This window comes from Magnolia sinica, chromosome 1, assembly GCF_029962835.1.
Source record: "Magnolia sinica isolate HGM2019 chromosome 1, MsV1, whole genome shotgun sequence".
NCBI classification, from domain to species: Eukaryota; Viridiplantae; Streptophyta; class Magnoliopsida; order Magnoliales; family Magnoliaceae; genus Magnolia; species Magnolia sinica.
In genome coordinates this window covers 12,010,901-12,082,989 of record NC_080573.1, presented here as the reverse complement: position 1 = coordinate 12,082,989, position 72,089 = coordinate 12,010,901, and the positions used below count along the sequence as shown (strand labels likewise).

The 72,089-nt window shown below is 40.2% G+C and overlaps 2 protein-coding genes across 3 annotated transcripts; one reads left to right on the top strand and one right to left on the bottom strand.

The window, feature by feature from the left end:
- The first annotated feature begins 20,923 nt into the window (after positions 1 to 20,923).
- LOC131240130 (protein DETOXIFICATION 40-like) lies at positions 20,924 to 37,290 on the top strand. Its single transcript, XM_058238196.1, has 7 exons — positions 20,924 to 21,338; positions 21,445 to 22,076; positions 26,379 to 26,435; positions 27,538 to 27,776; positions 28,369 to 28,487; positions 29,867 to 29,953; positions 36,960 to 37,290. The coding sequence occupies exons 1-7, from the start codon at positions 20,997 to 20,999 to the stop codon at positions 37,029 to 37,031; spliced, it is 1,548 nt and encodes a 515-aa protein (XP_058094179.1). The 5' UTR covers positions 20,924 to 20,996; the 3' UTR covers positions 37,032 to 37,290.
- A 4,870-nt stretch (positions 37,291 to 42,160) lies between these two features.
- On the bottom strand, positions 42,161 to 71,410 carry LOC131240118 (heat shock 70 kDa protein 16). 2 transcript variants are annotated; one of them, XM_058238177.1, is made up of 9 exons: positions 69,727 to 71,406; positions 64,806 to 65,018; positions 59,198 to 59,293; positions 58,557 to 58,727; positions 43,613 to 43,813; positions 43,390 to 43,536; positions 42,918 to 43,046; positions 42,698 to 42,828; positions 42,161 to 42,320 (listed from the first exon to the last, which is right to left on the bottom strand). In XM_058238177.1, the coding sequence occupies exons 1-9, from the start codon at positions 70,894 to 70,896 to the stop codon at positions 42,215 to 42,217; spliced, it is 2,364 nt and encodes a 787-aa protein (XP_058094160.1). In that variant the 5' UTR covers positions 70,897 to 71,406; the 3' UTR covers positions 42,161 to 42,214. The 2 variants fall into 2 exon arrangements, with proteins under 2 accessions (XP_058094160.1, XP_058094167.1); XM_058238184.1 differs by lacking the exon at positions 64,806 to 65,018 and having other exon boundaries at positions 69,727 to 71,410.
- Positions 71,411 to 72,089: the final 679 nt, after the last annotated feature.

Sequence of the window (72,089 nt, the reverse complement as noted above, 5' to 3'; positions counted from 1 at the left end):
GTGAAAACTTCCTGAGGCACAAAAGTTTTGGATCAAGCTGAAATTTATATTTCCCCTTCATCCAGGTTTACGTGACCTTAAGAACAGGTTGACAAATAAACATTATGGTGGGCTTAGTTTTCAATGATAGGAGTTCAATCCCTACTGTTTTCTATGTTGTGGTACACTTGAGCCTTTGATCTCTCTCCTTTTGGAGCTCATGCCTTAAAATAATTTGTTAAAATAAATGAATGACATGAATAATTTATATACATCACAATGGGTCCCACAGAGCCCTTAATAGGATTGCCCGTCTCCAACTTAGTCCTGGTTAGGGTAGTACCTAATCCCAGTGTGGTCTCGCTAGTGCAGGGCCATAATGGGATTTGATTGATTTGTTAGAGATTGATGTAGAACGTGTCACATATATATTCCTAGCATGGTTGGACCAAAAGAAGGTGGACTGTAAATTGATCATAACTTTTTATTCGGATATCGTTACAGTAAATCAGATCGACTATCAAGAACCGAAGTAGCAACAGAATTCAAGGACGAGTTCTTTTGAAGTAGAGGGGACTGATGAGGGCTGGTGTGGTGTCACGAACATTTTCATGACCAAGATGGACCAGAGAAGGCCCGATCCGAGGCAAAAGTCATTAAGACCATTAGAACCTTAAGATAGGCATATCTCGCAAATTGAAATGAGTTACTTGACGAACCATATGTGATTTTGGAGTAGGACGAGATACTTTAGCCAACCAACTTGACCATGCCGAGTTGCCCACGCCAAATTTGCGAGATTCCATCAAATCGATGGTCAAATTTCTTGTTTATTTCTGTTTTTACTATTTTTAGTAAGTTTTGGTTTGATTGCAACTTTTCATCAGTTAGGCTTTAGGAGTAAATGACCAACATAAAAAAGTGCTTAGAATAATTAGGAGAATAATATGGTCAAGTCAAATAGGACACTTACTTTAAATAGTAAGTTACGAATTTTAGGGAGGTTTAATTGTAGTTTAATTCCTAAACTTCTTTCAAGTCTTGATATCCTTATTTAAAGGGTTGTGGGCTTGTTTATTTCATCTATCAATTATCTATAAATTTATTTCAACTTTTTAAAATTATTTCTAGTTTATATTCTTCTCCTAGATTTGAGAAATCTCTACAAGGAGTTTAGAGAAGCTCTGTAGATTCGAAGTAGTTATCCTTGAGGAAGATGGTGATTGACCTCATTACGATCACCCCTGCATCAGAGATGGGCCACACAACATACATTCAAATGTTGTTATATCGAGGGCATGGCTTCGGATGGATCCCTAACTGTAGTGCCCACCTAATTGACATATTTGCCTTACATCCACGTAGTCCTTCTATTTTGACAGCTCATTTTAGGGTATTTTTTTTTTTAAATGAAGTAGATCCAAATCTCAAGTGGACCACACCACAGGAAATAATGGTGACTTACCATTAAAAACTTCTTACAAGCAACAAAAGTTTTGGTTCAAGCTGATTTTTGTGTGGTCCCTTCATTAAGTTTTTCCTGACCTTATCAACAGGTCAGATCGCAGATAAACATTCCGGTGGTCCCAACAATGTTTTAATGGTGTGTATTCGATCACCACGGTTTCTTATGGTGTGATTCACATGAGATTTGGATCTTCTTTATTTCTAGGATCAAGCCCTAAAATTATCTGTCAAAAATAGATGGACGGCCTGGATTTAAGGCACAAAAACATGTATAAACAGTTCCTATGGCACATAAACATGCGTGGTCACCGAAGGGTGTCTTTACCATCTCTAATATTTATAAATATATTAAAAATGAATTCCCCTAAGATATTGGGTTACCAAATCTTTAATTTATGGTTTTTTTTTTTTTTTTGTTGTTGTTGTTTTTGTTGTTGTTATTTCTATTATTATTTTGTTTTTGTCTCCTTTAACTCTACTAGGGGCGTTCTCTTTGTAAGTGATGAACGCTAGTTACTGCAATAAAACTTTCTCGGGTGAGCCACTGTCCAAACGAGGAATCCCCGTTCTACCGTTGGGCTACCGAATCTTTAATTTATGATTATTTGTTTTTGTTTTATTATTATTATTATTATTGCCTTTTTTGTTTTTTCCTTTGTAACTTTACACGGACATTGTCTTTGTAAGCAGCAACAACTGGTGGCTGTGAGAAACTTTCTCAGCAGCATCATATACAGACAATATCAGTGGGGCCACTATATTTTGAGTGTGAGGTTCACTTTCTCCATAAAATGAGACCTTCTCTGTTACGCAATGGGGTCCACATTTAGAGAGGTCCACATCTCAGATGGGCCTGGGCTTCGGTTGATCCCTCGCTGTAAAGGTTTGAAAAGCGCCTCTAATGCCATTATATGACAAACGGTAATAATTTTTTCTTTTTCGATTGAAACCTGTATTTTTTTTAATATTTAAAACCCAAAGAATATTGCATTACAATTTAAAATAAATATTAAACAAAAATTATATGACTTTACAATATAAAAAATATATAATAATTATAAAAATAAGTTGAAAATAGTCCAAATACATTAATAAATAAATTTAAATAATAAAAAAAAAAAAAACTCCATGTGGTCCACTCTTATCTTGGCCAATATATCTATCCCCAACCTCTCTTTTTTTTTGTTTTTTGTTTTTTAGCACACACTCATGCTAGTGGAATTTAACCGCCTATGGATACTCAAACCCGTGACCACCTATGGATACTCAAACCCGTGACCGGGTGTTGAAAGTCCTGAGAGTCTACCACCCGAGTAAGAGTAAGCATCCTATCTCCAACCTCCTTATTCATGTATCATTTCAACCATTCTGCATCAATACAAATGATGCCACACATAAAAATAATATTGTGAAACTAATTGCACCGTCAAAATTGAACAATAATTGAAGGATGAATTTTAGTTTTTTTTTTTTAATCACATTTTTTTTTTGTATAAAAAAACCATGTTTAATTTGGTTTGCTAAAACATGCATGGAAGGTGATAGATTTATATAAAAAAATTATGGGACACTAATAAACTTTCTGTTTTTTTTTTTCCCCAATGGGCGTGGAATGGGTTGGGCTAGCCCGTTGGGTCTATGGGTCCATCTTACCTGCTGGTAAGGCTGGCAATGGTCTAGGTCATTTAAAAATCAATATTTGAAGACGCATGTCCTAAGTGAACCATCCTGATCACTTTAAAATCCAGACCTAAACCAACTCCAGGTCCGCTCATTGCCAAACCTCTGTTGGGGGCCTTACACAAAACCTTACAATCTAGCCTCCCGAAACAAACCAGAATTATGGAATAATAAAGCAATGAAATAAATCGAAGCATAAACCACACACCAAACAAGAGGTTTTTACGTGGAAAACCCTCAAAGAGGTAAAAACCACAGGACCTCGTCCAAATCAACAATCCACTATGAAGTAGAACGTTACAACCTTCTTCACTCATGCGGGATTGGATAAACAATGAGGGAACAAAAGAAAAACAGAGAGATCTCAACGATTACGAGGACGTAAAAGCGCTGAGATATAGATTGCACAGTAGATAACCTCCACGAGTATAACCTCCCTTCTACAAGCTTCCTCTCTCTCTCTTTCTCTCTTTCTCTCACACCTTTGATAGCCCTCTTGTGTTTTTCTTCTTTTCATCTCACTAGAAAAATCCTAGAAACCCCTATTTATAGTTTTAGGAAACTCCTTTCTGCATCCCAGTTGCAAAATGACTTAGATTTTCGCAATCCGCAAAATCGCGAAACGAATCTGCGTAACCACGACCGGTCGAGCGCCACCCACGACCGGTCGAGAACCACCTTCAACTGGTCGAGCACCCAGGAGAAAAATAACCCAAAGTCACTGGACTTCGAGTCAAGTCAGGGCTCGACTCCACGACTAGTCGTGCACTAGCTCTCAACTAGTGTAAGATCCCATCCAACCCGCACAGTGTCCTGGGGCATCCACGTGGGATTTTTCGTAGGACCATTCATTTAAACCACTCGCGGTGGGGTACCGCAAGTTAATTGACTCATGATTGGCCCATTAGAATAGACCAGATGGGTCATGACAAGACCCGGTGCGGGCCGTCAAGTCAGATGGCCGTTTACTCTCAGCAACATCCCGTGCGGCTATATCGCGACGCGGGAAGGTCAAAAAATTATAAAAATTTAGGGAAGCATAGATCTCATTGGGCTTGTGGGCCATTGTGGACCACGAACCCAGTGGACACCTATAAGTGGAATCTGGCACTGTCTAAACCCACCCCACCAATGCCAAGATCGGAATCTGGCATTTGTAAATGAAACCGAGATACCAGGCTATCCAACCGTCGGATCTCTTCTACATTTACGATGAAGGTCTAATGAATTTTTCTACACCCATCCACAAACTCTGGGACCCGATCGAGGAGTGGTGACCGTTGATCGCAAATCGGACCCGTACGACCAAACCCCAGATCCGATCATCCCCAAATTTTGTATGTCCTTCATCGAGCCATGGAGCAGCTATCCTATGAATTTCATGGCCAGAGGGCTACCAGAACCGCTCCAATCACTGGAATGACCCCCACAGGGCTATTTAAAGATCAGAACCGTTGACTCAAACCCCATAACTGTTCATACGTTTGTTCCTAAATTTTATATGGTCCCTCATTGGGCCATAGCGCACCTACCCACCAAATTTGGTAGCCGGATGGGTGTTAGGGCTGCCCCTAGGCCGATATGGAGTCCTAAAGGGCCATTGTGGACATTTAAAGAAACTTAAGACCAAAGGGGCCTAGTCTAGGAAATAAACCCTAGCTCTCTCCTCCATAACTTCCTCCATTTTTTTTTAACAACCAAGCTCTCCCTCATATCTCTCACCGTTATCCAACAACAACAAATCCCCCTCATAAACTCCCCCCATCCACCAACAACCAACCTCCCTTATCTCATAACTCTCACCATAACTACCACTGCCAAGGAAGTGAAAAGAGAGAACTAGGGAGCAAGGAGAGAAGAAAGAGAGAGTGGTGGAGCTAAGGTGGACCTTAGATCGAGGTGAGGCCCAAGGGAATCAACCCCTTCAACTCCTTATCCCTTCTCCAAAGGAAATCCTACATCACTACCACAATAATCATTCTGTTGGGTGTCTAGGTAATATCCTTCACCTCTTCTTCTTGAAATCCATGTATTGAGAAGAGATTGGCTTGGATTTCTCACATGTAAGACCTTGTTTATAGGGATTCCGGCCGATCGACCCCAAAGCTCTCATTCCTAAATCGATTTTCGAGACTCCAACGACCCATAAGTGCGGACTATTGTTCTTAAGTGGCCTGGCACCAATTTTAGTACGAGCTTAATGATTTTGATTGCTTGGATGTTATATTTGAAATTCTAGAGAAAACCTTAAGAATTATATGTTCGTTGGAATTGTATGGATGTGCATGCTTAGCTCTCAAATTTAGTGTTGATCTTGCCTCTCACATGATATTATGCATGGATGATAGTATGCTCATGTTTGCTTGATTCTTTTCCCTCATATGTGGTACTTCATTGTGTGTATGATTTATTACCCCTGTGCTCATGATTTCTTAAGATGGAGGAAGTGCTTAACTTCCTCACAAACCCACACACTCACACGAACCTTGTTTATTGATAATGTTTGCTTGCTTGATAGGAGTATTCGTTTTGTATGGTGAAGATGCATGAGAACATGTTGTTGATATGTTAGTTGATAACATGGATAGTTGGCAGGTTATGGACTACCCTCACACTCTTGGGTTGGTCAGGAACATGAGGAAAGATGGTAGTCTCATCAGTAGGACTATGCTAGGGCTAGATCCGTGGGTTTAGGCGGGTGAGTTCGGGTGACTGTAGTTCGACTACATGGGTCCCTTGTGCCCGATGTCACTCGTCTTACACTCGCCTGACTCGTGCGGTCTAGCCTACTATCTGACCAACCTTGTTTGTTAACCCTGTTTGCTCACATATGTATGAAACTTGATCCACCCTACGACCATTGTACCCCATCAATAACCCATTTAAAACTGGTCCACAGTCTCGTGAGCCGGGTATGGTGGAATGAGACACTGTGTCCGATCTGTCGGCCTATGATGGGGTACCGCGCCTCCCTGTAGTGACCGTAAGTGATCCCTTTCTCTCGGCACTCCTCATGTGCTTGAAGTCGGGAATGAGGAACCCGATGGGATCACATACCGCTGGGTCTCGGCCTCATGCATTAGGGGTCTTGGTTTCACAACTAGTTTAGGGCATTAATACGTGGGGTGTACCAGATTCCCTAACCTGCTGGATGAATAGACTTAATTAATAACTCCGCTAACACGATCGCATCGCATCGCATTAGTTAGGGTGGCGACTCGGCAGTCGAGGTCACTCTGAGAGAGTGTTGTCATACGCGATCATTAGATGGAGTCGCTCGAGGGAGCGTTGTGGAGAGGGCACGCATCATATCATTTATCATGCATGCGGATTAATAAGATTAGCTAGGTGTTTATGATTAATTGTTTTTCATTAAGTTCATATTATAATTGATGTCTGTTATAACTTGAGACTAATAGCACCCATTGAGTTAATCACTCACTACCACTCTAGGACGGTGTTTTAAAACACCAACCAGACCTGTTCAAAGATGCAGGTGACTCAAGACTGAAAGAGCCTGGCGATGCGAGCTTCGAGGAGGAGGACGAGCTGTCCCACTTCCTATTGATGGACGGTTCACCGCCAGCTTGAGAGGAGGGATTGGATCGCTGAGTAGGGGGCTCAGTTTTATTCTTTTGGACTCTCTATTCTTTTTGTGATTTTGTTGGGTGGCGCCATGTGCACCCCTTTTATTCTTTTAAACATGTATATAGATATATGTTTGATCTTTGTATCTCAGTAGACTTGTGTGATTATGTTCATGTTCCAGAAAATTTCAGGCTGCGTAATTAAACCGAATTAAATGCACATTAAAAAAAATCGATTATGAGTGACTCTCGGGAACTCGGGAGTTGAACATATGCGCGACCCTCGATTTCCAGGGCGTTACAACCAGTCATGTGAGGCTCACGACCGGTCGAGCACGGGTCCAAAAAACCCACCAACCTCTTCTTCACTGGTGAGGAGCTTGTTTAATGCTTTGTTAGCCAATCACAACAATTACCACATGGGGGGGGGGGATAATCCATAGAGCAGGAAGAACGGAAAATGGGTTCAGAGAGAGAGAGAGAGAGAGAGAGAGAGAGAGAGAGAGAGAGAGAATCAGAGGAGGGGGAGAAAAGAGGGAGAGGATAGGCTTTTGATCCGTTTAGGCGGGGATCTGTGGCACCCACCATGATGTAAGGGTTTTATCCACAATGTTCATCCCTTTTTCTCATATCATTCTACGAGATGATCCAAAAAATGTGGCAAGTCCACAGATCAAGTGGACCACACCAAAGGAAGTAACAGTGATAGTGACACCTAGCATGGATACCTTCTTAAGGCCCGTAATGATGTTTATTTATCATCCAACATATTCATGAAGTCATGTAGACCGGATGAAGTGAAAACACAAATATCAACTTGATTTGAAACTTCTACACCTCCTGTGAGGTTTTTAACGGTGGGCTTTCAATCCCAACTTAGTGGTCCACTTAAACCTTGTTTTTGCCTCATTATTGGGATCATACCATAAAATGATATGAGAAAAGGGCTGAATGGTGTTCATTTTTATGCTACACTTGGGATTAGGACTGTTTGTAATAAATAATTTTCACGTGCAATGACAATTTTAAATTTATGGAAATAAAAAATAATAAATAAATAAATAAATAATCCCTTTTTTTATTGTTTTCCTTTTAACTCCACGAGGCCAATTGTCTTTGTAAGTGACAACCGCTAATAACGGTGAGGAAACTTTCATCGTAGGCCAAATGCAAGGAAAATTTCAAGCCAGGCCAATATCAGAATGAAGATTATTCGATCTTCGACATTGGACAACCAATTCTTTAGTTTATGATTTTATTTTATTTTTTTATGACTTTTTTATGATTTATTTTTTTGTCTTTTTTTGTTCTTCCTTTTAACTCTATCATGTTGTCCTCTCTGTGAGTGATAACAGCTGACAACTGCGAATAAACTTTCAAGCTAACACGGCATGGCACACAAGATGAGTGGGCCCACTTTGTTTTGAGTGTGACATCACTCTGTTCGTAAGGTGAGTCTGTTCTTTATTACTCAATAGGATCCAAATTAAATTCTGACAAGTCAAGATCTCAGGCAGCCCATAACACATAATACAATAAGAAGAGATTAATGAGCATGAGTTTATCTGTGTGGAGTATGGATGAACGGTGAATATGATATGCCTAATTTAATGAACGGACTAGGTTCCACATGACTATAACGATGGGCTCCACATGCTTCTGTGGTCATGTGAGATTTTTTTCGATAATCCAAACTGCCAATTTGATTTTTCTCACCATAGTAGCTTTTTAATAATAAAAAATTAAAAAAATTACTATCAAAATTAAGGCTCTGCTATGGTAAGAAAAATCAAATCGACAGCTTGGATTATTGTGAAAAATCAAATGGTATCCTTTTGATAATTCAAAGGGTCATAGTCAGTCCATATCCAAAAGAAAATAGTCAAATTATAATTCGAAGGGTCAAATATTCCATTCTAAATTCATATTTTTCTATGTCTCATTCAAAGTGAGGCCCACCATGCAGACATTTAGATCGATGAGATGACTCAGATTCAATGGATAAATCTCGGCCTATTGTATAACAATACATGAGGATCGTTAGAATATACGACTCTTTGATAATTCAATGGTTAGGATATTGACCATGTTAAAATGAAGATTGTCTAATGATCAACGTTCAAATATTCCAATATAAAGTTCATAATTTTCCTATGGATAATTCAAGTTGAAGCCCATCATATAAACGGTTTGGATCAATGTATAGATGACCCAGATCCATTGGCTAACATCCTAACATATATTCTAGCAAATTTCACCTCTTACGTTGTAATTAAAAAATATAAATTAAATTAAAATTAAAATTTTCTTTTAAAAAAATTGGAATAATTCAAAGGACGCGGATTGGGTTCTACCCCCTCCATCACTAGTTACGAACGGACAGGGTCGCTGAGGGACCACCATCATGTTTGTTTGGGTATTATCCACACGGTCCATCCATTTTTTTATATTATTATATGATACAAGACCAAAAATTAGATAGTTACAATACTCAAGGGGACCACACATTCGGTCTTAAACATTTACCGTTGAAAACAATTTTAGAGCCTCAGAAGTTTTGGATCAATCTGATATTTGGTTTTTTTTTAATCCCACCTTCACATAGAACTTATCAATAGTTTGGATGGAAAATAACCATCATGGTAGTCCATAGGAAGGTTTCAACGGTATGTATCATTATCAGCGCTACTTCCTGTGATGTGGTCCACTTCAGCTTTGGGTCTGCTTCATTTTTGGGTTTGAATGGAAAATGATATGGAAAAATGGATGGACTGTGTAGATGAAACCCATACTACAGTGGCCCCCAAGAGCCCTTGTCCGTTCCTAGCGAGGGGCGGGCGGAAGTGGTACCCAATCCACGTCAGCGCACATGAGTCCTAGGGCAAAAATCAAATTTCTCTTCTTTTATTACGTTGTCGTGCCATGCAACTCTCTCTACACGCGCGCACGCACCAACATTCAAGCATCGGAGCCGTTTACAAGTGGGCCGCACCCGTAGATCGTTCACCATTAATTCAAAGCTAACCATCGTTAGGTGGGCCACAGATGCATGGTCTCCAAAGACTTCCGACATTTTTTGACCGTCCATTGTCTTGATAAATTCCGTGGCATACAGATAGTTTAACAGCCCAGAGTTTTTGTGTAGATCATCTACATGGTCTGTGTCCCACCTAATACATGGCTTCACATGTGCCACCCTGGCACGTGTGCACGCCCTAGATGTTGTACGTGTGGAGGGGTGCTGTTTGCTGTCCAAGACGTCCGCTGAGCAGCGGATTAGGTGCGACCCGCGCCTTACTGAAGACAGTGCCGGCCTAACCGTGGGGCCCACCTTGATGTATGTATTCTCTATCCACGCTGTCCATCCATATTTCCAGATCTCATGATTCTGAAAATGAAGCAGATAAAAATCTCAAGTGAACCATACCATGTAAAACAGTGGTGATTGAAACGCACCAACATTAAAAACTTCCTATGGCCCACTGTAATGTCTCAATAATATTTTTCCATCCAAACTATTGAACAGATTACACAAAATGGACAAAGGAAATAAAATATCATCTTGATAAAAATTAAAAAAAAAAAAAAAACATTTTTGGCTCATAAGAAGCTTTTAATGGTCAATCACAATTTTCATATGACACGGTCCAGATGAGATTGATATCTATTTCATTTCTGGATATTGTCCTAAATAATCTTTCAAAACGGATGGAAGGAATGGATATAGAATACATACATCAATGTGGGCCCCACTGTAAGGGCCGTACCGTATTGGGTGCCCGGGACCGCACCAAATTCAATCCCCGGCTGATGTAATGCATGAGCTAAGCCTGACATTGTCACACCTTGTGGTAAAGACGTAGAGGACACATTCATATGAAAAACCAAAAAACAAAAGCCATGATTAGGTGAGCGGCCCCTCACGTGAGGACGCAGAACACGTGTGACAGTTCCTTGCATAATGTATATATATTAAAGATCTGGACCATTCATTAGGTAGGTCATACTGTGATCATTCTATGTACTAAAAATAAGGATAGTAAACTCGTAATTCGAGCCACAAATATATCCTAAGTTTTTATTGTTGGAGTTTTGCTTTTAACCGTTCCTTTTGCCCCAAAAGATAGGCCTATCTGATTAACGGCCAGAATTAATTGTGGAACATAGCATGGCACATGTGCCCTACCTAATGAACTATCCAGATCTCTGACAATTTTCTGTATGCTCTATATGAGGCACATATGGTAGCCCGCGAGTGTTCCGTACGCACTGGTTCCCGATTCGACAAAGAAATTATACAGGAAGTCCGTCGAAGCGGATTACCTGCTACAGGTTAAGTAGCGAGACTCGCTACTGAAGTGACGTCTCCAATTTGTGTTTGGAATGTACAGTTATGGTCATGAAATATCAGGAATACGTGCATGGAAGTTACATGAATTGTGCGTTTGATGCAACATGAAATTATAATTAATGTACCACATTTCACATCTTACGCTAGTCATCAGTTATTAGTCACTTGTATACATGCAATTGAATCTAACGTGTAAAGGGCAAATATGGATGAAGGGAGTGTTTAAATCACATGCATCGACATGGTGCCCATGGATGTAGTGGATTTTAAGATCTACAAGAAATCCTGTAACATCTACTATGGGCTTTAGATGATATGATTTTGAGATTAATTAATCATTTCCAAATGTTAGATGGAAGTAATTACATGGAATCAAATTGAATTTAATACCACCTAATCTCATCCAAAGCATGCACCAAATAGGTCAGCTGTGGATTGGAGTGGATTGGGTGCGGCCCAACCTCACCAAAGATGGTGCAGCCCTTCATAGGGCCCACCTTGATGTAGTTATTCTATGTATGCGCCATCTATATGTTTTACCAGGTAATTTTAGGGCATGATCCAAAAAATGAAATAGATCTATTTATCAAGTGGACCACACCATAGAAAACAATGATGATTAAATGCCCTACAATTGAAAACTTACTAGGGCACATCATTATGTTTCTGGAATGTTTATTCGCCATCCAACTTGTTGATAAATTGATCACATAAGCCTAGATGAAGGGGAAAAATAAATATATGCTTCATCCAAAACTTTTGTGGCCCATTAATGATCAATGCCACTGTTATCTATGCTATGGTCCACTTGAGAATTCGATCTCCTTAATGTTTTAAATTATGACGTAAAATGATCTCGTAAATTGTATGGACATCATGGATATAGAATACATTAATTAAGATGGCCCCACTGTAAGGGCCACACCTAATTTGCTCCCTAAACAGATCACTTTTGTAGGAACTGCTTGCAACAGGAAGCTAGGTGGAGCCCACCATGATGTTTGTGGGATATCCACTCGGACTATCCATTTTGCCAGATCATATATATAAGACATTGGTCCAAAATAAGGTAAATCCAAAACTCAAGTGGGTTACACGACCAAGTTCTTGAGATGAAAAGCTCCTACAGTTCTAGAAATGCTTCAACGGTGACATTCAATCTTCACCATTTCCTAATGTGCAGCCCACTCGAGTTTTTTTTATCTGCCTCAGTTTTTGGCCCATGCCCTATAAAATTGAATGAATCAGGTGGATATCTTACAAACATCATGTTGGGCCCCACCTAGCTTCTCATTGTCGTGGGAGTGTTCCATGAACGACATAAAACATGTCTCAATGGAAACTTTACAAGAGGGCTCCATGAAAAGACCGATCATACATGGACCACACTCAAGAGATGTTTAAATTTTGAGATTTTGTGGCATATTATTAGTAAAGGCCTATGTACTTGAAATGCATTGGATTCTTGATCAGAAATCAATTGATTTTGAATCCTCAATTGTAATTAGAATGCACTGGAATTCAAAAATAAAAATGCATTAAAATTTTATATCATATCTATAAGAATTTGAATATAGATAGTAAATTAACTTTAACATTCATAATTAATTTATATACATGATATTTGAAGTAATGCCAGTAGTAAGCCTTTTTTTTTTTTTTGGGTCGGGGGGGGGGGGGTTGGGGTTAGCTTGTTAGTGCACACCCTTGTCAGTACTCACACTCCATGTTAGCCAATGCCAGTAGTAAGCCTATTAAAATGTATACTTTGGCAAAAAAAAATATGAAATTTCAAGCCTGTCAATTTTTTTTAACTATCAATTTACATGGCCAATATTTGAACAGTTCATATTATCACAGTGATGTAATTTTAATTATTTTGGGATATAATCAGCATGCCAAATGCATGATGAATTAGCAGCATAGCCACACTTTTCTTTGACATCGAACTCTCCTATTTATTAAAGGAGCAAAAAAAGTATTTATTCATAATTAATTTTTTATAAAAAGGATTTAAAAACACAACAGAACTATGTATTTCAATTGCATTTGAATCCACACTACCACCAAATGGACTTTTAGATTTTGAATGTTCTGAAATACACTCAAATTATGTACTGAGTAACTCGGTACCCTTAAGTGTACTAGATAAACTCTCCAGGCCACCATATGAATGTATGAGTCTTATCCATGCCATCCATTCTTTTTTTCTTTTTCTTTTTTCAGATTATTTTAGGGCATGAGCCCAAAATTGAAGCATATCCAAAGCTCAAGTGGACTATGTTGGGGAACTGCGGAAACACCCAAATATGGATCAAGCAAAATACTCACAATCGCACAACCAAGTCCAAACAAGAGCAATCCAAACTTTATGTGAAAAAACCCTTGCGATAAAAAAATATGACACAAAGCGACGAGTAATGCACTATGAAAATAGAAATTATAAGAGATAGAGTGTTACCGATTCGAACAAGCCTTGAATCTACTTCACAAACCCTAGTTATGCCCTTAAAACCCTTCTAAACAATTTAAAAACCCCTAGAACACCTTTACTACTCCTAAATCCTGATTACATTTGATATATAAAGTATTAAAATTGGAATAAGAAACAAATCATGTAATCATGCAACTCTACATGCATGCTCAATGGGACTTCAATGTCATCAACCACCCATCGAGGATTTGTTGATGTCACCGAACTTACTTCGATGACATCGAGTAACAACACTAAAACATTCCAACAACCAACATAGGATTTTTAAATTTTTTCGATGGAATTGAGCATTTGTCGTTGACTACGACCTCTGCTCGATAGCATCGATTGGTCTGTCGATGACATTGACAAACCTTATTATTGATAAATTTAAGACATCAATAACAATCTCCATCATCTCTTCAATATTCATTTATCATAGCTCTTTATCATCATCTCTAATTTTGTCTTGCATCATATCTCCATCATCACTGCTTGTACACACTCCGTCTTCTATTTACACCTTCACCAAGCCTAGATAAGTTGCATAGAACTTGAACTTCTCTTTGCAAACTAACTTTGTAAGCATGTCATCCGGATTCACGCTCGTGTAAATCTTCCATAGAGTCACACCTCCTTCCTCAAGCGTATGTCGGATAAAACGATGATGCATATCAATATGTGTAGTAAGTGAGTGATAAATAGAATTCTTAGCCAAATTGATCACTGTAACACTCCGAAAATCGACACCTGATTATAAAGACCCCAAATACCGAGTTTCCAAGTATTAACCCAATGAGAATCCATATGTGACCTCATTCAGATTCACATTCATTCCACACGGATAATCAGAGTAACACAATTCACTAAACGGATCTAAAGCGAGATAGAGATAACGAAAGATTAAAAAATATAGGGCTAACAGTTAAAAATACAATTCCAATAGTGGTGATCGCTCAATATATACCCAAGACGGTTAAAATGTATAGTTTTTTATTTTCGCTCAATCCTCCAAAACATAACGGCAATGCAACAAGTTGATCCAAGTCTACCCATAATACTCGTCTGACTGAGATCCATACAAGCCCTACACGTGTAGGAGTTTACTCACATCTCACACGAATGCTGGCTTGAGGTATCTCACGTATCGTGTGTAACTGTATATTTTGAAAAGGAGTGGCCTACTCTTAATATGGCCAAACTCTTTCCCTGGCCTCAACCGTAGTCTAAGGAAGAGGCCTTATTGGTACTAACTCGGGTTCCATTGGTAACTCCGCCTGAGAATTTAAGGGATAACTCAATCCCCGAGTTGTTTGGTATTCTTAGAATGACACATCAAATACAAGGTAAATGTATACTTAAACAGATAACAACAGATTATAAAATTTAAGTAAAAGTAAGTATGTAATATTGTGCAATGCATACGGAAAAATCCATCCGTGATAGTAACTACTTATCCATAATTCCTTATTCGACCATATTGGCTTTTTAATCATTTCCTAATGTATCTAATGACTGCACTCAGGTCTACGATGCATAAAAAGTTTTCTTTTTTGAGTCATAGCTAGAATACAAGCATCAACTTAATTTCTTCCTTACTTAGTGTCCATTTTATCTTAAAACACTTACAAAAATGAGTAAGATTCTAAAATTTTTATATTAGTCTACTAAATCGGTCAATCAAGTCCCTAATTGGTTAGATTTGAGATATAAATAGCCTATTTACCATATTTCTAACCGTAGATCAATTGTATTAATCTTTATTAAGTTTGACTTAGGATCAAGATCTACCTTAAAGACAAATTGATGTTTAGATTCATCCGATCTGACTATTTATTTCCTTATTTTTTACGATTTTAGTCCAATAGTCCTGATTGATCCTTAATAAGATGATTCGAGCGGTAGTCTGACTACTACGGGCAATAGTCTAACTACCGCCGGCGGTAATTGGATTACCGCCCTCTCTCGACAGGTGTATCCCCTAAGCACACAATTGTCTCCCCTCCAAAAGTCAACTCTTCCACAGAATTACCCCTAAGTTTCACCTTATTTACTATCCTACAAAAGCCCAAAGACCAGTAAGAAAGTGTCACGTGACATTACTCTCCCCTCAACCAATCACAAGCTACCATGACAGCATTTACCCTCCATAAACCCTAAAATTATCAAAATGTCATCCCAAAAGGCTATAAATAGCCTTCATTTCTCTTCATTTCACACACCCAGCAACAACACAATACACTAATACTAAGAGGAGAGTGAGAGTAAAAGAAAGTGAGTGTGAGTGAGATGCCGCCATCCTCAGCTTTTATAATCCTACTTGGGTTAACCATCTCCCAACATAGTGCATTCAAACGTCTAAGCTATTCATGTGTAAGCTAAAAATCATATTATCATCATTAGCATTATTCATCGCATCATTACTTCCTTTCTCAATTTCTCTGCTTCTTTAAGTTACCATTAAATGTATGCTCAGTGACTTACCTAAACTCCGAATCCTATCACATCAGAAACTCATGGTAGCTTAGCCTCTCTCTTTTTCTTTTTCTTTTTTTTTTATAATTCTAGCATCATCATATCTGTTTAAAAACTCCTCTAGACATTATCTAGATGTATGCTCTACAGCTTGTCGGGATTCCAGACCTTCCCACATCAGAAATCCAAGTCTGTCTAGTCTCATTTCAATCTAATCATCCTATCCCTTAAGACTATTTTACCGCACAAAGTGGAGATCGTACATTCGTACGGGCAGAGAGGGTGCCTAACATCTTCCCTCTTTATAACCGAGGTCCCTTACTCGGAATCTCCAAACCGCATATTAGGAGTCAATTTAAAGCAGGAGAGTCCTCGGGTTCTCTGGATTTATACATTCTGTAGGTTTTAGCCAACTACGAAATTTTTTAATTAAGTGGCTAGTGGCGACTCAAAGACTATCGCATTAACAATCCAAGTCAGCCCAATCACCCCTGCTATAAGAACGCCAAAACCAGCATAGACGCCAATTTTCCAGCGTTCACAAAACCAAATATCCAGTTATTTTAAACAATGTAACCGACTATTCAAATATCAAAATTAAGATCAATCATCCATAATAGTGTGGTGGGGTTCATTTCCTAGACATTCTTAATATATTTGGCCTAAGACATGATCATGCGATGATCTTATCATCATTAGCTAATAGTACATAAAAATTTGTCATAAAATGATTCACCATATACATCAAGGCTAGTCGTAAGGCTTATTTATAGAATGTGTTCAATCTACGTGAGGCCCACCTCCACGTCTTAAGGTAAAGGTTTCACATCACAACAATATTTCAAAATTACGTTTTATATCTATGCTTAGTTACGCATAGATTTACTACTAATCATCATGATCTTATGGTGGGATCTTTTTAAAGAGATATCAATTTTTTTTATGTTGGTCCACTGTAATTTTAATGATGAGATCCTGTAACCAACTAATTCATTTATATTTTCAAAAATTATAAAAATAAATAAATAAATAATCAATTCTAGATGAAAAAATTCACATGTACAAAATCTTATAAAATGGTGAAGCCCACCCTTATCATTCATTACGTCCACATATGGGGCCCATGCATTTGCCCACGTGAGGCAATGTGTGGGGTACCATGTTGTTACTTATGTGACAACGTGTGGGGCCTACACTTGCTGACCTCATTGTTAGCCCATAGTTCATCTCAGTTTTACACATTGTCGAATCCACTTGGATTTAATCTAAAATATCTAAGAGATATAGTATTAGAACATTCACTTGATAAATGGTTTGGATCATAAGGTAAACTCATAGAACTTCTCTTTTCATCTCTTTCTCTCACAATCTCTTTGTTTAAAGTGTGAGTGCTTATGAGGAGTAGTTTGACATGCCTTATATAAAGGAGCCCAAACCATCTTGTATTAATACGCATGCATGGTAAACACATGATAAACATATTGTAAACACATGTAACTCTTATCTTAAGGGTGTGAAGTAATGATGAGAGGTTTTAAGGTGGATAAGAGTACAAACAATATGTGCATACGTGTCATATATAGAGATGTGGATCCTACAAGTACAGTCTCATTGATCTAAGCACATGATTAGATTGTTTATACTTTATGCCCTTTTGTAAAAATGATTTCTTGATCAAAATTACTATACTTAATGGTAGGAAAATCATGAGTTTTCGTAGAGGTGGTGATGCACCAATTATTGTACACATGTGTTCATGTGAAGTATGGTGTATTAATCAAGTATGTACATGCTATGATCGTGTGGGTCATACCAAAAGTTTCTATATCCAATCATTATATCAAAATGAAGTTTTTATTACAAAGATCATGGAAAAAATAATTTCAAGGTAAAAAATAAGTATATAATACTATCGGGCATGCTCAAATGTATGGTTATAATACATATGGATAATTTTTATAATTTTACATATGCTAAAATAATTTAAAATTATATATGGTTTTGAAGATCTAATAGATTCATGAAATAATAAGGTAGTATACTCTTTTAGGGTCCATAAAACAGGTTAAAATCGACAGTTTAAGAATTCTTGGCCTTATATCTCAACTTTTTATCCTTATTCAAGTCAACATTTTTATAAGGCGTTGTTGATATTGTGTCAAAAAATATATTAGACGGTAGTTTATAAAAAGATCAAGTGGTCCAATAGGCAACTCTCAAGACCTTGATGATATATCTGTCATATGATAATTTTAATGATAGATTTGAAACTCAATCAACTATTATTCAATTTAGATGGTTTGGATTAATGATTCATGGCTTGGATTGGTGATCCAGAGGACGAATTGTTACATATCTTGGTTTAAATTATTAAAATGACCCACTTGATGATTAGTTATGATTAAAATAATTAGAAAAAAAATTCCCCTCAAAATTGTCAGTATATTACACTACCAGTGCACAAAGAGTCCTTAAATGACTCATACGAAACTGTGAGAGAATTCAGTAGAATGCATACCTGATCCTCATTTTTCACCATTTCCTCTACATCCAATAATTTGTAAATTAACTTGTTGAAGTTACGAATGTGAGCTTCAACGTCAACCATCTCCCTCATCTTTAGATTGAACAACTGAAGTTTCAAATACAAACGATTCTAAAGAGATTTTTTTGTATAGATATTCTTTAATTTCTCACATGTACTCGATGCGGTTTTCTTTCTCATAATATTATAGAAGACCTCATTCATTAAGCAAAATTGGATAGATGTTCTCATTTTCTTATCCATCTTGTTCTATTCATCTTCTGTCATGTATTTCGGTCGCTTATCAAAGAGAACTTCGTCTAATTCTTTCTTAACTAGGATACCATTCATTTTAACCTTCCATAATTTAAAATTATTTTTACTAGATTATTTTTCTACATTGAACTTCAGGTTAGATGCCATTGATACCTTACTTTCAAATTATATTTGCTTCCCAGCATTAGCTCTAATATCACTTGTTGGGGAACCGCGGAAACACCCAAAAATGAATCAAGCAAAGTACTTACAATCGCACCACCAAGTCCAAACAAAAACAATCCGAATTTTACATGGAAAAATTCTTGCAGGGAAAAAAAAAACCACAGCACAAAGTGACAAGTAATGCATTATAAAAAACAGAAATTACAAGACAGAGTGTTACCGATTTGAATAAGCCTCAAATCCACTTCACAAGCTCTAATTATGCTCTTAAAACTCTTAGGAATGAATTAGAAAGCTCTAAAATACCTATATTACCCTCAAATCCTGATTACAACCGATACATAAAGTATCACAACTGGAATAGGAAACAAATCTCACACTTACGCAACTCTGCACACGCACTCGATGAGACTTCAATGGCATCTATTACCCATGTGGATCTATCGATGGGATCAAACTTACTTCGATGACATCAAGTAGTAACACTAAAATATTTTAGCAATCAATATGGAATTTTTTGAATTTTCTTGATAGAATCGGGCATTTATCGACGAACCCTATTATTGACATATTTAAGATATAAACAATTAACCATAGCATGGGAAATAATAAGATTAATGATATCCACCATTGAAACCTTCCTAGAGCAGTGATGTTTATTTATCATTCAATTTATTCATAAGATGACAGAGACATTTATGGAGGGAAAATACAAATATCATATTGATGCAAAACTTACGTGGCAAAAACATTTTCAACGGTGTTAAATTCAAACCGTTTCATGTCGTGTGGTCTACTTAAATTAAGTAGGAAACAAATAAAATACATAAATCACAGTAGACCCGCAGAATTTACTGTCACCACGCAATCCGCCCAAGTACCTAATGTTTCACTATTGTTTGAGTTGATGTGATATTGCAATAAAAACGCCCATGTTTTATCTTCGTCACGCTACAATGGATGACTTATGGTGACGAAGTCCGGTCCTCTGTAACCGTGGCCAGGGCCTATTGGACTACAATATCAGGTAGTCCGATGGACTACCAAAACGGGTCCTTACAAGAGAATTCAAAAGTGACTTTGCATTCTCTTCTTATTTAGCAATCCGGGAAAAGAGTAGGTGTAGCCGGAAGCACCGAAACAGAGTAGATCCATCTCCCCCACAGTACACGTGGCCAGGAGATGTACCAATCAGGCCCCTCCATCGAGAATGAAATCACGCCAATTGAACAATCCTGTCCACCAACTTTCTACTTGATGAATATTCGGCCACTATTTAATTTCATCCCTCACCGTTGCTTTGAAGCCCAATTTTCAGACGGATAGGATAAATGGCCATTTGTGAATTTCAAAAAATCTACACATCCAAAGTGGATGCGGATTTGGGAAAGCCTTCATGCGCAAGGATGCTGGGTGGGGCCCACAGAGATGTTTATGAGTAATCCACCCGTCCATCCGTTTAGCAAGCTCCTTTTAGTTTATGTAACCAAAATTGAGGTGTATCCAATTATCAATTGGGCCACACGAGAGAGAAAATTGGGAAATGAAGTGCCTACCGTTGAAATCTCCCTGCGCTCCATCTTAGTGTTTATATGTCATCCAAACCGTTTATATGGTCATTCCCACTGGGATGAAGTGATAATAATAATAATAATAATAACAATAAAATGATATAAAACTTTTATGGCCGTAAGAATGTTTCGATGGTGCTCATTGAATCTCCTCTATCTTGGTGGGCCCCATCCAACATCTTTGCACAGGAACTTTTTCAGGAAATCCACTCCATCCAAAGTAATGCAAAGCATATGGACAGACCCGATTGGTTTGTTTCCATGCCACGTGTACTGTGGAGAGTTTGCACTACCATATTGTTGTTCTACCCTATCTACCATATCATCTCCCCACCACCACCCATCCCAGCAGCTCCTATTAAAATGCTTCTCCTTTATCAAACTCAAAACCAATACATTTCACACATAATCGCTCTCCTCTCCGGCTCTCCCACAGAATCCCAACCTCATGGATTCTCCAGCAAACACTCTCCATCAACCCCTCATAAAATCCAGTGACCCACCATCGCCATCATCTCCACCGTCCGCAGCCGAGGACCTCCAATCCAGCAATCAGCTAGAGAGCATCCTCTCCGACACCCAACTACCTTACTTCCAACGCCTCCGATCGGCGACATGGATCGAGCTAAAGCTCTTGTTCTACCTCGCCGCTCCGGCCGTCACCGTCTACATGATCAACTACCTCATGTCCATGTCTACACAGATCTTCTCCGGCCACCTCGGCAATCTCGAGCTCGCCGCAGCTTCGCTCGGCAACACCGGCATCCAGATCTTCGCGTACGGACTCATGGTACAAACAAAAAAAAAAAAACCCTTACCCTAATTCTCTTTCTACTCTGCTTCCTTAAGAAAATAAGTAGAATCGAACCTCCTCATATCGACATTTCATCAAACAGCTAGGCATGGGAAGTGCGGTGGAGACGCTCTGCGGTCAGGCTTTTGGGGCCCGCAAGTTCGATATGCTCGGCGTCTACCTCCAGCGATCAACGGTCCTCCTTTTGTTAACGGCGATCCCGCTCACCGTAATCTACATCTTCAGTAAACCCATTCTCATACTTCTCGGAGAGTCTTCGAAAATCGCTGCTGCAGCTGCTGTCTTTGTCTACGGCCTTATACCGCAGATCTTCGCATACGCCTGCAACTTCCCAATACAGAAGTTTCTGCAGGCACAGAGCATCGTCGCTCCCAGCGCTTACATATCGGCCGGCACGCTCGTGCTGCATCTGTTCCTGAGCTGGATCGCGATCTACAAGATCGGCCTTGGGTTGCTTGGAGCGTCGCTCGTGCTGAGCCTTTCTTGGTGGATCGTCGTCGGCGCTCAGTTCGTTTATATCGTGAAGAGCGAGCGGTGCAAGTTCACTTGGGCGGGTTTTTCGTTGCAGGCATTCTCCGGGTTGCCGGACTTCTTCAAGCTTTCTTTGGCGTCAGCGGTGATGCTGTGCTTGGAGACGTGGTATTTTCAGATACTGGTTTTGCTTGCTGGGCTGCTGGAGAATCCAGAACTGGCGTTGGATTCTCTCTCTATCTGGTGAGTTTTGTTTGGTTTTTGCTTTTTTGGAGTCTTGATGGGTGGGGCCCACCTGAGCTACATGGGCTACTCTTCTTCGCTATGTGATGGTCAGGATCGTTCTTTTAGAAGGTCCTAGTGAGGATGATCAGTGGACCCATCTGATCTGCTGGCCCATTCTTCTTCTCCATGTGATGATCTGGATCGTTCGTTTGGAAGGTCAGCTGTGAGTGGTCCAGCTAGAGAGAAATGTCACTTATCTACGCTGTCCATCTCTTTTTTTAATACATTTTAAGGTATGAACCAAAAAAGGACAACGCGCTGGCTTGCATTAAATGCAAGATTCATCTCTGTTGTGGTCCACTAGAGCGTTTCGATCTGCCTTTTCTTGGCTCATACCTTAAAATATCTGAGAAAAGGGATGAACGGCGTGGATAAACAGACACATCATGGTGGGCCCCACACAGATCTTGCCCGTTCCTTGCTACCTCCGGCCGGGGGTCGGACGTAATCCGCTTCATTACGGTACTGTAAAACTCGGAGGTGAGTTAGAAAAAGGTTGACCACAAAAGTACGCGCGCACAGAGATATTCCTGGACCCTGTTATCGGAAGCTATGTGAGGTCCACAGAGATTCCGTTGACAAATCTTCTCCGTCCATCCGTTTTGAAAGACTACATTAGGATAGGAATCCAAAAATCAGGTACATCCAACACTCAGGTGGGCTACACAAAATGAAAAGTTGGAACGGAAGTGTCCAGCGTTGAAGCCTTCCTAGAGCGAACATGACGTTTAAATGCCATCCGAACCGTTCATATGTTATTACCACTCAGATAAACAGTAGACGTAAATATCATCCTTATACGAAACTCCTATGTCACCCACAAAGTTTCTAACGGTCGGCGTTCAATCCTCCCCGTTTCGTGTGATAGGGCCCACGTAAGTTTTGGATTTGCCTGATTTTTAGAATAATGTCCTAACGGAGTGTATCTGTCACGGACATATCTGCGGATCCCACACAGCTTCTTTTTTCTTTTTTTTTACACACGCGCACACACCCCCCCACACACTCACACTAGCTGAATTTCACCACCAATGGGTACTCGAACCCTTGACCGGGTGCTTTAGCTCCTGTGAGTCTACCACCCGAGCAAGAGTAAGGACCCAGATCCCACACAGCTTCCGACAGCAGGGGCACAGACAATGCCCTTTCGACCCAAATGCATTTTAAGGCACTTTGTATGGGGAGCATTGCATTTTAAGGCACTTTGTATGGGGAGCATCTCTGTAATTTCCCTTATCGTTACTTGCTGCAATAGCTGATACAAACCAAGCTAACTCGAAAGCTTTGAAAATGTTCGGCGTGAATTGGTTCTAATAGAAATTCGAACCAAATAAGGCTTAAGAGTCAAACTCATTAAAAAATAAAAACAAAAAACTAAGCACAAACCATCACAGTAGTGGATCGGCTCGGCTTGGCTCGGCTTGAGTCAGCCCAATTTGACTCATAAATTGTATGTACACTATTTCTTATGGTGTAATCCACTTGAACTTTGGATATAATTCAATTTTAAGATCATATCCTAGAATGATATGTAAAAATGAATGGATGGCATGGATAATACATAATACATATACATGAATCCATATTATTTCTTATGGTTTGGTCCACTTGATGTTTGGATATGATTCAATTTTAAATCATGTCCTAAAATGATATGTAAAAACATATGAACAGCATAGATAATGCATATACATGACGATGGGTTCACAAGGCTTACTGATATGTGCTTTATTCAGCCATCCATTAAAATTTTCAATTCATTTGATAGTATAAGACAGAATCTAAGGAAGATTCAAACTTTTGGTAGACTACAACATAAGATCCAAACTTATTAAGGGATAGAAATTTCGGATCAATACTATTTTCCTATGGTGAGACATACAATGTATGTAACATGTATTCACGCTGTCAATCAATTTTCCAGCTCATTTTCTAGTATTATTTTTGAATTAAAAAAATCATATTATATATATTATTTATTTAACAAAAATAATGAAGTGACCCATGTTTGAACTTGGCTTGGCTTGGCTTGGCTTAGCCTGACTCGACTTGACTTGGATATTTAGACCAAACTAAATACAGCACAGGCTTGTATAATTTGGATTAAACCAAGCTCAAGCAGTAAAGAATAAATATAGGCTTGAAGTTCGTTGCTGTAAAGATCATCGAATAGCGGGTATCATGGGTATGTAAACAAGCCAAACCGAGCTTTTGGCCTACTTGTATACAACTCTACACTTGCTGCAGTAGTACATTATGTAAGGAATTTGATACTCTGGTAGAGTGGGGTTGATGATAGATAACTCAAATTAAACCGTCCGGTTTATATTTCACTGTTTAGATGTACCGTGAACAAAATGTAATGCTTATTGATTAACTGACTATGGTATTGATGGACATATATTGGACGGCTACGAATGAAAAATACCGAACGGTCCTATATTACCAAACAAATGTTCATTAATCAACGGTCATGTGCAGAGGGAGTATCAAATAACTTCTTTTCTGAAACATTTAAAGCGCGCTGCTTTTAAGAAAATAATTATTACAGCTAAAAAGGAAAGAATTTTTAAAAGCATGCTTAGTGCAAGTGAGGCCCACCGACATCATCGCGTCAGCTGCTTTTTGTAGGGTATAGGGGAGAGGGTTAGGTGCAGCCCTGGCCGTGGGGCCCACCCTATGTGCAGTGGACGCTGATTGCGTCCTGCCCCCGCCCGTCTCTAGCCTTGAACGGGTAGTTCTGTGGGCAGGCCCACTGTGATGTATCGGTTTATCCACGCTGTCCATTTCTCCTTTCGGATCATTTTAAGATATAAGCTCAAAAATGAGACAGATCCAACGCTCAAGTGGACCACACCACAGATTACTCCTGCATTTAACGCAATGCTTTGTCATTTCATGTAACCCAAGCTTATTGTTTGGTGGGCCCACTTGAGCGTTGGATCTGACTCATTTTTGTGCACACATCGTATAATAATCGGAGAGGAGGGATGGACGCCATGGATAAACCGATACATCACAGTGGGCCCGCCCATAGAATTAGGATGCAATCCGCAGTAAATCCACACCATCCATCCATTTGAGGCAGATACAAAACTCAGGTGGACTACATTACAGGAAACAGTGGCGATTAAACGACTACCATTAAAAACTTCCTAGGGCCCACCTTAAATGTTTATTTGCCATACACCTTATCGAGAAGGTCGCGCGACTTGGATAAGCGGGAGAAAACAAATAATCCTTACTTTTTGGGACCCACGGGAAGTTTTAATCGTCAATACATGTAAGATTCGTATCTGCTTCATTTTTTTTTATCATATTCCCTAAAATTATAAAATAACAGATGTACGGCGTGAATAAACTATACATGCGTAAGGTAAGCCCTGTGGTCAGGACCACACCTAATCCGCCCTATGGATGCGTCAGTGCAAACGACACGACGTGGTAGTAAGCGGATTGCGTCCGACGCCGGCTGGATAATAATCCGTCCACATCGCGGCTCCTTTGAGGCCACCTTGATGTATCCGTTTATGCATACCTTTCGTCCATTTTAAAATATTAGCCAAAAAAATGAAGCAGATCCAACTTAAGTGAACCACACCAGAGATGATACTTGCATTTAATGCAACTTGCATTTTATGCTACTCAAGTTCACTATCTGGTGTGATCCACTTGAGAGTTGGATCTGCCTAGCTCATTTTTGAGTTCATATTTTAAAATGATCTAAGAAAATGGATGAAGGTTGTGGATAATATCATTTTAAGATATGAGCCAAAGCAGATCCAACTCAAGTGAACCACACCATAGATGACACTTGCATTTAATGCAGCTCACTATCTGGTGTGATCCACTTGAGAGGTGGATCTTCCTCATTTTTGGGTTCATATTTTAAAATGATCTAAGAAAATAGACTGAAAATGTTGATAAATAGATACATCACGGTGGGCCTATAGGAGTTTGGGAATCTGGATCACTAGTCAATCAAAGCCATCCAATTTTGATACACCTATAGCCACCACCATATGGCTAGACCGGCCTGTTCTGTTGGTAGCAGCACATCTGCTGTGGGCCCAACAGATGAAGATTGGGCAGGAGAGGTATAGAAAATCAAGTTTGATACGCAAATAGTACGCATGCACAAACTTGTGAGTTGCAACATACAGTGCAAATGAGTTGCACCGGATCATTTCTCATTGTATTTATAGATATGAAAGTATAAATGCGAGTTTTAACGGTATACCGTAAATGTTCTACATGCAGCATGACAATCTCTGGCTGGGTTTTCATGATTTCTGTCGGATTCAACGCCGCTGCCAGGTCAGTTTTTTACTAACTCATTTACCTTCCTACGTGCGAAATCAAAACTTCTCCTACATGCAAATGGCTTTTGAATATCTCTGGAAGATTTCTCTTTTTTCTCATACGTCTGTTTTTGGCTATTCAAAGAAGATTTGGAACACTAGCAAAATTGGAAGGAGATGGACAAACTTCTTTATTTATTTACCTATACCTTTATTTCAAGGTGGGGCTGCTCTCCCACCTTTTTTAGATAGCATTCAAGAAACCTATGAAAGACTCATAAAATCTTATATCAATGTCGCGCCACTCTCTCCGTTTTTCTAGATAGCATTCAAGAAACCTAATGAAAGACGCATAAAATCAGCATTTCTTATTTTATGTCACGTGTATGTTTGGCTATGCAAAGAAGATTCGGAGCATCAATAAATGAGAAGTAGACGACCGTAACCAACCTCTTTATTTACGCACGTACACCGTCATTTCAAGGTGGGGCCACCCTCCCCACCTTTTTTAAGATTGCATTCAAGAAGCTTATTAAAAAACTCATAAAATATTCTTGATTGTTACTCAAAAGGTCCAATAATATATGTATATTAAGCATTCTGAGACAATTACAGGTCTTAGGAGGCAATTATTATTAGTCTATAAAAATACACATATTCTAATTTACCTACCCAACCACCTAATACTAGGCAGGCTCATCAAACAATACTTCAAGCTTTCTTCAAGATTTTGCCTGAACTATTTAGCAAATTTACACGCTAGATGAGAGAAAACCTTCATGTTTGATGTTTAAAGGGATTCTATAGAAATATATATATTTCAATTTTTCTCTTGCCGACCTTTTGAGATTTGGAGAAGAGTTATCCTCTAAGGAGCACATGATAAAACTTTATTGTTAGCTTGACAAGGCTTATTTTTGTAGGAAAGCTTTCTTGAGAAATAATGGCAGGGGTTTAAGGGATTACGGCTCAGCTCGGATGATTTAGGGTTTCTTAGTTTGTTTATAAATGAGTTAGACAAATTTTAAACAACTCAAATAATCTACTTCAAATAAAAACTTCTCTTAGGTGCAAATAACTCATTAATTTGCTTTCTTATTTAATTATTCATCTTACAGCGTGAGGGTGAGCAACGAGCTTGGAGCAAGACATCCCAAATCCGCAGCGTTCTCCGTTGTGGTAGTGAATGTTATCTCATTCATCATTTCTGTGATTGCGGCCGTGATCATCCTGGCCCTACGTGATGTGATCAGCTATGGCTTCACCGAAGGAAAGGCGGTCGCAGATGCGGTCTCCGATCTCTGTCCATTGCTGGGCCTCACCCTGATCCTCAATGGCATCCAGCCTGTCTTGTCCGGTTAGGATTGCTTTCCCAATTACTTTCCCACCCTTGATTTCTTAAATCCTTTGATCATACCTATCTTAGATGTGCTAATATAATACTATATCAAGGCATACCCACTGCTAATCTAATCTGTGATGCGTACGAGCTATCCAATCTGTCCAATACATGTGCAACGCTCTCCTTGATCCAAAACTCACATGGGCCCCACCGTGTAAAATCATGCCTGAAACATCTAAAAATCATGCGGTGTGACCCCCTCTTAGTTTGAGGATGGTCTGATGTTTGTGGGGTCCGCTTATCCTTGTCGAGATCGTCTTCTGAACTGGTTGGATGGTACGTAGAAAAAACGATGGTGGGTCCTACACTCATTCTAGAAGGTTTTTAATGATAGGTATAGCCATCTCAACTGTTCCCTACGGTACGGCTTACCTTAGTTTGGATGGGCATGAATTTTGGCTGTTGAGGAGAACATGATGTCGCGGACAGGATGGACGGATTGGATGTCGTCCACACATCACAGTGGGCCCAAAACATCGCATTGTAATCCAACCCCATGATATTATTGCAAAATACTATCTTATTTTCTTAATCTTTGTTAATTAAGGTGTGGCCGTTGGATGCGGATGGCAAGCATTTGTGGCGTACGTGAACGTTGGATGTTATTACATCGTTGGTATACCGTTGGGTTCATTGCTAGGCTTCTATTTCAAGTTGGGAGCTAAGGTAAGATTTCTACACGGGACTTTAGTGGGCGATCCGTGCCGTTCATCTTGTGATTCCCACCGGCATGTACCATGGCCCAAAAGTTCTATTTTGGTTTCGTCACCATGTGGGCCACACATGTATGAGTAAAACGGACGGTTAGAAAAGTGACCAACAGTACACCGCCTGAAAACTGGATCCTCATTCTTGGGCCATGGCATCTATTAGGTTGGCCCACCTGATGGACTGGACCATGCCCCAAAAATCTCCCGAGATTGGAAGATCTCAGCGACCAATCGTGAGAAATTTTCAGTTGAACAGGGACCATCGGTTGTATTGCTCTTCTTAGCCGTTCATCTGCAAGCTAAATATCTAAAGCTTAAGATCATCACTTCGAGATGATCTCTAAAGCATATAGTCCATCCAGGTGGGAACACGACGGTCCAACGGTCTTGATCAACCAACCACGATGCGTACTTGTCAAAATTGAAAACTCATTCATACCCCTTTAATCCTCATAATAAAATATTTAATAGAAATGTCTCCTTCAGTTGGAATTTGGAATGAGTGATGGGGCCCACCACATGATGTCATGACAATGTGGACCGTCCACCTAATAGGCTATGCCATCCAGTTGTAAAATACCAAGTACCAACTGAACAGAATTTCACAATCACAGAGAATTTTGGACCGTCCGTGTGGGGCCCACTCTATAGGCCGGCAAGATCGTCATTCATCCATATTCCATGCTAGATGGTCAAAAACCTATTACATACATAGATGGTGGATCTTTTCACAACTTTTATTGTTACTGACCATTTCCAAACTCCCCCACGTGGTGGGACCCACAAAAAGATGGGCCCACATCACGGGCATACCATGAATAAAATAAGATCCGTATTCATTGACCCATCTTTTAAGGAAACCTTACCGTACACCTAGTTGCATTTGGACGCATCTGCATACACACCACCTATCTTGACCGTCCATTAGGGCCTGCAGCAGTCTGATGATCCTAAACAATCTGTGATTGGACGTATCTTCTATGAATGATCTTGTCCATCCGTTTTTGCATGTTCCTGACTGGAGGGTTTCGATCATCCGACCATTACAATTTCTAGGCAGATTAGATCCAACAGACGGTCCAGATAGGTGATGTGGATGCAAACCTGTACAAGTCAACTAGCTGCCATTTCACATGCATGAATGCCGTCTTAGGACTTTAATATTCTAGAATTTCAATAAGATTTTTTAATAATGGGAAATTGTGCATCCAAACCGTTTATTTAGTTTGAATTGAATCTTCTTGATTCAATTAAATTGTGTATCCAAACGCAGAGGTTTTTAATTTTATTTAAAAAAAAAAAAAAACCATTGAAGTATGGTACTTGCTTGGGCAGGGAATATGGTCAGGGATGATAGGTGGAACGGTGATGCAGACCATCATTTTGCTGTGGGTCACTTTCCGAACCGACTGGAACAAAGAGGTAATTTCCTACACATATTCTCTTTTTCTGGGTAAAAATAAATTACCCCGTGAAGTTTCACGGGTGACAATGGGCCGAGTCTGGGCTAGGCCAGCTCAAAGCCTGAGCCCAAAAATGGCTGGTTTATGCCAGACCAGTCTCCCTGAAAAATTAACAAAATCCCTATTTCCCACTTAAATGTTTCTGATATATCCGTTCATCAAGTGACCATTCATGCACAAAGAGTAGACACTTAAAAACAACACTCAAATTTTTCTGATCGATCTGTTGATGAAGTGACCATTCATGCACAAAGAGTAGACACTTAAATAGGAAAGTATATTTGTGGTATAAAAGATGCGTATTTATGAAGATGGGCTGAGCCTGAGAATAAAATGACTGGATCCTAGGTCAGGCTTACGGCGATGATTGGTCCGAGCCTCACTGTCCTCCGTACTAAAATAGAGTAGTAAAATATATTACCAAAGACATATTTACTAGCACTCTGCTTTAATATTATATTAAATAATTATATTTTTCGAAAGGTTGAGTGATAACTTACCAATACATGTAAAAGGACTTTTACATAGTGGTGTACACGAGTCGAGCTGAGCCGAGCCGAACTTTGCCCAGCCCATGCTGGACTCGGACCGCATGAGTCCCAGCTCATAGTTGACTCGGCTTGGCCTTCGAGCTTGGAACAGCAGCTCGTGCTCGCCTCAACCAAGTTCGAGCTGAGTTCCTAGGGCAGTATTTGAGTACCGGTGTTCTTCTGCCTCTCCTGCAACTGCAACAGTGTCTGTTGGCAAATAGCTTCTCATTTATCATAGATGATGTAGAACTTCCAATCTCTGTGGTGATCCGGACCAGTCATATGGTGGGTTCCACGATGGCTGGGTTACGGCCCAGAAATGCACGAATTTGATGACTCCAACCCTATCTAATGAATCACACTAGAACCCTTGATTCCGTGCATCATTACGCATCTCTAATTGAGAAATGCATAGCAACAAAACATCTCAGCCATGGAAAGCTCCTGCACTCGCACCTTATCAAAACTGCTCGCAATCTCAATGTCTTCCTCTCTTACCAACTCGTCGACATGTACGCCAAATGCAGCGATTCCTTGGAAAGCGCCCAAATCGCTTTCCGTGACCTTCCCACCAAAAGCACCCATTCCTGCAAGTATGACAGCATCATCTCACCGTGCTGTAAAACTGGCCTGTTCGGAAAACGCACGCAAGCTGTTCGATGAAATGCCCCAACCAAATATTGTTAGCTATAATTCCATGATTTCATGATTAACCCATCATAGGCGGCACAAAGAAGCCATAGATGTCTTCCGAGGCACCGGTACGAGAGCTACCAATTCGACCCTGCTCCGAGTTGAGCCAAGTTCGAGCAGTATTTGAGTCGAGTCAAGTTGGGGCAAGATCGAACTCGGCTCGAACTCATTTCGATCCGAGTCGTGTCGAGCTTTTTCGAGCCGAGTCATCGAGCTTTTGCTGCTCGTGTACAGCTCTACTTTTATGTGGGGTTAGGTAAGTCTGGATGCCACCGGCAACTATTTAGAGACTGATAGTAGGGTCTCAATGAGGCCCACTATGATGTATTTGATTTATCCATGCTGTCCATCTATTTTGATATATCATTTTGAGACATTAGTCCAAAAAAGAGGTAGATCAAGGGCTTGACTGGACCAAGCCATATAAACCATGGTGATAATGAGACCTATTGTTGAAGCCGTACTAAGGCCCGCCGTGATGTTTATTTGCCATCTAAACTGTTTACAAGTTCAGACACACCTAAATGAAGGGAAAACATAAATGTAATCTTGATCCAAAACTTCTGTTGCCGTTGAGAGGTATTCAATAGAAGGCATTCCCTCCATAATGTTTCTTGTGGTGTGGTCCACTTAGGCCTTATATCTACCTCACCTTTGGGATCATGCCCTAAAATAACCTATGAAAATGGATGGACAGTGCGGATAAAAACATACATCAAGGTAAGCCCCATAGGGCCCCTGCCAAGACCGTCCGTCTTCAGCTAGGCCATGGTGGGTAGTACCCAATCCACGTCCTGAGATAGCTTACGGTAATCAACGAACGGCTAGAAAAAATAATAATTTTGCATCTTGCGGCATTAAAATAATTGAATTTTATCCACTACGTCTCGTAGCTAAGAAAAGCCCTGTACCACTAGTGGTATGAATGGTGGTTGTAGGTGATCAGTTCTAATTGAAAAAATTAGCACTCCTGTGCCATGCCTTTTTTTTTTCCCGACGCCCGAAAATATATGTCACCAAAGTGTATTTTTAGGGTACAGAAATAGGTTTTTGACGAAAATACCCCTTGCTTTTAGGGTAAAGCAGCTGGAAAAAGTAGAGATATTTTCGTCTTTTTGGGTTCGTCCTTACGAATAGAGGTCTACTTTTATAATTTAGGTTTTTTTCAGGTCAAATGAAAAAATGTAGGTGGTACGTCAGGTTTATGCTAAAAAATTACCCCTTCTAATTTCTAGAAGGGACTTCGAGCGATGAGCGCAGAATAAGCAGAATATAATGGAGCATCTCATTACTGTACACATGGCAGCATGATTTATCAATCGGGACTATCGATCTATTCGGCCTCATACATATGGACGGCCACTGTTTAAAAAAACACACTTGTTAGACACGCGTCCATCACTTCTCTAGTTTTAATCGAACAACATTGAACATAAGGCCAACTGATCAGACGAGTAGAATGATCCAATTTATGTTTCACTTGAACCAGTTTCCCATACTTAAATACGGCCTAATAGATGGACAGTCGAGATTGATGAATCAGCATAGCACGTGCACCATATAATGATGGTTGTACCATATTCCGTATATTTCAGCTTTTACCACATCATCCGGGATGGCGGGAAAAAGGGATCCTGAGGCGTATAGACCAAACGTTCTACCCACTAATTTCATTCGCCCAAAAGAAACCTTAATTGTGAAAGTAGAGCTCAAGTCGTACGGATGAATCCAAAATGACCAAAATACCCTGCTTTTTTCAGCTGCTTACCCTAACAAACAGGGGTATTTTAGTCAAAATACCAATGTCCGAACCCTAAAAGGTCGCTTTTCGCGAAATAAGTTTCCGGGTAAAGAAAATCAAAAAGGCATCATACGGACTTGTCTACGGTTCCAATTATTTCTGGGAAAAAAGGAAAAAATTAGCACTATAGACGAGTTCGTGCAATGCTTTTTTTTTCGCTGCCCGAAAACTTATCTCACCAAAGGCGATTTTTAGGATACGGACATTGGTTTTTTGATAAAAATACCCCTACCTGTTAGGGTAAAGCAGTTGGAAAAAGTATGGGTATTTTCATCTTTCTGGGTTTGTCAATACCAATAGAAGTCTACTTTGGTGCTTAAGGTTTTTTTTTTTAATCCGATGAAAAAAGGTGGATAGTACGTTGGGTCTACACAACGCAAAATCCAAAAAAAAAGGATTTTATGTCGTACTACCCACTTTTTTTCATGAAAAAAAAAACCTTAAGTATCAAAGTAAACTTCTATTCATATGGACAAACCCAAAAAGTCGAAAATACCCCTACTTTTTTCAGCTGCTTTACCCTAATGGGTAGGGATATTTTTATCAAAAAACCCAACGTCAATACCCTAAAAATCGCCTTTGGTGAGATAAGTTTTCAGGCGGGAAAAAAAAAAAGGCGTTGTACGGATTTGTCTATAATGCTATTTTTTCAAGAAAAAATTAGCATTGTAGACTCTTCCCTTGTATGCCCCCTTTTTTTTTACGCCGGAAAACTTATGTCACCAAAGTACTACCTACCAATTTCATTCACCCAAAAGAAACTTTAATTGCGAAAGTAGACCTCAGGTCGTACAGATGAATCCAAAAGGACCAAAATACTCCTGCTTTTTTCAGCTGCTTACCCTAACAAGCAGGGGTATTTTGGTCAAAATACTAGTGTCCAAACCCTAAAAAGTCGCTTTTCGCGAAATAAGTTTCCGGGCAGAGAAAATCAAAAAGGCATCGTACGAACTTGTCTACGGTTCCAATTATTTTTGGGAAAAAAGGAAAAAATTAACACTGTAGACGAGTTCGTGCAACGCCTTTTTTTTTCACCACCCGAAAACTTATCTCACCAAAGGTGATTTTTAGAGTACGGACGTTGGTTTTTTGATGAAAATACTCCTGCCTATTAGGGTAAAGCAGTTGAAAAAAGCAGCGGTATTTTCGTCTTTTTGGGTTTGACAGTACCGATAGAAGTCTACTTTGGTGCTTAAGGTTTTTTTGGGTCCAATGAAAAAAGGTGGGTAGTACGTTGGGTCTACACAACGTAAAATTTCAGAAGAAAAAAAAGGATTTTACGTGGTATTACCTACTTTTTTTCATGAAAAAAAAAAACCTTAAGTATCAAAGTATACTTCTATTCATATGGACGAACCCAGAAAGACGAAAATACTCCTGCTTTTTTCAGTTACTTTACCCTAATAGGTAGAGGTATTTTCGTCAAAAAACCCAACGTTCATATCCTAAAAATCGCCTTTGATGAGATAAGTTTTTGGGCGGAAAAAAAAAAAAAAAAGCGTTGTACAAACTCGTCTATAGTGTTAATTTTTTTAAGAAAAAATTAGCATTGTAGACTCTTCCCTTGTATGCCCTTTTTTTTTTTCGACGCCGAAACCAAAGTAGATTTTTATAATACGAAAATAGGGTTTTGGAGGAAAATGCCTCCGAGTTTTAGGGTAAAGCAGCTGGAAAAGGTAAGGGCATTTTCATCTTTATGGGTTCGTCCGTACGGGTAGAGGTCTAGTTTGGTAAGGTAGGTTTTATTTCGGTCGAATAAAAAAATGTGGATGATACGTTGGGTTTATAGTAAAATATTACTCGATGGTGGGAGATAGGAGGTGCACAAGCTGTCGTACACATGCAGTGCATGCTCCTTGAAAATTGTCGAAATATGAAAAAATTAGCACTGTAGACTCTTCCGTACTATGCCTTTTTTTTCGACGCCCAAAAACTTGTCTCACAAAGTGAATTTTTAGGGTACTTAAATAGGTTTTTTGACGAAATTACCCCTGGCTTTTAGGGTAAAGCACCCAGGAAAAAGTAAGGGTATTTTCGTCTTTATGGGTTTGTTCGTACGAATAGAGGTATAGTTTGGTGATTTAGGTTTTTTTTCAGGTTGAAGGAAAAGAGGTGGGTGGTACGTCGGGTCTATACTAAAAAATTACCCTCGAAATAGGATAATTTTTTACTATAGACACGACATTTGACCCACCATACCTTTTTCAACCGACCCAAAACCTAACATATCAAACTAAACCTCAAATGTACGAAAAAATCCATTTCGGACGAAAATACCCTAACCTTTTTCACCTGCTTATAACTTAAAAGGAGGGGTATTTTCGTCCAAATGCCTCATTCCGTACCTTAAAAAACCACTTTGGTAATCAAAGTCTGCGGCCATTGAAAAAAAAAACCTTAAAAGGCAAGCGTATACAGTGTTAATTTTTTCCTTGAAATTTTCTCACATCTGATGTCTGCGGTCATTGCTTTTTTCTGAATCACTAGTCCACTTTTTGCTACCAGCTGGCAAAAAGAAAACCAAAGCAGCTTCTTTCAGTAGATTGCGGACTATCGAAGTGAATTATATTGAAATGTTATTCCAACATCAAAGAGGACCCCATGCAAAACAAGTTGCATGGGAAACGTTGGGCGCAGCTTTGGTGGATCCGGTAGATCCTTGATAGTAGGACTCACCATGATGTATGTGCCTTTTATCCACACCCTCCGTCCATTTTAACAGCTAATTTTAATGCACGATCTCAAAAATGGGTAAGTTTTTAGTATAGAACTGACGAAGCACCCACCTTTCTTTACTCAACCCGAAGAAAACCTACCTAACCAAAGTATACCTCTACTTGTACAGATGAACCTATAAAGATGAAAATACCCTCACTTTTTCTAGTTGCTTTACCCTAAAGACCAAAGGTATTTTCATCCAAAACCGTATTTCCGTACCCTAAAAATCTGCTTCTGTAGCATAAGTTTTTGGACGTCGAAAAAAAAAAAAGGCCTGGTACAGAAGAGTCTACAGTGCTGGTTTTTTCTAGGTAAGTTTTTAGTATAGATCCGATGGAGCACTCACCTTTTTTTACTTGACCCGAATAAAACCTACCTAAACAAAGTAGACCTCTACCCGTATGGACGAACCCATAAAGACGAAAATACCTTCACTTTTTCTAGCCGCTTTACCCTAAAGACCAAGGGTATTTTTGTCCAAAACCGTATTTCAGTACCCTAAAAATCTACTTTGGTAGCATAAGTTTTTGGGCGTCTAAAAAAAAAAAAAAAAAGATAGTATGGAAGAGTGTACTGTGCTAATTTTTTCATTTTTTCTCCTAAAAATGACAAAAATAAAGATCCAAATATTAGGTACACCACACCAAAGGAAGATGTAGTAATTGAATACCCACCATTGAAAACTTTTCAGGGGCCAACGGAATGTTTATTTACCATCCAACCTACTAATAAGGTCACAAAGACATGGATGAAATGACCACAGAAATATCAGCTTGATCCAATACTTTTGTGGCCTACAAAAAGTTTTAACGGTCAATCACCACTGTTTCCTGTGATGTGGTCCACCTGAGATTTTGATCTGCTCCATTTGTGGGATCATGTCCTAAAATGAGCCATCAAAATAGATGGACGGCGTGGATGTAAGGAACATACATCACGGTGGGCCTCAATCATGCTTGGTGGGAATCCAGATGATGCGTTCCCACCAAAAGACTCGAGATTGTGTTGTGGAATCTCCTACAGTCCAATCATGCTTGGTGGGAATCCAGATGCAAATTCACAATTGTTTTCTACCTTTTTTGGATTTACATAAGGCTTAAAGGTCACTGCCTGATGGACGGTGGTGATCACAGAACAACAATTTCAAGTGTCCCCATTGGAGCACTGGAGTCTTACGGTACAAACAATTCACATCATTTTACCTTATGTTTTTGGTGTATCAGGTTGAGGAATCCTTGAAGAGGTTGAATAAATGGGACGACGCAAGTAAGCCAGCACCCATAAGCAAGGAATGAAGAACAAGGTGCTAAAGGATCATCCCATCATGATCGACCGTAGATAGTGGGGCCCACCAACTTCACATCGAGACCTTTCATCAAGCACTACTTCTCATTGTTTCTAATCGAATTACCTTCTTTGGCCCCCCTTGCCCATTTCTTGTGGGGCCAATTTTATGAAGAGGTTATCATGGCATTGGTTACATGAATTTTAATTACCCATACGGGTCCCTTGAAAAATGGTTTAGTCCAATAATTCCAATTTTCTCTTGCGTCATGAGAATGGTTGGTTTGATTTTGAGCTTGGGTGCACATTTTTGTGGACCACCATTGAATACCTACCATTGAATACCTACTTATATTTAGTGATTAATTCATCTAATTTGGTGTCATGATTTCCAAATATTATAAAATTTCGTGTTATTTCAATTCGACTTAATTCGCTTTCATGATATTTGGTGCAACCAAACACACCCTTGCTGGATCCTTACTCTTAGCGTGAATGTGTGGGGTGTGTGTAAGTGTGTTATAAAAATTAAAATTAAAAAAATATTTTTTTTAAATTTAAAAAAAAAAAAAAAAAAAAAAGCACCCTTGCTCTAAATAAAGTGGTGTGTTAGAATGTATTATTCAATCACTTGGCATTTGTGTTAAAAATTAAATATATGGAAATTGTTTTGCTTATGTGGGACCGCCACTCCGTTGCGGCCCACACGCTTAGAAGGTCCAATGTTCTGGATGCCATGCTATATGGGCCAATATAACACACTTATATTGAATGGATGATTTTGCTTAGACTCACAAGAGTTTCAACAAGAGGTCATGGGTTCGAGTACTCATTTTGGTGAAAGACCACTATAGCGTGAGTGCATGGTTGCGTGAGTATGTGTTTTTAAAAGGAAAAAAAAATAAAAAATCAAAGGTCAAAAGCAATTATTACACTGAAGTTTATTTACTTTGAAAACTTTTAACACATGATGTGGGCACAAGACGGTTAACGAGATGAATCACCTCATGATAATGCTTAAGTAAACTTTTTGGCCTAATCTAAAAATATGATAGGCCATAACAAAGTGGAAACCTGAAGCCCGTGATTTGCCTCCTTTGTTATTGTCCACCAAATTTTTGGATAAGGCTAAAATATTAACCCTAAGGGTTTCACACGGAAATACCTTATTTTTTTAGTGGACCATCCGAATTTTATACCTACATCACATGTCAAAAGTTCTCATAAGAACCAGTTCTGAGGAGAAGATGTACTTAGCACACCTAGCAAGTGCAATCTGGTCCTTGCTCTTGCTCTTGTGGTAGACTCTTTGGAGTTTCAACACACGGTCAAGGGTTCGAGTACCCATAGGTAGTGAAATTCCACTAGCGTGTGTGGGGTGTTTGTGTGTGTGTTAAATGATTTAAAAAAAAAAAAAAAAAAAAAAAACCTAGCAAGTGCAATGCAAGTTAAATTTTGGCTCATAGAGAGCCACACATGGTTTTAGGACTCACCCCGACTTGATTGGACCTACTCCAGTTCGACAGGATGGGTCACTCTTTACTAGGGGAGTCCTTACTCAACTCAGGCTCAATTGAGCCCGATTGAGTCACTGAATCATGTGACCATGGGTCCTCTGTATGTCATTGGTGACAGGCAATTAAAAATGGTTACGCAAAGTGGTTTCTTTTACCCCAAGCTTGTAACACAAATTCACCCTAAATTACCTAAAACGTCATTTTGGTTGTTTAAAGGCCATTTTGTTTTGTATTTGTGACATTATGAACAAGTTGGATGACAAATAAACATCACTATGGGCCCTAGGAATTTTTCAATGGTGGATGTCATCATCTCCAATATTTCCTGTGGTGTGGTCCACTTGAGCTTTGGATATGCTTCAATTTTATGCCCATGCTCTAGAATGAGCTGATAAAGTGGATGGATGGCATGGATAAGACACGTACATCAAGGTGGGCCTCACAGAGTTTATTGTGAGATTTTTAAAATATCAGCAAGTTTTCTATTGTGAAATTAAGAAATTTTTTATTAAAAATACTAAATAATTTATAATTATATATTTAAAAGAATATAGTTACGTTATGTTGGAGATGGTCCCAAGCTTATATAAAAGAGGGTTACTTTATATTAGCAATAAGCTTGAAGCTTTGCCACAACTTTTATCATGAATTTTGACAAAGAATATATAAAGTAATATGGTACATGCAGCTAACTCCAATTTATTGGGATAAGCTTAGATGACAACAACGATGATATATTTAAAATTTTAAAATCATTTATTATTTTAAATTTATATTTTTAGTTAATTTTTCCAATAATATTTTGAACAAAACCTCCAATTTTAAAAATATCCTACAAACACCTGAGAAGGTGAGATTTGCCACTCTGAAACTCAATAGTACAACCCATGGTATGCTCATAATCCCAAAAGAGATTTAAGGACCCATTTGGACACATCTACTCAAAAGGAGGTTTCACTGAATGAGTCATCTGCTTGCTTAGTCAGTCAACTCACTAAAAACCTCATGGGCTGAGTGGGGGACCCGATCATAATTGGGCTGGGCCTCCCCAAACATGCCCATTGAGAATTTTAACTTGGTTCAGCCCAGCTCATCTCCACTCTAATCACCACTATCTAAAAGAAATTAAATTAAAATCTTGCAAAGTAATCTTATATGACTGATCTTACTCATTTGTGAAACAATCAAGTACCATATTTTCGCTATTGAATAACAGACAATGACAGTTACTTCACATAGCAAGCTCAATTCAAGTCTAAAGATGGGGTTTGCACGACAGACTAACCATATCAATAATTGAACCTTCAAAATAAATTCAATTTAAACAATTTATTTTCTTGATTGTTGATCAGATGGTTAGATTATCAAAGTTATGCCCTGAAAAATAAATGTTTAGTTGCTCTTTGACCTAGTTTTATGCACATATTGCGTATGCATTCATCTGTCTAGTTATTATGTGTGGCACATGTTTTTTCTTATGGATTTGTGAAGCTTACGTTTGTTATTCTTCAGCACTTTGAGATTATATACATCATTAGAAGCTAGTGGTTAGAGGAAAGTTATGATCCATGGATCTCAGTGCCTTTACTATGATGATACAAATCTTTGGACATGCCTATGTCATCCTGATTGGTCATCTTGTGAGAACGAATTGACTTGGTATTAGAATGGACAATCTCCACAATAAGCACTGACTTAGTGTTAGAGTGCCTTTGCCCTACCTTACATGAGTATATGACCATGTCAGGGATAATATCCTGGATGAGGCTTTTGATCACTTACATTAGCAATATCACTTAATTGACAAGCTCATCATGCCCACACTAGAAGAGACTTGATTTGCACTAAAACCATCACATCTTTAAATCCGAAGATGTGTAAATTGAGAGTTTTAATTGATACTGCGTTTGCTTGCTTTACAAGACTACTGAGTGGTGAAAGTAGGTGTGGTTAGGTGGTTTTTTCAAGGTTATAAAAGTCTACTTGATTTAACATAAGATCTACTTAGTCTCTTTTTTTTCTTTTCTTTTCTTTTCTTTTTTACGCACACCCTCACTCACACACACCATAATGGGCACACAAACCCATGACCTTAGTGTTGAAACAAAGCAAGTATGCTTTAGATAAGTAGTAACCTTGCATGGTCATGGATGAAGATCTATACAGACCAATTAAACCTAGATTGTGGGGCCACAAAAGGGGTGATTGAAATTGATGATCCAAGTGTCCGACCACCATAGCATACCCAATCTGGGCAATCTATTTTACTAGCATTTGATCAAATGGTTAGGGTCGTCCAGCCAAATTAATTCCTGAGGCATGGGCCATAAAATGTGAGCCCCACGAAGGAAGTACAATCAATAATAGGACCCTTTCTGGTATAGTCAATGTGAAACATCCATTTTCTTGGCCATTGATTGAATGGTTAGGATCCACATATCAAAGCCATTTTTTGTAGGAAGGCGCAATCAAATATGGTAAGTGAGACGACCATTTTTCTGACCATTGATTGAGTGGTTGGTCATTCAATCCAAGTGATTATTGACAATATCGGAGAAGAAAGAGGCCAACATGACGAATGATTCATGTAATGATCGAACCTTTTCTAGTATAATGAATGCAGACCATCTATTTTCTTGGTCATCAATCCGATGGTGGTGATAGTCTGATCAAATTCTCGAGTGTTACGATCAAACCAAAGATGGGGCCTACGAGATGGGCAGTTCAGGTCATCCCCTTCGCTTAGTATAATCCATCTAGAAGTTAAACTTTCTTGGCCATGGATCCGATGGTTACGAGCACCTGTAATAATATGATTTGGAGAGTTATAGTCAATCAAACATGGAGCCAACATGGCCACTCTAGATCAAGGGTCAACCTCCAATATAATCAATCTAGGCCATCTATTTCCTAATGCATTGCACAAATGGGTAGAATCATCTAACGAAAGTCTCTCGGAAGTCTTTAGGCAATCAAAGGTGATCTGGAGACAGACAACAGGCATTCCAGATTAATGGTCATACCTTTTCTTTCATAAATAAATAAATTATAGACGGTCCATTCTATTGGCCACTGATCAGAAGGTTATGATGAATCCTGCAGTCCTATATAACATGTGCATCGGATACTTTCTTGAGTTCTAAAAGGAAAAAAGAAAAAAAAGAAAATTGAAAATCAAGTAGTCCAATGTAACATGTGGAAGGAAAAAAATTGAAAAATCAAATTGCATTTTGCGGTGGACCTGCCAAACAGACACGAAGGCAAAAAATTTAATGATGAACATTGGCCACGACATACGCGGTAAGCATTGGTGTCACCGTTAGCATTACAAATAATGGCAAAATGCTTGATACAACAGCTGAAAATATTTCTATGCAATTGAAAAGCCCAAAAAACAAAAAAAATCTGGCCAAAATAAGAGAACCCATCAATGGCAGACATGACGCCATGCAACCAAGTGTACAAGAGCATCAGAACACTTGGAATTGCACAAACGGTTGGGTAAACGCTAATGGAAAAAATCAGAGGCCAGCCGAGCATGATTAGTGGGGTATGAGGCCTCCGTCAGTTACCCAAAAAAAAAAAATCATGATGGGTTACAGAGATAAGAAACAAATAAGGCTTATAAGATAACAAAAGACAAGGAATTTAAATAAACCTAGCTTCAGTGGGCCATCTCACTCTGTCTGTTCGCCGTTATCTGGTATATTTGGACGGTCTGTTCCCTTCGTCTCAACTGGCCTTGTAGGAGAAGCCTTGGGTCTTATTATATGTCTACAAGTCCTGGGCATGAACCAAATAAAACCAAATGAAGTTCTCGAAAAAAGGATAGAATGCCTGCTTGTAGATGCCCCTGTGAATGATAAAGAACCACCCCTGTTGAATGTGCCACAACCCAAAAGTCAGGGTGGACCACTCAGTAAGCAGGACACTGTTATTATTTTTAGTCTTCGTCATTTCATACTCGTGTAGCCAGACCAGCCTGAGTCCTGGGCCATGGTACATTTACAGCAGACCCCAATGGATGAGTGGTCCATATTTCCCACACACAGAAGCACTTTTGGGGGTGATGATGTCTGGTGTTTGCAGGTGTGTGCTTGCATTTAGAGAGCATCCCTTACTGAGTTGATATGTCCAAGTCAGAGCAGAGAGAATCTTACATATCTAGTGCCTCTGTCTGTCTTTTGATTTCATCGGAAGATAGTACTGGGTCAGTGTTCTTGGGTAACGAATCCTGCAGCTGTGTTTTCTCACGTAGCCACTGTTCCGCTTTGTTGCATTCATTAAGGACCTATGATGAAAAAATAATACCATATAATCAAAATGCCATCTAATCATCAACATCCCCCAGTTTTGTATAGGAATGATGAGGGGTCCTACCGCATCTCTATCACTGTTAGCCAGTGATTTCACAGCCATCCTGTAATCTACAATACGCTTCAAAAAATCCCTTGTTGCTTGAGGCCTAGTTTCTTCATCTTTGAATCGAGTTTCGATAGGATCCACCAGCTATTTGATATAATTTATAAAAAAAAAAAAAAAAAAAAAGTTTAGTGTATGATGGATCATAAGATTGGGCCCATTTGAGTGTTTCAGCCTTTTGTGCAGGACAGGGTGGACCACCAGAAAATCAAAATTGGCTTCGTTTTGATATTGATCTGCAGCGGGAAAAGTGGGAAAACGGAAGCCAGCTCAATGAGGTTTCTGTTTTCTGTGGCGCCCAAATGCTAGGTGGACAAGATACTGTCCTAACAAAACCCCCGTCATACTGACCGGGGAGGCACCCAAACAGCAAACAATAAGAAAGAAGAGATGAGAATGCAGTTCTTTTGAAATTTGGGTGTTAAATCACCTTCTGTAGTTCCTCCAGCTTCTCAGTGTAAACCTTCTCAGATTCATCATCACCATCCTCATATAGCCAGTCTTCTGTCTGTTGTAAGTTTCTGGAGATCTCTTCCTTCTCCGAATCAGTTGCAAAGCTCCGATATGTATCAAAAAGCTATTGAAATGCTCGTATATTATCATATGATCTAGCATCCAAAAAAGCAAAAGAGATATCCTGTATGTCGATTTACCTTATTTCGCGTACCATAGATATATGCTTCCAGGGCATTCCTTTTATCTTTTGTTTGTTCCATAACTCTGTCCTGACGAGCCAACTGAATTTCTTTCTCTTGAGCTTCCAATAGCTCTGCCTTTGACAGCCCGCCATATATGGTCTCCGTGACTGGTATCTCAATTCTCCTTGAAGATCTTCCTTTTCTTATTACATCAGCCTACAAAAGTTAATGGCATTGCGGTTCTTTATACAGCTGAAGAAGGGTTTGAAGAATGAAAAAGAATTAAGCAAAAGACAGTAAATCATCGTGTTGGAGTATTTTCAATAGAGAATTGATATTGGTGTGGACCATGAGACAGATAAATGTGCTATTGCATTGCCAGTAGTAAATAGGATGCACGTATCTATCAGCGGGAGACTCGGGTAGGTTGTAAATGATGTGTCATCGGGCTTGTTTGTTTAGAGAGAAATCCATGGAAAAGAATACAAACTACACTGATGTAACAGTTTCCTATATTTGAGAAACCAAAAGGGAGAGGGAAATAAATTTCTTTTTCCTAGCTTATCCTCAAATCATGAGTAAGATCATTCCCCAAAAACTGTTAAATGAAGATTTCCATGAAGAGAGCTCTTGGCTTGCGACTGCTGACATTTTTTTAGCATTTCCCATGGAAAACAAACACTCCAAGCAAACAACGAATAATTGTTGGATTCCACGGTTCTCCAGTTCCTGAGGATCCCATAAGGGTTCTCCATGTCCACCTTTTGGATTCTCTCTACACAAAAAGACCTAAACAATAAGCAATTCATTTTTCAGTGAAATCCTTTTACAAGTTGCGAGGCAGGGATGGAAGTAGTCAAGAGGTCAGTCCGACTGCTTTCCCTATGGTGATATGGTACTCCAAAGGTAGGAATGCTTGCTTGGTTAGTGGGCAGAAAGAAGGTGCTAACAGTCGATAATCTCTGCAAGAGGCAGATGATTCTCTCGAATGTAAGCTTAATGCGTTTTCAGGATGAAGAATTGGTGGATCGTCTTTTTATATATTGTTTGTTTGCTAAAAGGATTTGGGATTGCTTCTTCAATTTATTCAGAGTAGCATGGGTGATGCCAAGCTCTATTGATCAGTTCTTTTTGATGTGGCGTGATGGGGGCAAAGGGAAGGTTGGGAAAAAGTTTGGTGTTAGCGGGTATCTGGTTTCAATGGTTGGAAAGGAATGATCGATGTTTTAGGAATTGGAAGAGGCAAGAATTGGAGGTGTTTGGGAGAGCTAAATTTCATGTAATGGAGTGGGCGATTGCATCAAAGGCAATTGCTCATTTTCCAGATAGCTGGTTAAGAGTCGAAATTTTCTCCTTTTTGGTATCGGGGCTCTGTATTCTTTAGGCTATGGCCTCTAATCAATAAACTTATCAATGTTCATATATATATATATATATGATAACCAATTCATGCATGTTTCCCATCCCTTTCACTTGAGAAGAGATAACCTCTTCAGCACATAAACAGGATTGTCATTAAGCCAATGTTGTAGTTCTAAACAAATAAACAACGGAGCGGCAGAAACAAGATCACATCCAAGGCTTCCAATTTAATGATATGGCAAATAAATTAATCATGATACTGGCTGACATGGGAGCAGCTATCACTAGGGAGGTCAATGGGCTAGGTTCGGGCCTGGGAAGAGATCAACCTGAGCCTGGACCATTTACATTCAGGCCTGAAATTTAGGCTCAGCCCTGGCCCATAGGCCTGAAAGTTAAGCCGAAGCACGGTCCATGGCAAATGTAAACAGGCAAGATTCAAGTTCAGGACGGACCTTGAATAGAAAATATCACTAAATTCAAGCCCGGGCACAGACTTTATTTTTCAGGCCCAAAAATAGGCCCAATGCCTGCCCATGGGCAGAAAAATTCAACCCAAGCCCAGCCCATAGCAGGCCGCCTGGACCTGACCCACAGGCCTGAAATTTAAGCCGATGGCCAGCCCATGGCAGGCATAAACAGTGCTGGATTCAAGATTCAGCTGGGCCATGAATAGAAGATGCCAAAAATTCAAGCCTGGGCCATCTCATTTACTTTTCAGGCCCAAAATTTGCCCTAATACCTGTCCACAGTCCTAAAAGTTAAACCCAATCCTGGCCCATGGCAAGCTTAGCACGATAGCCAAATGGACAAACCTGGCCATTTTCAACCCTATCTACCAGGGGCTCATATTGTTATTTCACTTTACGGTCTTATGATAGAGGAATTATATGTTCCTGATTAATGAAGATGTCTACATAGTCTTGATGCACTTAACCCGTGAATTAAAGGTTTCTCAGAAATCAACCCAAAATCCAACGAAGAAGCCCTCTCATTTCCCTTCACTTAAAACAAGTTTCTGGTCAAAACGTCCCAAAATCTAATCAAGTGAATCGAGTTTGTCAAGTTCCGAGTTGAAAATCCTCAACCCAACCCCAACACAACCCTAGGTTGGGTTGAGGCCTCATGCAGCCCGACCCAATCCAAACGCAACATTTTCTGCAGTAGTCATGTGAGTTATTACTAATATACATGATGTAAACATAAAATCATGACCTGCATGGAAAATATGATTCATGATTGGAACCATCCAGATTCCTGATGAAACTTCTAGCATAAGTTTGATGCCAGCTGCAAACCTGAAGCAACCCTCCTTTATCCAGGATGGGGACTGGCAATAAGAGCACAAAACTTCCATAGGCACAATGCAATAGACCATTCAATAAGTTGATTACAATCAAGTGCTATCTAATCGTCTATTACATAGGTTGATTGCAATCAATGAGTTGATTACAATCAACAAGTAAGAAAAGAATTGTATTCATGAAGCCATCCCCAATTAATTGGGATAAAGCATAGATGATGATCATGATGATAATGATTGGAACTGTCCATATTGTGGACTCTATGGTCCATGCATGGTAAATAGGGTTAATGATCGGAACTAACCCAAGGCCTACATGTTGAGTGGTTTGATGTCTTTCTCGATAGTCCTTATAAAAGTAGTAAGCCTTTTCTAGTATATTCCTTTAATTTTATTTGTTTATAGGTGGTGATTGTAGACCTCGTTTTGCTAGTATCATGTTTGTAGTTACAGGTATTACCTTAGTGATGTTATTTGATGGTGTAGAAGTGGGGAAGCATGAAGCGAAGCGGCAAGAATTTTGGGTGCAGAAGGGTAAGCGTCTCTTTCAAAATGTAAACGTGTGTGTAGGTAGGAAGCAAGAGCAGGAGTCCAAAGCGAGAGCGAAATCTGGTTATAAGGATCCTGCAACTAAGGTTGGGTGCTTGATTTTGTTATAAGTTTCTAGTTAGAGGTGTTAACCCAACCCTACCAACCTGAATTGTGTTAGAGTTGAGTGCCTTGAGTTGAGGTTTGGTCAGGTCTAGGGTTGGATTTGGCCTTTAGGGGCTGACTCCTCTTGAGGTTGGGTTAGGCTTGGGTTGACCCTCAACCTAGCCCAACTCGCTCGAGTTGCACCCCTAGTGGCGAATAGTCTCGAAGGTTAGTAGAGAATTCCTAGCCACCAGATGATCACCACATGGTGCAATCCTACGCAACCATGTAAAGTAACTAGAATGTTCCTAGGTCTATAAAGGGAGGAGTCCTCGTTTGTAAGTTGTAACCAACCTTAGAAACCTCATATAGTTTTAAACATTCCTGATTTACTTCTTCAAGCCTCTCTTGTGGGCTCTCTCTCCTCTTCGAAGTAGCTTGGCTACACTTGGGTGGTAGGTTGACCATCCACAACGAGATTGCAAATATGAGTGCTGCACAGTCTATGCTTGGGAAGCACTTAGTTCATGACAATATGCTAAAGTAGAGGTCCCAAGTCCCGTTAACCCTGAAAACTGCTCTTAGAAGAATCCATTTCCCTGAGACTATCACCATTACAGGAACAATAAATGTCAACATAAACAAGATGACCTGGTGAAGAGATGCCTCAGCAAAAATGATCATGTCATTGATTAAACTGCAAAAAGGGCAGTCCAAAATCCCCCACAAAGAGCAAAACCACAATACCTTAGATGCAGTCCAATGCAAAAGATCATCATATGCCAAAATAATTATCAGGATCTAACCTAGCATATTGGAATCCAGAAAAGATCCTAATACTTATGAAGAGCTATGAGTTCTTCAAAAAATGAGATTACTAGGATAAACAGTTGATCTTGCTGGAGACCACTTGGACTTATTACACATTCACACTTCTGCCAGCAACCTGATTGAGATTTATGTAATCAACAGAAAAAACAATTTACGACAACACAAAGATACACATGGGGAAGCTACACATCAAAAGAAGAAACTTCTGCAAAAACTGGAAGTAACTTCAAACCCAAATCCAAAGAAGTATCTTTTTTAACTGTTTTTTTAGGTGATATTTTATTGCAAAAAGAGAGGAAAGGAACAAACTAGAACAGAAAAGGAAAAGCAACAGAAAAACAGAACAAAAACAAAACAGGAAAAACCAGAAAACCCCCTAAAAATATACAAAATCTGTCCCCTGACAGAAGGAACCCAGGAACAACCAAAGACACTACGGCACCCAGTCCCGAAACATGACAAGGACCCGAGAGAAAACGCAACGGAGAGATTCCTGAAACAGTGGTTCTTTCTTTTCGACCAAATTCCTGAAACAGCGATCCTCCACTTTCTTTTTCCCAATGCTCCTCTTGGCTCTGCATGCCAACTGCAAAGAAGATCCTCCATAGAGGAGGGCATAACCCAAGCAAACCCAGAAAGTCTAAAAATGCTCCACTGGATATCAGACGAGAAAGTACAGTGGATGAAAATGTGATCCATAGTTTCTTCAGACTGGTGACACAGAAGACAAATGTTGAGGATGTACGTTCCTCATTTTTGTCGATCATTAGGACTCTCTTTCTTCCCACCAACCATCCGAAACCTGCCAGTTTGGGGAGAACTCTTACTCCATAGTTCTGGAGAGGAGCAGTAAGGGTGATGCAGGATAACAAACCACTTGCTCTAAAAGCTCAAACTGATAGAGCTTGGTGAATCAATCCCTTTATCTCATAGCCCCGGCCCCACATCCCGGGTTAGGTCCTCGCCCGAACCCCCTCGTGGGCCCCACATCACATGGGTTCGGCCTCACACGAGCCACCCGCCTCATACTGGTGGGGCCCACCTCACACGAGCCACCCACCCCGAGTGTGACCCTACATCCCACAGGCCACCCCACTCAAGCCCGGTGTGACAATGCCCCTGCATCAAAGGGCAGGAAACGAAGCAAAAGAAACCGCTACGAGGAATTTGTAGAAAGATCTAGAGGAGAAGGATCCAGAAGCTTAAAGTCTCCATCACATTGTGTCTTCTATGTCAAGAGAGGGCTGGAAGATCTACAACCGCGAAAGGAGAAGAGTAAGGTCATCGATCTTAGAATCCAATAAGTTCCTATGAAAAGGGTGAAGCCATAGACCTCCCCCTCTCATAGAGATGAAACAATCTTTGACCAGAACATCCTTATTAGAAGAGATGGCAAAAGGAGTGGGACATGATTCGGCCAAAGATTGGTTTCGACACCACAAATTGAGCCAGAATTTGATTTTGTGCCCATTTCCAAGAGATAAGGAAATTCTCTCGAAGATCAAGAGACGGACCTAGCTATACCTTTCCATATGAAAGAAGATCGATAGAGAGAAGAAGACTTTGTCCACCAACCTTGAGGGGAAAGCTCATATTTAGCAAATATAATTTGTTGCCACAAACTCTCTCTTTCATTACTGAATCTCCAAACCCGCTTGCCTAAAGGGGCCTCATTGAAGAGGGATAGTGGGGACAATGGATCTCCTTGACGAAGACCACGAGAGGATTTGAAAAATCCAAAAAGGAGATCCATTAATAAGGATAGAGAATTTAGGGGAAGAAACACAGTTCTAATGCATGCCCTCCATTTCGAACCAAAACCCATTTTTTTGAAGCATATAGTCAAGGAAGTCTCATTCAAAATAATCATATACTTTCTCCAAATCCAATACTTTCTCCAAATCCAACTAGCACAAAATACATGAGATGGGCATAAGAATCCAAACATTCATTAGCTACAAGAACATGGTCCAAAACTTGTCTCCCTTCAACAAAAGCAAATTGGAAGGGGGAGATAACCTTGGGAACAATAAGCCTTAATCCTTATCTGAGAATTTTAGCTACAAATTTATAACGACTGCCTATCAAACTAATAGGACAAAAGTCCTTGGCAGAGATAGCGCCTTCAACTTTAGGGATTAGAGCCAAGAAAGTGCAACCCAGCTCTGTAGCCAAACTATTCCCTTCAAAGAAATCAGAAATGAAGTTGAAGAGATCTTCCTTAATCTGATCCCAGAAAACTTGGAAGAACACTATCAAGAAACCGTCCAGGCCGAGCACTTTATCCCTCTCCAATCCCCAAACCACTTCCTTAGTCTCGTGACTCTCGTCCAAATCAACTTCTCTTTTGAGAAACAGTGCATCCACCTCAGAAATGGAGTTAAAGTAAAGGTTATCAATCGAGGGGCGCGAGATACATTATGAGGAAAAAAAATTAGAGAAATAATCCACAAGCACCGAGGAGATGGAAGTTTTGTCGGTGACTACAGAATTTCCGATTGAAATGGAGGAGATAAGATTAGAATCGTTTATCGAGTTAGCGTAAGAATGGAAAAAAATTGTATTCCGATCTTTAAGCCAAATAACCATAGACCTTTGTCTCTCCTCTTTCAATCTAGAACAATACTCAAAAGATAGATTCAATCTAGAAATCGAGTCAGCCTCAGGGAGCTAGCCCATCTCCTCTTTTATGTCAAATTCTTGGATAGTAGCAAGAATAGAGGCCATTTCCAGCTCATGAGGACCGAAAACATCATGGTGCCAAGCTTTCAAGTTGGACTTTTCAGCATCTGGAGTTTTTTATGCAACACAAAACCAGGTCTATCTTCAACAAGGAAGGAGGACCACCAATTAGAAACCAATTCTTTGAAGCCTTCCACTTCCAGCCAAGCAAGCTTGAAGCGAAAAGGTTTGGGGCCCCAGTTGATTTCTTTCATCTCAAGAATAATAGGGCAGTGTCTGGGAAGGCCTCTCTGACGGGCAAAGGAGAAATATTGGATCCAACTAGGGGAAACAAGAAATCTATCCAACAGCGACATTGGGGGCGAGGGGTTAAACTAGGTATAGTTGAAACTTCCCATGGGAAGATCCGTGAGGCCATGCATGCCAACCCAATTAGCAAAATCTTTCATAGATTTAGAAATTCTAACGTTATTGAGTTTCTCAAATGAGAACCTAACAACGTTAAAATCTCCTCCCACATCCCACAAGAGATTCTGTTTGAACACAACAGCCGATAACTCGAATAAAAAAAAAGGGCAAAGAGAGGGATTGTTAGGCCCATAAACCGCTAAAAATATCCACCGGAACCCAAAAGATTCCCCACCCAACTATCTTCCAGGGATCTAGAAGCAGAATACCTCCCGCAAATCCATTAGAGTTAAGGGCTAACCAGTCAATACCTTTGCTTTTCCAAATGGATTTAATCAAACCTCTGCTAACCAATTGCAACTTGAGTCTCCTGAATGATGACCAATTTAGCCTTTGAACAACGACAATTTTTTCTCACCCGGCCCTTTTTGGGGACAACCCAAACCCTAAACATTCCAAGAGAGGATCTTCATTGGGGAGATTTCAGAGACACTTTCCCCTTCCTCTCTTTATGAGGGATTGCATTTGTACAAGTCAGGGAAGAAATACTCAAGTTAGCTAATTCACTGTTCTTGAGAGGATTCTCTGGGGAACAATTCCTCAAGAAACCCTCCACAATAACTATTGTACACGAGCCGAACCGAGTCAAGCTTGGCCCAACTCAAGTTGGCTCGACCAGCAGGCTGACCTGGCTCAAACTCAGCCTGCCTTGATCCCCAAGCCTAACTGACCAACTCGGTTTCAAGCCTACAAGTTGAGCTCGAGTTTAGGTTTTAGGGTTTAGGGTTTATACACACACACACACACACACACACACACACACACACACACACACACATACACAATATATTTATATTAAGAGAACCCGATCCGAGCCGAGTCGAGTTGAGTTCAGCTCGAAATTTTTTCGAGCTCAAAAAATCAGCTCGACTCGGCTGCTCGAACCTAGTTTCGAGTCGAGTCGAGCAAGTTAACCAAGCTAATTCAATTCGTGTAAAGCTCTAATAGTAACTTCTAGACCCCGCTTTGCCACCAACTTGAATAAAGCAATGTATTTGTCATCCAAGTTTCCAAATACTACCCCTAATAATCAACCAACATGTCCTACTGCCTCCATGACCCACCGTTTCATTTTAATAGCCTCACTAAACCTTCCAGGACCTCCAAGAGGATGGAAGAAACGCGATCCTCTCCCAGTTGAATTTGGTGAGAGATATATCCAAAGGAGGTTCTAAGGGGAACAACGATGATTGGCTTCTTCTATCAGATCAACTGGAGGGAAAAAAAGGGGGGACCTGGATTAGGGCCAATGGGTTCACTAGCCGGAAGTGCTAACATGGACACTCATCGTTAACGATCACAAGAACAAAGGTAGCAGAAGAGACCGAAGATGAAGATGGGGTTTGGACAGATTCAGCAAGGGAAGAAAAGGATTTAAACAAAGAAGAGCTCACGAATTCGAGAGAGGAACACTCCATTTTGCTAGGCTGAGGAGAGGAAATAAGATCCTTGGTGGAACCATCCAAGTGACAATCTTCTTCTTCAAAAGAACCATCCTCTAACAAGTAACCCGACAGCAAGATATCTGAATCCTCCAGAGAGCCTTTCAATGCCACATCAGAGGGATTTCCCCATATTTCTTCGTTGCAAACCCCCTCTTTACCTTTGGAAGACTCTGGAGGAAACTTCAAGATCGTCTTCTGCCAGATCGAGAGGAATAGGATCCTCAACAGACGCTCGAATCACGAAAGGAGCAGGAGATTTTTGTATTGATCAAGCAGCAACAGGAGGGTGACACGTGGAAGGCGATACAGGTCCCTCTCTGCCCGATGGAGGGTCTTCCCCCATAATTGAGGTGGTAGTCATCGAGAGAAGGCCGTGAACTAGCCTCGAGGGCATAGGAACAAAGATTGGAGGGGTACACGTAATCTCTACATCTGAAGGGAGAGACGTAACACCACCAGAAGTTTGCCACTGTTTCTATTCTGCTGCTTGAGGGCTCTCTCGGCCACCTCACCTCATTAATAGCATTCGAAAAGGGCGATGGAGTTGACATATCACGAGAGATAGTAATGATATTAACAGGATAGGAGACGATATTTTTTAGAACTCCGATGAAGCGAGAAACTCATGTCCAAGGATGGAAGAGGTCTCGAGAACGAGAGAGGAGGAGAAATTTTGTTTTGCTACGGAATGAAGGCGTCTCCAGACGATGACACGTGCCTATGAGAAACCTCCGTAGGAACGGTTGAGATTTAGCATGTGGGATCTGTAGGACGACTTCTATGAGGAGACAAATTCAGTAGTTCGCAGTCCATTGATAACGGTGGTCCTTCATTCATGGCGGATTGAAGGTGCCTTCGGAAAACGATTTAATTCGAATCACCAGGAGGAAACCTTTCCTTAATAGGGTGAAGATCCCGAAAGACTTTAACAAGGAGGGAATCTTTTCCAACAACGATCTTGATCTCAGATGGAATAACCTAGAGTTTCTTAATCCTGATCAAAATCCTAGCAAAATAGAGCTCTTCCCATCTTTCAGTCGCATGATCCACAAGAATAGCCTCGCCCAAATAGGATACCAGTGAAAGAAAAAAGTCCTCAAACCAAAACTCCAAAGGAATCCCTTGGAAAGCAAACCAGTTATCCTCAGAACCAAACACAGACCAATCAGACTATTTCCTGATACCAGCCATAGGACCCATACCGTTATGATAAGCGATAAAAAGAATCTTGTTAAGATCAAAATAAGGACGAAGTGAAACCCAGACATCACACTCGGTTAGGAAATGAAGTAGGAAGTCCCCTTCCTGAAGCCCACAAAAGAACTGGAACCAAAGGGAAAGGTCGTATAAGAAAATTTTGGAGCGAAGAGAGACAACCAACGATCATTGTAAGTTCAGTTTGGCCTTAACCAAGACAAATTCAGGGACGAAAACAAAAGACTTTCCCCCCACAAATTCCTTAGAGATACAAGAAGTGGAAGACACAACTGGCGACAGGGTCGGATTGGGGGGAAAAGGGGTGAAAGGGGCTTCTTCTAGAGGAGGTGGCTGAAGAGGAGAGGGAGGCGGTCCGGAAGGGAGAGGAGGCAAATCTGAGGTAGAGTTAGCCGTATCAGATTGTTGACCCTGAAAAACATCTTTGAAGGATCTTAGTTCAACTGGGAGAGAAATCAGACCCTTAGAGGGAAGAGGGGATGAAAGAGGAGGTGTTGGGGCAAAACGGACCCTTTAACCCGATCTAGGGGGGGCAAGGCAAGAGTGGGGCGTTGTTGATCTCCTTATTTACTCTCTCTGGGCCGAAATGGGCAACATTAACCTTAATCTCCTTTCCGTAAAAGAACTACTCCTTCATCTCTTCAACTGCAATCTTCACTTCTTCATTGCTATTCAAACGGACAAAGGTGAGAATCCTCTAATGATAGAGGAACACGCTCCTTCGGAATGACAACGTCCCTTACTTGACCAAACTTCCCAAACACCCTTTTAAAATGGAGATCCATCCAATCTTCAGGGAAATTAGACACGTAGAGAATAGGGAGTTCTTTGAGAGGGTTGAAATCGATCTTCCGAGGTTTAGAATATTTCCTAGCATTAACCTTTATCCAACCATTGTCGTCTTCAAGCCTATCTGATTCATTCAAAACAGGTCCTTTGGAGGAAGAAGATGTTGTGCTTTTCCTCCGCATTCCTCTGAAGGCAATAGAGGAGGGGATGAAGTTCTCAAGTGGAGAGAGTTAGCTCGTTCTCTGTTGTTTCGAATGGTCTTGTAGTCTCTAATGAAATCACCATCGAATTCAAAACTTCGGTCCCCACGCAAAGAGGAGCTTCGAGGCACAGTTGAGGAGCTACGAGCAAGACCCGTACTGCAAGCAAGGCCTTGAAGATCTTGCAGAAGATTTGGAGGTATTCCTAACCCTAGAAGGGGAGGGAGAACTACGATGGTTTGGAGGAGAAATCGACTGATTAGGGGAAGTGAAGCATTTGGATGGAGATGAGGAGCGTCGGGAGCGTTGTTGAGAGGAGCGTCGGGATTGTGTGGAGGAAGGTCGGGGGCTTCGAGATCAGGAACGTCGGGATCGAGAGCGTCAGGAACGGGAATGAGGTTTTCCCATTGAGAATTGGTTTTTCTAAATGTAACAAAGATTTTATTAAACACTATACAAAGGATGACAAGGCATCATTCAACATACATGGGATAATACCAAGTGTTTTAAATAGCGAATAGCATGCAGCGTATCGTTCACCCCTCTAAAGCACGAGGCATAAGCTACATAACGTGCAGCATAAGATACACGCTACTTCTATATTTTTAATTAACTTTATGACATTTTGACCAAATTAGTTGATTAATAATGAAATTAATGACATTTGGTGCAACCAAGTGCAACCTAAAATAATAGAAAAAAATAGGCAAAGAATAAGTATAAAGGTAAAGAAAGAGCAACCTAATTGATTCAATACTATTACTTGCATCATTTTACTAAAATCATTGAAAAGATTAATTATTTTTTATTAAAAAATGAAAAATTCAACAAATATTGAAAACATTAATCTATTTTTATGTTTTAGTAAAAAAGAAAAAAAGGTAACTTGTACCGTGAGCTACATAGCTTGTAATATAGGCTATGCAGCGAGAAGAGTATGCAAAATTCGCATGTAGTGTAGACTACGCGACTTGAGCTATTTTCATGAGCTACATGGCACTAAGGCTAAGCTATGTTATGCAACGTAAGCTACAAACTACATAGCAAAGCTATATAAAACATTGGGTAATACACCACCCACGATCGGTCCCCTAGAAAAAAGCCTATCAACAACAAAGGCCCTAGACACGTAAGCCCAATTAATATCCAGGGCTTGGCATTAAAGAAAACCACATCGGAATGGTACCAAAAAAAAGTATCAATTATCAGTAACCCGAAGCACCGCATACCATCAGTGTCAAAGCTCTATATTTTCAAAAATTCGAGCAATGTGCTTGTCCATGTGGACTTTAAATGCTCCATTTACTTTTTGTTAGTAAATTTCCCGGAATAAACATTCAGAGAACAGAAAAAGTTCCAAGTGCAAAACATGTTGGGAAATTATATTTCAACTGTTAGTAAAGAAATGTACAAGTACTATAGACAACTAAGTGTGACCCAGTGTTCAAAATATCGATACTATCTGCCGATATTATCGGTATCGGGCCCTAGCGAGACGAAACTCCTCCGATAACCCCCGAAAGATACCGAAAATCCAAAACTTCAGATATCGGCCGATATTATCGTCGATATCACACCTTGGAGAGCATCGTTATTCGAAAAAAAATGAAAAAAAAAAAAGGGAAAAAGAAAAATTTTCAACGGTAGATTTGGGTAACTGTAAAGAAGATCGCCCTGATCGGAAGTTGTGTTTGATGGGCCATTCGAATCGAAGCCTCTGATTTGGAGAGATTTGGCCACGAAATCCTTCGAAATCGTCGAAATAATCGGCATTTGGGAGAGATTTTAGGGTTCCGGCATTCCGGAACCCTCTTTGCTTCAAAAAAAAGGGCCCTGAGCCCTTATTCAGAGGAGGCAAACGGAGTGGTGCATCGCACGTCACCGACTGTGTTGACGTCACCAAGTTATGTGGGTCCCATCATGAGGTATATATTATATCCAAACTGTTCGTCCATTTGGTGAGCTCCTCGTAAGGCTTTATCCGAAAAATAAGACAGATCCAAAGATCAAGTGGACCACACTGGAAAAAAGCAGCGGGATATTGAACGCCCACCATTGAAACCCTTTTGGGGTCGCAAAAGTTTTGGATCGTATGATATTTGTTTTTCCTATTCATCAAGGTCTTTGTGACCTCATGAACAGATTGGATGGAAAACTAATGTTATGGTGGACCCTAAGAATGTTATAATGATGAGAATCATTGTCCTCACTGCTATTTGTGGTGTGGTCCAATTGAGGTTTGGATGTCACTCATTTTTGAGTTCGTGATCTAAAATGATCTCTCCAAATGGATGAACGGTGTGGATATAATAAATACATTATTGGTGGGGCCATGTAACTTTGATCTCCTTTGAACTGTTTGTACAACTCAAAGGTGTGCTCGTCTGGGTGCATGAAGTTCATGCGCTGGAAACTTAGGTGGGGTCTACTGTGATGTTTGTGAGAAATCCACTCCGTCCATCCGTATTTTTAGCACACTTTAAGACGGCCAAAAATGAGCCGGATCCAAGACTCAAGTAGGCCGAAAACGTGAGGATTGAAGGTCCACAGTTGAAATATTCGTGGGGCCACAGGTTTTGAATCAGTCTAATATTTGGGTTTTCAATTCATCCTAGAAGTAATGACGTAATGAACGGTATAGACGGAATGTAAACATCACTGTCGACCCAGGAAGGTTTCAACGGTAGGAATTTCCCTACCCACTTTTTTCTTTAGTGCGGCCCACTTGAGTCTTGGATCCTGCTCAATTTTTGCCTCAAGTCTTAAAATAAGCTCACAAAACTTATGGATGGAGTAGATTTCTCACAAACATCATGGTGTGCCCCACTCCTACAAAAGGATTTAGTAGGAAATCCCCGTCCCATCTTTGCATGACACATGCTCATACCTCGTGTGGTACACCAGCCAATCCACACCCTCCATCCATTTTCATTAGTAATTTTAAGGCCTAAGCCCAAAAAGGAGACAATGAAAGATCAAGTGTACCATACTACAAGAAAATGTGGTGGCAATGATGTCCACCATTGAAGCTTTTTAGGGCCCACCGTAATGTTTATTTGCCATCCAATCTATCCATGAGGTTTGACAAACCTGGATGGGAAAACATAAATATTAGCTTTATCCAAAAAATTTATAGCCCCAAAATAGTTTAATGGTGATCATTCAATGAAACACTATTTTGTGTGGTGTGGTCCACCTCAGATTTGGATCTGCCTTATTTTTTGGCCCATGCCCTAAAATGACATGTTAAAATGAATTCCAATTGATGTTTAGATGTGACTCATTTTCATACATATCTTTATACATTTATAAATGGTATGCATCATATTTAAATATATTTACCTTAGTTTAATCAGAGCATAACTTAGTACCTTATACAAAGGAAATTTATTATGTGCACTTCTTTTTTGATATTTTATGATTTAAAAGTGTGCATTAAGGTCTTTTTAAATAATCTCTGAAGTTTCATAAAAAAATTCAACCATTTTGCTAATGTTTCCCCATGTTTCCCAAAAAGTGCGATAAACTATGCGATTCAAACGATATATCCCGTGCGATAACCGATACGTATCTGTATCCCAAGGGTGCGATACATTGTGTGATACCGATATTTCGAACACTGGTGTGACCAACTCATCCCTATATGGTTGGAAATTTCAACTTTAGGGGGTGGAAATAATAATTACCAAAATGTTAGGCATATAGACATTCATATCAGAATGACATGAAGTCAAAACTAAAGAAAAATGGCATTATTAAGTGTAGCTGAATGGGTTTTCAAATTTCACGGCCATCCTGCGTATCTACTTTGAATGAACTCATTTTTATGCCCCATCAATTCGGTTGGAATAAAGAGAGAAACTAGAAATGTTCAACACAATTTCCTAATTTGTACAGAAGGAGCTGGTTCATAGAATCAAAATATCATGTAGAGCTAATGGAAATAGGCAGTGCCATGAGGTAGTCCAGCTATATCATAAGCACTGTGTAATTTTAATGAAGGTAATAGAAACTAGTGTTTAGAAGCATACACTGGAGGGTTGAACTTCAGCAGAATTTACAGCAGGTGCCCGTAAAGATTCACCATTTTCAGCAGAATCTGATACAGTATCAGGAGGAACTGCAGAAGCAAACTCCGTCTCCATTTTATCTGAATCAGAATGCACAGTAGCCCTTGTATCATCTGTCTCATCTTCTATCAGCTGAAACAGTTGAATAATTGCAATCAGAGTTAGATATATGATGAATTGGCAATGACAAGGCACTACTAAATTGCCTCGTGAAGACACATTTCAGACGCTCCTGAACACAACTCATATACAACAGTATTTTTTTATGTTTAACTTCTATTATCTTTTGTCTTTTCAGAACCTCTTTACCAAAAAAATTTATTTTTAGGTTTATAGCCAAATTATTAATTTCTTGGTTCTTTTGCAAGAAAACTACAACATGCTACTAAAAGTATAATATATGGTTAATTAATTATTTGAATGCAATATTTGTATTTGAAAGGCAATATTTGTACAGACATTAAGCATATTGACTTTTAAAAGCGACCATGTCCAACACCGACACACCTCCAAGTACAAATTGATTTGCGCTTGAACATTTTACTGAAGCATAATAATAAAGATTCATGCTTGCTGGACTGGTCAGGAAGATTGATACTTACTGAAGCTGACTCTACAATAATAATCCCATGCAGGTTCAACTGGACTCTAACTTTAACTTTAGGTCTTTCACCATGGTGAGCAGGAAAAGGTCCAATCTGCAAAGACAATGAAAAAACTATTTAGAAGTGATTCTAAATAGGATTTTTGAGAAGATATCAACGGCTGCAAAATGAAATACAAAGTTAATAGACCCAAGGTACATTTTATAATTAGAAAAGAACTCAATAGAAATCATAAAAACAAGTTTTCTATCTCAGAAGTAGAACACTACGAACATACAGGACATTAATAACAACAAATAAATTATAAAGCTCGAGTCCACTCGAACTATAGTGCTTTTGATGTCTCCCCTTTTCAAGGGTCTTCACTTTTTATGATGATGGTGAAAAATGGTCCCATATCAAAAACAGACGCTTACCTGCTCCTACAGCCAAATCTATTGTTGCTTCCTTCCATGATTTGTGCAACTATAGTCACAAGTAGCCAACAATGTAGAATATTATTCAATACATTATAGGATTGAAAGTTCTTTGTGCGTTCCTTGCATCCCATCTCATGCATCCGCAGTGCATTTTAGGTGAGCAAAGCAGGAGTCATTAAGGTGCGTGCTCATGTCTTTGGATCATGAGGCGAATAAGATTACCCATCGAGTTTTAATTTGTAGCTGCTCCACTAAGGTGTCGTTTGGTCAAACTTAATTTCAGGACTTATGATGCGGGGGCATCTTGGTGTGAATACAAGGATGCACCATATCTCCACCACACTGGGGGTAGGGTGGCCCACGAGGTGGGGCATGTGAGATGGACGATGGCCACGAGGTGGGACCGTGCGATTCAGGGACCTGTGCGATGCGAGGGTTGCCCACGGGGAGGACTCGCCTGGGTTTGCCTGGGAGAGCCAGAATATAGGGAAATATCAGTACTCCCCTACCAGCCTGAAGCTTTTGGTGTGTTAGCCAACTATTTGCTATCAAAGTGGTATCAAAGCGGGAGCCCAGGGATCGAGTCTCATCACCGGTGTGGGTGGATGATGTGGGGGCATCTTAGTGTGACTCCAAGGATGCACCGTATCTCCACACTAGGGGTGAGGTGGCCCATGAGGTGGGGCCTAGAGATGCAGGATGGCCACGAGGTAGGACCCATTGTGGAACTGTGTGATTCGAGGACCCGTGCAACGCGGGGGTTGCCCACTAGGAGGACTCACCTGGGTTTGCGTGGGAGAGCCAGAAGGGATAAATTGGTACTCCCCTAACAGCTCTGGAGCTTTTGGTGTATTGGTCGGTTGGCCACTATCAACTTATCATTAAAATTTGTCACTTTCAGTGATTTTGGGAATTCAGACCATTTAGTATAGATAAAAGATTAAGCTCTTAATGTTAAACAGATAAAAGATTAAGCACTTAATGTTACAAATCACTTAAAATAAGTGATTTTTTTCAACGATCGGCCCTTCACTTATCACTTATCGTTAAATGCAGTAAGCGATTTTCCTTTAAAAAATTTTATGATTGTTAACGAAAATATCCTTACCAACATTTTGAAAAGATAATATTACCCTTCAGGCTTTGAAAACATATTAGGTGCTTATGTGGGAAAGTTTTGTGGTCCCCACCATGATGTATGTGTTATATCCATATTGTTCGTCCCTTTTGCTAGATAATTTTAGCGCATGAACCAAAAAATGAGGGTGATCCAAAGCTCAAGTGGACCACACCAAAAAGCAATTGGGACAATGACTCCCGCTGTTGAAACCTTCTTAGGGCCCGCCATGATGTTTATTTGCCATCCAACCTGTTCATAAGGTCACACAAACCTGTATGAAGGGAAAACACAAATATCAACTTGATCCAAAACTTTGTAGCCCCTAGGAAGTTTTCAATGGTAGGCATTGTTAGGCGTTCAATCCCCACTATTTTCTATGGTGTGGTCCACTTGAAGCTTTGGATCTGCCTCATCTTTGGGTTCATGCCCTAAAATGATATGACAAAATGGATGGACGGTGTGGATATAATACATACATCATGGCGGGGCCCACAAAACTTTCTTGCGCCAACACAATACTAACCTAGGTGTCATGTTCTACACTATGCAAGTACCCATGGAGCAGATTGGGTGTTACCGGGTAACACATTAGTGGGTGTTGCCTTGGCTGTCGGGCCCACCTCGATGTATGTGTTGTATAATCCAAGTCGTTCGTTGGTTTTTCCAGATCATTCTAGGGCATGGTCCCAAATTTGAAGCAAATCCAAATCTCGGGTGGACCACACCACAGGAAAACTATGGTGATTGAACGCCCACCGTTAAAAACTTCCTAGGGCCCATTGTAATGTTTATTTTCCATCCAACCTATTGATTAGGATTAGGTCACATAGACCTGGATGAAAGTAAAACACAAATATCAACTTCATCCAAAACTTGTGGCCCCCAAGAAATTTTTAATGGTGGGCGTTCAATCACCACTGTTTTCATGTGGTGTAGTCCACCTGAGATTTGGATTTGCCTCATTTTTGGGCTTATGCCCTAAAATAAGTTGGCAAAATGGTGCGACGAAGTGGATTTCATGTGGACATCAAGGTGGACCACCTTTTTTTAATGGCCAGGGATCCTGTTCAATACTAACGCAAATGATCTAATCCATTTCATGGATTACCATGCAAAACCGCACTGATCAGATGATCCAATCCATCCATTATTTAGCCTTATTTTCTATAGTCATTCCATTTCTAAGCCATCGATGGGATGGTTATGATTGCCTTGGAAAGTGATTCTTTAATATCATAAACCATACACGATAAGCCCTAACGAATAGATGGATCAAATTGTTGCTTACGCCTATTTTTTTAGGCAACATGGACCGTCCAACGTTAAAGACCATTGATCAAACCGTTAATATTTGTCAGATATGGTGGCTCATGAAATGCGCGTTAGATCAATGAACGTCTAGATCAATGCATTAAGTTGTCTCAATGGGCAACTGAATTGCAAATCTAGCAATTATGTTTATAGATTCAAATTGGGCCTAGAGAAAAGTCGATACCTACGTATTGTGGATGTAGGTAATTGTTGTATGCATGTTCAGACCATCTAAGTTGTGGGTCCCATTGTAAATGGATCATAGCCTTAAAATCAAAGTCATTTAGAGATCTAACAATTTAATTCGTGGCTGTCAAATGGGTGGCTAACACAAAATTGGTTAGGGTACAATATCAATGGGCCAATTCAGATGGATTAAAATCATCCAATCAGTATGACTTTTGAGTTATTTCTCCATCTAAAATGGAGTCCAATGGTGTGGTCTGTCTCACCAATGTGCTTTGACTATAGAACTAAAAGGCATACGTGTCGAAACTGAAAATATGAACATATGGTGCATATTCTTGGGACGAGTATCATCTACTTGCCTCCTTAATCAATTCATGTTATGGTACGTGGCAAACATAAAACGTTCAAACCATTCATCTACTTGGCTTTATTTGGTAGGAAAAGTATTAAATTTTTATTAGAATGGGCATAGGCATGCCAAATTTGGAGGCATGGCAATAACAGGCATCATCTTATACTCTACAAAAGATAGAAATTGGGACAATATGGGCAAATACAACAAATTGCCAATTTTCATACATTTGTAGTTTTTGTTTACCAAACAAGTTTTGTGAAAAAAAAATGCTTATTGTCAGATATCAAGACTTTTTCCAGACAAATTACCAAACAGATTTTTCATTACTCGTAAGTACTAAAACTCAGAACTTCAGGTTTTCGGCAATTAATTTTCAGACCTTATTTTCAGTTGACCAAACAGCACCTAAGACTACGAAAAAACTCAAGAGATTTGTGATGCATGACAATTAACCACTTACTCTAAAAGTTCGAATTGTTATAGCATGGAGAATCAATCCCTTTGTCTCATAGCCCAGGCCCCACATCTCATGGGTTAGGACCTTGGCCAAAACTCCCTCGTGGGCCCCAAATCACATGGGTACCGCCTCACGTGAGTCACCTGCCTCACACGGATGGGGCCCGCCTCACACGAGCTACCCACCTCACACGGGCCGCCCACCCTGAGTGTGCCCCTGCATCCCACAGGCAACCCCACTATAGCCCGATGTGAAAATGCCCCTGCATTAATCACCCCCGGTGAGAATTCTCGAACACGAGACCTCCCGCTCCGATACCAATTTGATGCAGGAAAATTGACCACTTACTCTAAAAGCTCAAACTGATAGAGCATGGAGAATCAATCCCTTTATCTCATGGCCCAGGCCCCACATCTCATGGGTTAGGACCTCGGCCGAACCCCCCTCGTGGGCCCCAAATCACATGGGTACCGCCTCGCACAAGCCACCGGCCTCACATGGGCCGCCCACCCCGAGTGTACCCCTACATCCAATAGGCAACCCCACTCGAGCCCGGTATGAAAATGCCCCTGCATTACTTTGGTTATAGATGACTGCAAAAACTGGTAAGGAAAAGGTTACATTAAGCTAATGGAACTAGTCCCCTACATAGAGAGGTTTTTTGGCTAAGGTTTAGCCTGTCCACCAACATGGATGAACAAAATGCTTAAAACACGAGCTAACTAAATTGATCTTTTGCCCAAGGAATGATATTTCTAGAGTCTGTTTCGGTGATAAATCTTCCAGAGAAAGAGTTAGACACACATCTCAATCACTCTCTAAGTGCCTTAGCCTCTGCTTTTATGGAATCACTCCACCGAGTTGACCCCAAAAACCAACTTTTTCTGTCCCTTCTTGTCATGAGCAATAATCCAGATTACCAAACAAGGAACCTTCAAATTTCAATTCCAACATCACCTCAATCTTGGACTTCATCTTTCTATAGTTAATGATACTTCCTGAATCCTTAGTTAAGTCGAAAGCCAACATATCCAAAATTGCTCTCAATGTTTTCTGTCAACCTTTCCAGTAAACCAACCATATCATTAGGGATATAATTACTCCCCTCTTTCCACATGCCCATAATATAGTGAAAGGAAGCATTGACCAAAAATACTCCCTCTAAATGGACTCACATGCCCCATTCCAAACTCTTCAACACCTCTCCAATGTCCTTTTGGAATACCCATGAAACCAACCAAAAATCAGAGAAGTAACCCCCAATTCCATGAGGCGCCTGACAGTGGATTAAAAAATATGGTTCACCATCTCCTCCTCATTGGTACACAAAGCAGATCTTAGGAACTCTATGTTACCTCCATTGCAAATGACAATGATCTAACATATGAATGAATATGCAACATCCTCTCATATGCATGTCGCCATTTGAAAAAAATAATAATAATAATAACAGCATTTAGCAAACATGGCCCACCTATCGTCCGACTATATTAAGAGATGCATGGGCCAAGTTAAAATTTGTGAAATAATGTATAGGTTTGATTATAAAATCAGTGAAAGTATGAGAATTTACTGCTAAGGCACTAGTGACATGATTAATTTCCTTAATAGACTGCATTGCAATAATAATATAATAATAAGTATTTGAAATAACAACAAGAACACAATCTCCCAAAAGAATCAGGAGTTCAGATAAATCAAACTGCAAACCTCAAAAGTATTTGTGGCAAAGAAGAAGACAAAAGCCAGCATACCGTGAAACAGCTAATCTTTGGAGATACCCCGGGAGACAATTCACTTGGATCACCGTAAAATGCTTCCAGTCGGAACATCTCAGTTCGGTGAAACGTTAGAATTTTAGTACTGGGAATGTGTTGGCCTTTTGGGAACAATATGCTATTTGACAGTGTGCAAATAGGACCTTCATCTGATGAAAATCCTATGGAGAAAGGAAGTGAATCTTGGACCTGCAAAGGACAAGATATCATAAAACAGATGCTCTCAACAAAATATTTTAGATGGTAACAAAAAGAATAAGCTCAACAAAATAAAATCACAAATCAAAATATAATAGATGGTAACGTAAAGGTCAAAATAAAATCACAAAACAGCAAAGTCAAAACAAAGTGAAGTCTCACGCTTAGAAATTTGAAAAGTGTACAATTACCAGCCAAGTTACACAAAAATCAGGCCTGAAGGCATGTGAAGTTGATAACCAAACAGGAAACAACAATGTGAAGTTTAACTCTATCACTCACCACTCAGGTTTAATTGCTTAATATTTCAAAGACACAAAAAGATTTCTTCTCTTGTCCTTGCAACTGACTTTTGAAATGAAGTTCTAACAATTTCAATCAATCGACCATGGGCCCCACTTTTACAAACTAAAAAACCAAACATATTGTAAAAACCCTCAGCCCAAGCTTTGTATGATACCTCCTACTAACACGCACACCCATGCATGTGATGTGCACAGTTGCCACATGTTAGGCGCGGAAGCAACCTTAGAATGAATCAAACACAACAAAGAAACAAAAAATTCGAGCAATCACAAAGAACACAGGGATTTTACGTGGAAAAACCCTTGCGAGAAAATACCACGGCACCAAGCGACAAACAATCCACTATGAATCAGAAAGATACAAGAGATGGACAACTTACAGATTTGAAACCCTCATCTTTTTAGACAAATTGCCCCATCAAAACCCTAGCTCTCTCTCTAGCACTGATTCTCCCTAATCACGTATTAACAAGGGTATATATAACCCTCGTACAGAATTAGAAACAAAACCGCCCACTTACGCAAAACTGACACAAACCGTCAATTGAACCATTGATCGATCGACTCTAATCAATGATCTTCGATCGATCGACACGAGAACACCAATTGAACATGCCCAAAAGTGTCCAGAGAGCAAATTGATTAATTTAGGATTTTCTCAATCGATTGACAATTGTTGTCGATTGATCGAAAACTCTGTATCTTCATCAGATTGAAGGCACTCAATTAACAATCTCCACCGTGGCTTCAATCTTGCATCTTCCAAGCTGCTATCACCATCTCTAAATTTCTTCATAGCTCCATCATCGCTTCATGTGCACACTCTGTCTTCATTCATCATTCGTCAAGCCTAGAGAAGTCGAGCAAAACCTAAACTTCTCTATAGGAACCACTTTCATAAGCATGTCCACCAGATTTTCACTAGTGTGAATATTCTCAACAGTAACACCGCCTTCCTCTAGCACCTGTCATATAAAGTGATGATGCAATTCAATGCATTCGATCTCATCCAATTCCTCACATCTGTCAGAGTACGCTCCACCCCATCAAATATTCTTATACGAACCGATTCAGTTCCAATCATCTTACAGGCATGATCGTTGCCCCATAAGAACCAAGCCACCATCACACTCGATGTATGTGGCAAACCAACTCCAACGAGGGCACATGTGATACGATGCCCCCATGTCCAAAATCCACTCATTATACAAGTGTCAAACCTTGGACACAAACAATACGTCACAGCCACTCGTTCCTACATCAGATTTTGTTAAATTGACCTCCTTCAACGAATCATCTGATTTCTCATTGTTCTAGTTTTTGGGATTTGTGCAGTCCTTCATATGTCATGTCCTGTCACAATTCTAACACTTCAACTTCCCTTTGCCCTTTGACTTAGACATCAATCACAACTTACCCTTCACTTGTTCAGACGATCTCCCCCTTACAACTAGTGCCCCTGCAAAAGTACATTCCCCACCATTATTTCTTCTTTGTTACTTCGACTGAAGGGCAGAGATAATGGTATCAAGGTAGATGTTGATGTGTTCAGAGAGATCCAACCCTTCTGCCATCTTCGGAGTGTACAGCTGCCTCTTCAGATATAGGCGATTGGAGAGCAACTTCGTCACGTAAATGCTATCCAACCTCGCCCATAGGCCCACGGTAATTGTCTCATTGATAACATTATAGAGGCTTCGTTAGCCAAGCACAATTGAATTACACAAATCGCCTTCTGATTAAGTTCATCTCAATCCTCTTCTTTTATCGATTTGGGACGTTTCGCTTTACCAAATAGTGCATGCAACATCCCTTACTGAATTAGGATGGCTTTCATCTTCAACCTCCATAATTCAAAGTTGTTTTTACCTGTAAACTTCTCTGTCTCGAACTTCACATTCAATCCATTTGATCCCATCTCTTAGATTCAATCTAAACAGCCCAACATAAAACCTACTCTCTAATACCACTTGTTGTGTGCAGCCACCACACGTTAGGCGCAGAAGCAACCTTAGAATGAATCAAACGCACAATAAAGAAACGAAAAATTCGAGCAAACACAGATTTTGCTTGAAAAACCCCTTGCAGAAAAAAATCACAGCACCAAGCGACAATCAATCCACCATGAATCAAAAAGATACAAGAGATGGACAACTTACAGATTTAAAACCCTCAACTTTTCAGATGAATTCCCTCTTCAAAACCCTTGCTCTCTCTAGCACAATGTGACTCTCTCTAATTCGTATTAGCAAGGCCAAATATAACCTAATATAGAATTAGAAACAAAATCGCGCGCTTAACGCAAAACCGACATGAACCGTTGATTGAACCATCAATCGATTGACTCCGATCGATAATCTTTGATCGATCGACACCACATGTTCGATTCAATCGAACATGCCCAAAAGTGTCCAAAGAGCAAACTAATTAATTCAGGATTTTCTCGATCAGTCAACAGTTATTGTCAATTGATCAAAAACTTTGTATCTACATCAAATTGAAGGCACTCGATCAACAGCGCACACACATATACACAGAGTCTTCACAGGTAACAAACCCAACACGAGCATAGGATGAGTTCTTTTATTTTTCTTTCCCCTTAAGGATGACTAGAAATAAAAAATTAAAAATTAAAACAAAAAAACAAGAATATGGTAGAACGGGAGGCTAACCTGAAAGGCTGAAACCACAAGACTAGCACGAACAAAGCAAAGGATGAGGCTTGCATAAATGAGAATGTTGAGATGGATGTATGGGTAGGCATGATAGTACGCTGGACCAGCTCGTGTTCAAGCCACTTTTGGACTGCAGTTGGGATGAGGTTAAAAGCCCAAAAGTTGGGCTCAAGCATGAGTTTTGAGGCCCAATTGCTATTCAAAGGAACCTAGATTTGGCCATGCACAAAGGCATGACATGACAAATCCCATGCAACCCAACTTAAAAAGTATTGAAATAGGTATTTGGGCAGCAAGCAGGCCCAGGCTTGGTCTAGATGTTTATCTAGTTCGCCTGCCCAGGCCTGGGCCCAAGTATCTAACTCATAAGTCGTGCTTGGGCAAGCCTTCTCCCAGCCCAGCTGGGCCTATTTATGCCCTTATGTGTAGGAATCAATAGTTAGATATTTTACATCTAAGTTGAATGTTTCGTTTAATGTTGTATGTAAAGAAGCTAACAATGTAACTGTTTCCTTGGCCTTAAAAGGTTCAAATAGCCCATCTATGTACTGTCAAGCTTTGGATCTCTTCTAATATATCTCTGTTATTTGCTCCCAAAAAAAGAATGAGGTCATCCGAAATAGCCTAGGAGTCATACAACAAGAGAGACAGAGATAGAGACAAAGTTGAGATCGTACAGTCATGTGCAAATTGCAATGAAGCCTGGAGATGGCTACAAGGAGGGGAACATCAATTAGAGTTGAAGGGCCCTGAAATGAGGATGGGGAGAAGAAACTTGGATAATGACTGATAAGGGATATCAAGGCTTGTTCACCAACCAATAATAGGGCCATATGTAGGAATCCTTCGCAAAAGAGGATTTGTAAAGTCAACCCCAAATAACTGGGACAAGGCTATTATGGCGATGACAACGATGATGATGAACAGATGATGTCCTCAAGGGCTAAATACTGACAACTTGACCTGCATTTTTATACGTATAATGCCGATTAAGGTTGGATTTGGCTCATGGCTGTTTCAAAAGCAAAGAAAATAATTGGAGACTTATGTTTTGCTACTGCCGTTCCAGAATCTGTGAAACAGGGCTCTTCGGTGTTGGTTTAGAAAGAATAGCTCTTTTTTATCCACATGAATGTCATTTCATGATTTCTGGAAACTCTGACATAAAAGAAATCCCAAAGGTCATGAATTATTTCTCTCATGTGTTGTGTCCCAAAACGCAGCCCAAAATGGAAGTGTTATTTTAGGACATACCCATTTTGATCAAAGACCGAAATCATGCAAAATTTGAGAAACACTAAAGATAATGTAGAATGTAAGAGGACAACTTATAAGACGAGCACCAAATCAAAGTCAGATTCACATAGCCAAACTATTTTAAAAAAACCCAACTGTATTTTCATGTAGGTACGAATTGAAAGGCATGAATCAAAAGACTTAGGGCATGATTGTAAAGTCTGGCAAATGTTAGCAGCCCTTGCATCCATCCCTTAAAATGAGACTGTGATGATAACAGATCCAACCTGTTACCATACAATTCTCATTGTGGGACGGCTTTGTTGATGGAAGCATTCAGCAGTTCTTGCCATCTGCATTTTTTGCAAGATGTGCCAAAAAGGCTCAGCCTTTGCAAAATGCACCACTCAAGGCCTCATCCCATCTCATTTCAATCTGGGTTACATCCAAACAGACCCTTAGTAACTAAATCAAAACCCAGACCTCATAATCTCTGACCCTGAATAGCGGGCTAAGCATCGCACATTGAAGAGCACATCCATGGGCCACGCACTCGCTCGCATTCACAGTCCGGCCTGGCTCTCTATTGAACAAACTCGACACCATCCTTGCAATTGCCGGTATCCGTGATCCAGACCCCACAAGCTCTACCGAATGGATCTTTTCCACACTTAAACCCGTTTCAGCCAAAGCCTTTTTACATGGCCTACTGATCCTCTCCAACAGACTCAGAGACAGCTTCTCAAACTCCTCCCTCTTAATAAGACCCTTCACATCTTTCTCATCCATCAAGCACTCAATATTTATCGGCGCTTCAGCATTCGCACTCAGAACCTTCTTCAGCTTCTCACATGCAGCCCGCAGCCTAATAGAGGCCCGCGCATTCCGGAGAACATCGATCGCATACTTCTCCTTGAACTCCGCAGCAAAATGATGGAACAAGACCTCATCAAAATCCCTCCCGCCCAAGCTCGGGTCGAAAGCGTGGGAAACGATCTTCATCTGGCCCACTTCAAATGCCACAACTGACACCTGTGTATCACAATGCCCAATGTCAACAAAGGCAATGTAAGTGGGTCCCGCAGTACCAAAATCCGACCTGTAGATCCCATAACCAAGCGCGATCGCGGTTGAATCATGCAACAGACGCAGCGGTTTCAATCCCGCGATCGCAGCGGCACTCAAGTAGGCCCGTCGCTGCCCGTCCGTGAAGTAGGAAGGAATCCCGATAACGCAATCTGTCACCGGCACCTCCAAACTCTTCTCCGCCACCTGCTTCAAATGCGACAACAGCATAGCCAGAATCTGGACCGGTGTGAACACATGGGTCCCACCCATGTACTGTACATGCACAAGAACCACTCCATCCGGGCCTTCCGAAGTCGCAAAAGGGAGCCTCCGCAGCTCATCCTGAACACTCGGCTCGCGATAATTCAACCCGATCAGCCTCTTGATCTGAGAGATGGTCGACTTAGGGTTCATCATCAACGAGGCCGCACCGGTGGCCCCCACGAAGCGCTGCTTCTCGCCGAATGAAACCACCGCCGGCGTCTCACGGTTCGACTCCTCGTTCAGGAGGACATCGATACCGCGCTGCCTCGCAGCCGCGACGACGCACCTGTCATTGGCGATGTCGAACCCCACGACACTCATCTTGGACTTTCGTCGAGCATATGGGCTGCGACTATTTGGGGGACAAAATTCAGAGAGAGAGAGAGAGAAAAAAAAAATCTAATATAAATCCCCTGGAATGAAATTTATCGGATTTCGGTGAATATCAGTTTGAGAATGAGAAGGAAATTGGAATTTGGGAAGGGTTGGTTGGGAATTTGGAATTTGAATTGGATTTTGGATGAAGGGATGAGAGAAGAAAGAAGGATCTGTCCTCGTCGTACGGGGGAGGGATGGAACAGAAAGTAATGCCTTTGAAATCTGTTAAAAGAAGAAAAAGGAGCGAAAGAAGAAGCGGAATGTGGGAGGATTTCAATGGCTTCTTTTCATCGTTTGTTGGGCGGAATATGAGGAGGCATCATGAAAAGTTCGCATTGCAAGTGTCGCGACGTCCCGACCGTTCGTTACGTGGGGCGCATTGCCTCCCCTCGAAAATAAGACCGGCCCACTAATTACGTGGGCCACGTTAATATATTAGACAAGAGGACGCGCGAACTACCTGGGATGTGGGTACGGGACGACTCGACTTATCCCACTCGTCAGACCGGCTCCACGCAAATAAGTGGGCGAGTCGATCCAAATCGAATGGATTTGGTCCAATCCAAACTTAAACTGAGTCGAGTTCAGCTCACCTAGTAACTTGGCTCGTTGACTTGGTTCAATATGAACTTAAACCAATCGAGTTCAGTTCACCCATTAACTCCATTTGGCTTGACCAAAAATCCAACTCGGTGCTGGCTCAACTTCATTTGAAACAAGTGTGTGTGTGTGTGTAGAAAGAGAGAGAGATAGAGAGAGACGCTTAGCTATGAATTAGTTTGCATGTCATTATACTTATGCACAAATTTAAAAGAGCGAGTTTACTTCTCTACCACACTTCTTTACTATATAGTCTCTGATTAAATTTGATTTAGATTAGTCCATGCTAAAAATGAATTTGAATCAAGCTAGCTATGCTCGATTTGGTACAGTGTCAGGTCGAATTCAGATTAGTTCTATTTCAAAACCACAAAGAATCGAGTCAACCCAAGCACGGTCTGACTCGAGTCGATGTCCAACTCTATCCCTGACTGTCGGGCCACTTGCATGTATGTGCCTTACATCCATGCCGTCCAGTATTAGGTGGGTAACACTGCATTAAAAGGTGTGACTGACCATTAAAAACTTCCCGTGGC

What these genes read in the sequence shown, in the direction of transcription:
- LOC131240130 (XM_058238196.1), top strand. Translation starts at nt 20,997, where the DNA reads ATGGATTCTCCAGCAAACACTCTCCATCAACCCCTCATAAAATCCAGT. An exon ending in TCTTCGCGTACGGACTCATG is followed by an intron (nt 21,339 to 21,444) that starts GTACAAACAAAA and finishes TTCATCAAACAG; the next exon opens with CTAGGCATGGGAAGTGCGGT. An exon ending in GGATTCAACGCCGCTGCCAG is followed by an intron (nt 26,436 to 27,537) that starts GTCAGTTTTTTA and finishes TTCATCTTACAG; the next exon opens with CGTGAGGGTGAGCAACGAGC.
- LOC131240118 (XM_058238177.1), bottom strand. Translation starts at nt 70,896, where the DNA reads ATGAGTGTCGTGGGGTTCGACATCGCCAATGACAGGTGCGTCGTCGCG. An exon ending in TTATTGTAGAGTCAGCTTCA is followed by an intron (nt 58,728 to 59,197) that starts GTAAGTATCAAT and finishes CAACTGTTTCAG; the next exon opens with CTGATAGAAGATGAGACAGA. An exon ending in AGCTGGAGGAACTACAGAAG is followed by an intron (nt 43,047 to 43,389) that starts GTGATTTAACAC and finishes TATATCAAATAG; the next exon opens with CTGGTGGATCCTATCGAAAC.